General features: G+C 52.2%; 1 protein-coding gene across 1 annotated transcript; it reads right to left on the bottom strand.

The window, feature by feature from the left end:
* Positions 1-46035: 46035 nt before the first annotated feature.
* LOC135891946 (adhesion G protein-coupled receptor E2-like) lies at positions 46036-70028 on the bottom strand. The gene is made up of 20 exons (XM_065419632.1): positions 69998-70028; positions 62482-62538; positions 61071-61211; positions 60180-60335; positions 56810-56965; positions 55255-55410; positions 53781-53912; positions 52736-52785; positions 52225-52326; positions 51658-51832; positions 51203-51316; positions 50746-50978; positions 50311-50475; positions 49831-50025; positions 49050-49312; positions 48236-48302; positions 47359-47450; positions 46922-47090; positions 46698-46805; positions 46036-46041 (listed from the first exon to the last, which is right to left on the bottom strand). Exons 1-20 carry the CDS (start codon positions 70026-70028, stop codon positions 46036-46038), a joined length of 2568 nt encoding a protein of 855 aa, XP_065275704.1.
* Positions 70029-70909: the final 881 nt, after the last annotated feature.

Genomic DNA, 70909 nt, shown 5'->3' with positions numbered 1-70909 from the left:
TCTGGATCTGAGCAGACTCCAGCCTTTTTGTGAAGCCTAAAAATATTCACCAATGAAAAGCTTTTAAACTGGTGTCTTTAAAAGAAGAGTAAACACAAAGATTGTGGCAAAAAACTGGGGTCAGTAATCTTGGTGCCTTTTCTATAATTGTACCTGGTTTTTAATTACTTCCTTTCACTACCAGCATTGAATTACAATGTATGTGCTATATAGCTCTTTATCAGAACTCTGTACAGTTGTGAACTGCTGCTTTATGACCTGATGCAATAAAAAAAAAATTGTCTGGCTCCCACGCTGTGACCGTGGAAGCCTCAATCTCCATATATTTAATTGAAATGGAACTTTACACATTAAGTATTCCACACAGAAAGATTGGGAACAGAATTTGAAAATAAACTCCTTTGGAATGAACTGGAATGCTCTGTATTAATACTGGAAATACTCTAACATTTTGAAATATAAATGTTTGTCCCATTAACTGGCATTATGACAAATATAATTGATCTTTTCCCAACAAGAGTAATGACCTCAGTGGAAACATTTTAACCTCTTATATTTGTACTTAAAATTTTCAGTAAAATACAGAGCTATTTCAAGTTACCCTTCCAGATCCATGGGCCTGGTGGTGTATCTACTGATAAAGACCCTGATAAAGCAAAATATTTACACACATGCTTAATGTTAGCCATATGAGTAGTTCCATTAACTTAATGGGAATACTCATGCTTAAAGTTAAGTATATCCTTAAGTACTTTGCTGAAGAGAGTTGTAACCTTTCAGTGAATGTGACCACTGATTAGTTAAAAATGTTCTCCCATTGAAAAAGCTTTTCTGCTTACCCCCCTTTCTTGAGTGTGGAACTTATTTCTGATAGAAGATAAGTGAGGCTTGGTCTACACTTACCCCCCAAATTCGAACTAAGGTACGCAACTTCAGCTACGTGAATAACGTAGCTGAAGTTCGAAGTACCTTAGTTCGAACTTACCTCGGTCCACACGCGGCAGGCAGGCTCCCCCGTCGACGCCGCGGTTCCCCCGTCGACGCCGCGGTACTCCTCTCGTCTAGCTGGAGTACCGCAGTCGACGGCGATCACTTCCTGGTTCGACTTATCGCGTCCAGACAAGACACGATAAGTCGAACCCAGAACTTCGATTCCCAGCCGCCGAACTAGCGGCTGGGTGTAGACATACCCTAAGTGCAGCTTTCTTGGATAATCGGGATTCCCAAGTGCCAGGAGCAGGATGACCTTCTGCTTCCTGAATATGGAATTGCTCCTTTGTGTAACACATTTGACATAAGTAATACCGTGTGAAAGAAATAACGACTATAACATGACCTCCTTATATGGTTGCACGCTTACAGCAGTTCCACACAGTAGTTAGTGCCCAACAGAGGGTCCCCAAGACTTGCATGTAAAACTAGTATAGATGTCTCTTTTTTGTAAGTTTTATTTTTGTAACTGTGCATGTAAAGCATCACTGAATCAATGGATCTGTTGAAGAACTCAGCGGCTGGAACCATGCAAAATGTTTTGAATTGCTCTTAAAATATGGAAAATGTTTTCTGAATGCTTTATATTCTTTCTGCTGTAAATTAAAAACAAAAAATTTCCCCATACTAAGTGTGTTTCTTTTAACATTTTCTCTTCCATTTTAATCAAGAAGGAGCTGAAGATTCCTCAAGTAATTATATATATCCTTGTAAAGTATGGATCTGTGTCACACACTTAGAAGACCTACTTGTAAACTCACATAGGCTCTTAACTGACTGAATTTCAAAGGTAGACAATTTTTGAAAACAAATTCTGCTTCTAGTGTGTGTACAGCTCCCACTGGATTCGATGGGATCCATGTACTCATGTGAGAGGAGAATGTGGTCCTTAAAACCTATAGTTAACTGTTTCAAACTAGGAAATAGGGAACACAGTTATCTAATCAAAATGATCAACAAGAGTGAAAAACTTGAAGTCACTTGGACCTCTCAGCCTGGGTATTGATGATGTACATTATATAGTCACAGTCTTGACTCTTTTCTGTGGTTTTTAATTTATACTCTTAATCAGGCATATTTCAGAGAAGGGACCAAAATAATTTCTAGACCACATCTTTTAGAAAAACATCCAATCTTGATTTTAAAATGGTCAGAGATGGAGAATCCACCACAAGCCTTAGTAAATTGTTCCAGTACATTTCAGAGCTATAGTTGCACTTCAAGTAGTAAAACGGACTTGGCTTTCAGATTCAGGCCTTCATGATAACCCCAAGCTGCATTATAATTACTCAGAAATGTACTGCCTATCCTTTTATTGTTTTAGTTTAAGATGTTTTAAGCTCAGCCCAGAGACTCTCATCAGAGTGTTCTGCACCTACCACATGGGGGACTCAGGTACAACTCAGTGGTTCCCGCGTCTTGCTTCCGAGTCTGGCAGCAAGAGGCAAATGCTATGTGAGGCTCCTTTTCCCTTTTTTCTTTCCTTTTCCCAAGGGAAAAGAAATGTTCTTATGACAGTTAAACCAGATTTTATAGCAGAAAGGTAACCAGTTTCTCTCACTCTGGGGTCCCCTCTTGTTCATGTTGCAAATGACAATTTTTAGCAAGATGGATACAATTCACAAAAGCATAGAAAATCCAACTGTATTTAAATGTAGGGGGGCAAATTCATCCCCTCTCTAGCTCAGTGGTGGGCAACCTGTGGCCCGTCAGGGTAATTCCAGCCACTGGGAGCTGCGGGCGGCCATGCCTGCGGATGGTCAATGGAAACACTGTCTCACGGCCTGCCAGTGGATTACCCTGACAGGCCGTGTGCGGGCCACAGGTTATCCACCACTGCTCTAGCTCCTCTAAAGCTAAGAAAATTCAGCAGAGCCTTATGCGGAGATTAGAATCTGTCAAATAATTTATTTTAAATACGTCACAAAACGCCTCGAATGAATCATGATATAAATATATTTGTGAATTATTTGACCAAATGTGTAAGATGATAGAATACCAGTAAAAAAAGATGTCTAATAATGTTTTTGGAAAATAACTCAAAACTGAGCAAATAAATTATTCAATTTATATTATGATAAATTCCCCTAAGGATGAATTTGGCCATTTTAACCCAAGTATGAGAGTCGTACTGCGAAGTGCAATTTCTGTGTGCACTTACAAAATGCTGACCAGGGGAATAGTTAGTTTTCCATTAAACAATAACGCTCCTTCAGAAAAAAGCAATGAAATGTTACATCCAGGAAGATTATAAATGCACAATTTTTATAACTGAATAAAATTAAACAGAAAAAAATAGAAGAACACGAGAAAGTAGGAAGAAATATTTGACCAGCACCTAGCCCAATGGAGCCCCAATTTTGATCAAGACCTCTAGACACAACTGTAATACAAATATATAATGAAATATATTTCATCAAGCTATTTTCAACTTTCTGAGAGCACAATACTTTCTGTACTTCTTAAATAAGGTACTGTCTGTGAGGGCAGAGACTAAGTCCTGAGTTTCCAACAGAATCCATGAGGCGGTGTGTAATAAATTCCAGAACTCTACGCAGAGGAACAGAATAAAAAGTAATTTTAAAAGTTCCATGAGGCCTTTAGAAACAAAATCCAAAAAGTCACGTTTAACAACAAGGCAGAATTAATTTCTGGTTAATGCATTTAACAGGCATATAAATGGCTTTGAACCAGAGCTGGATAATATTGTAATATAGTAAACAATTCTTCCTGTCTTTATAAAGCTATTAGAGCACACACACACACAAATCTATCTGTTGTGTAAAAGTGCGTGTCATTAATCTCATGATTAACCCATTCAACCTATGATAGTAATCAGAGTAAGAACAGTTCCAGGTCAGAGTGTTGCATTTGGATCCTATATTTACCCTAAATTTGCCAACCGCCTAGCGGTTGTCATGTGTCCAAGGTAAAAGAAGCTTTGCCATTAACATCGCCAGAAACAGGAGCAGGCCCTTAATGATTCAGTGAATGGGACGTAGGCTCCTAAAAGACCTAGGCATCTTTGAACTTTTTACCCCATTACAATCCATATCCAGCTCAAGAAAAATGTAGAGGTCAATAATAAAAGATACAATTGGTTCGTCCCAGAAAGTGAGTGAGTTAAAGTTCCAGCCGCATCCCCCACTTCCTGAGCTGTCAGTCTGGGTTCACTCTGGGGAACTGCACAGTCAACTCATGAGTGGTAGCTGGACTCCCTTAGTCAGCACCCACCAATTTTTTGAGGTAGTGGCCTGAAGTTGAGGGATGCCACAAACGCTTCAGCTAGAATCAGAATTTGATTTGATGTTGCTATTTGCCTACTGCGGATAGCTCCAAAACACTTTAGAAAGCCAGTGACATATGAAACTGTTCTCGTACTGATGTTGCCCCATCCTTCCTCCTCTACCATTCTCTTATTAACATCTCCTTGTGTCATGTTAAAAATTAGTCTGTAAGCTCCTTGGGGCAGGAATCATATCTTTTGAGTGAATTAGGAGGTGCCTAGTACACTAGTGGGTGCTGATTCTGTGCTCAGCCAACACTCACAGCCTCATATAACACCTAGAATATTAGCTTTCTTGAGTGATGAATTAGGGGCCAGTATCCCACAGTTATCCCTTACTCTTTCTAAAAAAAATGACTGAACAAACCAGCTCAAATAGACAACAACAGAAAAGCACCAACCTTGCTTTAGTATCTCTTTTAAATAATCTAGTAATGAAAAGCTTACAGTGAAGGTAAAAGCATGATAGAATGCAAAAAGAATTGATAAAAGAGCATGGAAAATCCTGAAGTTCTGTGTTTCAGGGATCACAGAATCATAGAAATGTAGGACTGGAAGAGACCTCGAGACGTAATCAAGTCCAGTCCCCTGCACTGTGGCAGGACCAAGTAAATATTCTAGACCATCCCTGACAGGTGTTTCCAGAGCTTAACTACCCTAGGGGTACGTCTTCACTACAGGGGGGGTCGATTTAAGATACGCAAATTCAGCTACGCGAATAGCGTAGCTGAATTCGACGTATCGCAGCCGACTTACCCCGCTGTGAGGACGGCGGCAAAATCGACCTCCGCGGCTTCCCGTCGACGGCTCTTACTCCCACCTTCGCTGGTGGAGTAAGAGCGTCGATTCGGGGATCGATTGTCGCGTCCTGACGGGACGCGATAAATCGATCCCCGAGAGGTCGATTTCTACCCGCCGATTCAGGCGGGTAGTGTAGACCTAGCCTAATAGTCAAAGTTTTTCCTAACATCTTATCTAAATCACCTTTGCTGCAGACTAAGCCCATTTTTTTTTGTTCTACCTCCAGTGGACCTAGAGACCAATTGATTACTGTTCTCTTTATAGCATGCCTTAACATACTGAAAGCCTATTACCAGGTTTCCCCCTTCGGTCTTTTTTTTCTCAAGACTCAACGTGCCCAAGGATGTTTTTAATCCTTTTCTAATAGGGGATGTTTTCATATAATTTTTGTTGCTGTCCTCTGGATGCCTTCCAGTTTTGTCCACATCTTTCCTAAACTATAGTGCCCAGAACTGGACACAGTACTCCAACTGGGTCCTCAGCAGTGCTGACTAGAGCAGGAAAATTACCTCCTGTGTCTTACATGCAACATTACTGTTAATACAAACCACAATCATATTAGCCTTTTTTGCAGCTGGATCACATTGACCACATATACAGTTTGTGGCCCACTATAACCACCAATCCTTTTCAGCAGTACTATGACCTAGACAGTTATTCCCCATTTTGTAGTGGTGAATATAGGATAGGATGTGCTCTTAGAATATGACAGGTTTCAGAGTAGCAGCCGTGTTAGTCTGTATCTGCAAAAAGAACAGGAGTACTTGTGGCACCTTAGAGACTAACAGATTTATTTAAGCATAATTTATTTCGTAGGCTACAGCCCACTTCATCGGATGCATAGAATGGAACATATAGGAGGAAGATATATATATACACATACAGAGAACATGAAAAGGTAGAAGTTGCCATACCCATTCTAAGAGGCTACCTATTTCCCCATGTTAAGTATCCCCACACCTTCTTGTCAACTGTCTGATATGGGCCATCTTGATTATCACTACAAAAGTTTTTTTTTCTCCTGCTGCTAATAAATCATCTTAATTAAATAGCCTCTTAGAATGGGTATGGCAACTTCCACCTTTTCATGTTGGTGATTCCATGGCCAGCTGCCATGCGACCTATGGCTGGGGGGGGAGGGGAAGGGGAAGGAGGAATGACTTCGCCTCATCTGCCTAGAGCTGGGCCTGGGCAGTAGTTAGGGTTACCATATGTCCGTATTTCCCCGGACATGTCCGGCTTTTTAGTTGTTAATCGCCATCCGGGAGGATTTTTTAAATATATAAAAACGTCCGGAAAAGATGGAGGTATGATAACCCTACCCACTGCTCCTCTCTCCTCTTGGGGTGTCAGCTCGCTGCAGCCTGCGGATTGCAACCCCCACCCCACCCCCCCGTGCTGCTGCAACCCCACACCCCACCGCTAGGAGCGGTGGCGTCTCTGTAGGCAGCTGCGAGTGCGGGGGACCCGCGGCCGCTTCTCCGTCCTCCGAGTATCCCCCGCGACTCTGGCAGAGCCTCAGTCTCCCCCCTCCGCCCCGGCCGTGCAAGGAGCTCCCCCCCCGCCAGCGGTCCGTGCAGCCAGGGCTGCCTCCCGCGGAGCCGCTACCCGGGCGCGGGTCCCGGCACAGGGGAAAGTTTCTCGGCACGCGGCGGCGGCTCCCGGGAGCCCGAGCTCCCCCACCCGGGAAGGGTCCACGCTGCAGCACCTCCCGCAGCCGCCCGGCCTGAGCTGCCGCAGCCTCGCTGGGTCCGGCTGGGAGCGGGGTGGAGGCTCCCATGAGCCCGAGGGCAAGGCCCAGGCCACGCACGCAGTGCTTCTCTGCTCCAGCCCAACCAGAGAGGGAGCCGCGGCTGGGATGCAGCCTCGCAGGTGGGAGCACGCTGGGGTTGGGATGCCCAACTTGGGGGCAGGCCCGGGGCCCGAAGCAACTTCCCACCCCCCCGGCTCCGGCTGCTGCTGCGCCCGGCCGGGGGTGCACGGGCTGGAGAGCGTCGGGAGCTGGGAAAGTTGGAGCCTGGGGAGGAAGTGGTTGTTTCGGGTGGCTGGGAGGGAGCGGGGAGGAGGGGGAATGTGGAGAGCTCAGGGGAGGAGGCGGGGCTGGGATTTGGGGAAGGGGGCCAATAGGGCAGCGTTGGGACGGGCACTTTGGGGAAGAGGTTGGAATGGGAGCGGGGAAGAGGCAGAGTTGGGGGGGGGCGAGGAGTGTCCTCCTTTTTCCATGTACAAATATGGTAACCCTAGCAGTAGTTGGGTGACCTCCCCAAACAAATCACAGCTCCCTGGATGCTGTAGAAAGTGGTGTGAACTCAGTGCTGTGCTGCAGGGAAGGTGGTGTGGACATGGGGCGCTGTGCTGCAGGGAGCAGGGTGCGGGGCTCAGTAGGGGGCGCTCTCCCCGGCAGTCAGTGCTGGCCCCAATGCCCCAGTGTTGCACTAGGAGGCGCTGTGCTGCAGGGAGCAGGGTGGGGGGCTCAGTAGGGGGCGCTGTACCCATGCGGTCAGTGCTGATCCCAATGCCCCAGCGTGGCATTACAGCAGGGATCGGCAACCTTTCAGAAGTGGTGTGCCGAGTCTTCATTAATTCACTCTAATTGGAATAACTGGGAGTTAGGAGCCTCTGTGACTCTGGCCCTTAGGAGTCCAAGCCTCTTTGAAAGCCAGGGGGACTTGCTGATTTTCAGAGACTTGGGCTCCTAAGAAGAGCTGGAGGAAAATTTTCATCCAAAATCGTTTTTCAGAGAAAAATGTGGATTTGGCACCACAGAAACATTCCTCAAATTCATGTCGATTTCTCTGAATTGTTTCAGTTGGGAAAAAAGCCTCCAAAAGAAATGGAAAGAATTTGACTTTTTGGTTCCAAACTAGTTTTTGCCTTGAAAGTCTCTTTAGTTTAATTTGAAAAAAATCAAAAACATTCAAAAATGCTTGAAATGAAAACGAATCAAATGAAATAAGGGTTTTTTTTACTTTTCAATTCACTGAAAATTAAAAAAAAAAAGTACTTTCCAATTGAGCCCAACACAATTTTATAAAAACGTTTTGCTTTACCTACACATTTGGAAAATTTCATTTTGGGTTCAACCTGAAACTATTTCCCCCTGTTTTTGGGGGATTGCCAGCGAACTGAGAAACCCGTTATTCACACGGCTCTACTCTTAAGTCACTTAAGTGCTTTTGAAAATGTTACCTGTAGGCACTTGAAAATCCCACCCCCGGGTGTTAGAAAAAAAATACAGAGGGCCAATTCTACTCGCTCCATCTGTCCAACCTGTCTGAGAGCGTCAGTTTGTTCCACGTGCAGGCTGGTGATAGCTGCACACCAGCTCAACCAGCCCAGGGTAGATCCAGAGTGAAACCACGCTAGATTCACACCTCAGATCGGAACGTGGGTGGCCCTTTGTGTCTCTATCGGCCAGTGATGCCAAGAGAGAGGACTGGAGCCTTTCGATTCTACAGCAGGTGAGCACTTCAAAGCTAATGCGGGTTTGTTGCGGCAAAAGGTTGTTACCCAGCCGGTGGCTGCTCGGTGGGAATGCACGGGAGGGTCTCGGCTTAGCTCCATGCAAGCCACACAAACGCCATCTGGCAGAGAGACCAAGGGCTGAGTGGGCTGTGGAGAAGGGGGACCCACAGTGCCCGGTCCCCAGTCCAGCGCTCAGGCAGGCTGCTCCCCCTTTTGAGCTCCTCAGGAGCTTGGAGCCTTGGTCGTTGAGGCTGGAAAGGAGACAAAAACATCCCTGCTCAGCCAGGCCCAGTGAGTGGAGGCCAGTTCCCCATCCCCTCCCATGGCAGCCAAGCTCACCTCCGCCTGAGCCCTCTTATCACCCCTCCTCTCGCCACTTACTGCCTCCGTCCTTTGGACCGGCCCAGATCCCTCCGTGTGGGGGATTGGGAAGGGCCCATCACAGCGAACCCATCCACAAGAGGGGCCTGGCCCATGACGGGGGCTCTGAGCAGCTGGTGAGCAGGGACGGGGGGCAGATGAAGGAACCCACCCATGTACCGAGGTGGGTGCTTTGGATCTGTGAGAAGTGGAGTTACCTTGGCCAGCAGTGCTGAGCATGGAGAATCTCACCCATTCCTCACAGAGGACTATTGTGCTATGTTCCTGCACAGCCGGGCAGTGACGGGAGAAGGAGCTGTGGGGCAGGACGACCGGGGCCTATTCCCACCTCTGCCATTGATCTCCGGAGGGTCACTTCAATTGCCCTGCGCCTCAGTTTCCCTGCTTGCTAAGGATTAGACTTTTGGGGCTGATATAAACTCTGGTATTGTTGCCGTCTGCCCAAGCCCAGCATCAGGTTTGTGGAGCCCTTAGGAGCCCCTGGAAACATCCTTCCCCCCATCCCCTGCTGGCTGCCCGGGCTACACCACCCTCTGCTAGCCCTGCCTGTGCTCTGCTCCCACCCTCAGCCTCCAGCCAGGGAGCGGACTCTCGCCCTGTCCGGGTGGCTGGGAAATGGCACCTGAGAGGTAGTTTGCACGGGGAGGATGCGCTAAGATGGGGCAGGCTCTGCAGCTGTAGGGTGACGGGATAGGGGGTAAGACTCCTGGTCCTAGAGACCCTCCTTGACCCCAATCCCCCTACCAAGGTGCAGTCCAATGGCCAGGAGGGGCGAGAGCCAGGAAACACCACCGTAGCTGTTCTTACCTGCCTCTGCTGCCTTCTGTTTTGCCAGTGCCTTTCCTAGCTGACCCTGGGCTTCTTTCACCTCCTTAGACACTGAAGACAAAGGAAGAGGCATCTGATCTCAGCACAGCACGGGGATTTCTGTATGAGGTCCCCCCCCCCACTCCAATCACTTCCATCTACTTAGAATGTCAGCTCTTTGGGTCAGGGACCCTCTTTGGTATTCAGTTTGTACAGCGCCTAGCACAGCAGAGTCCCGGGTCATGAGTGGGACCCTGCAGACGCTACTCTAATACACCTGATACATAATGTACAGCAACCAGCAACACTGGGGTCTGAGTCACTACCGTAATACACCTAATAATGTACAGCGCCCAGCACAACAAGGTCATGGTCATGGGCTGGGGCTTTTAGGCGCTACTGTAATTCAGATTGCAAGGATTCCTAGCCCCCCAGGTCCCCAGCTATGAAAGCTGGCCACAGAATGGGGGGGAGGGCATTCCATGGAAAATTTCAACTAAAATGACGAGAGGGGAAAATCATATCTGCCAAAATTTTCACGTTTTTTCAGAAAATCTACAACTTTTTTGGTGTTCAGCAGCTGAAATGTTGCAGCTAAAAACTACCCCAAAATGTACAACAAATTCAGTTTTGGCCAAAAAAAAAATAATGTTTTTTGTTTTGGTTTTTTTTATGAAAAATCAAAAATCTTTGCAGGAGGCAGATACATTCTGCAAAAATGACTTTAGTCCAAAGCCCAATTTTCTGTCAGAAAAAAGTGTTGATGGAAAATTTCCCCCCGGCCCTACCCATTACACCACATGCTGGGGCTACTTGGGCATAACTCTCCTGGCCTTGTGCTCACAGAACCCGCCTCTCCCCACAGGGGGTTATGGAGAATGCCCATTAGCTGTGCCCCGGGCCCACTCCATCAATGGCTCAGATGCTCTATTGGCAATGCCCAGGCCCCTGGACTCCATGACTGCTCCTTACAGGCCGTGTGTGATGGATGATGCTCCAACCTCTTCAGTGCTTTCTGTTAACCTAAAAATACTGGTTCTGCAGTCAAGACAGGAACCAAACGTACCTTGGTCTATCCTCTCGGAAAGGGATGTGTTTATCCTCTTTAATTCCCCAGTCATTTTCTGGTCTTAAAGCAACAACAACAAAATGTTAAATCGGCGTCATTTTCATTGCAGCTTTACAATTCCCTTAACTCGATCAGTCTGGACATTTGCCACAGAGGGGTGGGCAGAGTTGATGACTGTCTGGTAGGAAGGATCTCTCTATGCATACCTACGCATCGGCATCCATCATCTATTCATCCATCCATCCAGTGGCATACATACACTTCCATCCATCGGCGTATAGACACGTCCATCAACACATCCTCCATCCTTCAGCATACATACACATCCATCCAACCTCCATCCTTCCATATGCATACACATCCCTGGCTGGGATGATTTAGTTGGGGTTGGTCCTGCTTTGAGCAGGGGGTTAGACTAGATGACCTCCTGAGGTCTCTTCCAACCCTAATCTTTTATGATTCTATGATCTTTCCATCCATCAGCTTATATGCGTCTCTATCCAGTCACCCATCAGTATACATACTCAGCCTTCTATCTATCCATCCATCAACATACATTCACATCCATCCATCAGCGTCCATGCACATCCATCCATCAGCGTCCATGCACATCCATCGGCGTTCATATGCATCCATCCATCCATCCTCCACCCATTGGTATACATACTCCTCTATCCATTCACTCATCAGCATAAATACTCATCCTTCTGTCTGTCCATCCATCGACATACATACACAACCCCCTCCCATCGGTATTAGCACATATATTTAGCCATCACACTGCATGTACTCATCTATTCCAAAACAGAAAACAAGTCTGTATGTTTCTATCTCAGCAGGATCTCACATTCTGTTGAACTGCTGGGATCACATGCAGGCAGACTTGGGGCCTAATCCAGAGCCCAATGATGTCAATGGACAGACTCCCATATTTCAGGCCCTCAGCAGAGAGGGGTCTTTGGGCTGTATATGGGTGGAAGGGGCTTTCCCCACCTGGAATGAGGGTTTTCCTCCCACTCTAACCATCTGTGTTAAAACTTCCACCTGCACCCCATCTCTGTAGCTCCAGAATCTTGTCCCAAGGGGGTCTCGTGCTTTCCCCTGATTTTTACTCTCTGATTCACAGATTTCACTCTCTGATTCACAGGAGCACGGATACCTAGCATCCCTACAGGTGTTTGTCCAACCTCTTCTTAGAAACCTCCAATGACAGGGATTCCATAACTCCCTAGGTCACCTGTTCCAGAGCTTAACTGATATCCAGCCTAAATCTCCCTTGCTGCAAACTGCACCAGTTCCTTCAAGGCTGGGACATGGAGAACAACTGATCACTGTCCTCATTGTAACAACCTGCTACAGATCCATAGACTGTCATCGGGTGTGTCCCCCGCACTCCAACCCCGCCAGCCTTCTCTAGAGTAATCGTGCCCAATTCTTCCAACCTCTCCTCAGAGGCAGGTTTTCTAACCCCCCAATCAATTATGTTACTTTCTTCTGGTCTCTCCAATTTGTTCACATCTTTCTTAAAGTGCGGCACGTACAATTGGACACAGGACTCCAGCTGAGGTTTCCCCAATGCCGGGTGGAGCAGAACAATTAGCTCCTGTGTGTCTCATATGCAACACTCCAGAATGACATTTGCCTTTTTTGCAACAGCATCACATTGTTGACTCATATTGAATTTGTGGTGGCTCCTTTACGGTCGGCCACGCTGCGGAAGCTCCTCCCCTAGTGTCCTCTTAACTGATCCCTAGTGTCCTCTTAACTGTCTCTCTGATAAGCTAAACAGATGGTGTCTCACTCTCAGGCAGGTGTTCTAGACCTTGAATGCTCATAGGACCTGGTGTTTTCTCTGAACCTTTCACAAGTGATCCCCCATCCACTTGGTGCCCAGGGCTGGCTGGGGGCAGACTCACCGTTCACGACTGTGAGCGAGAGGAGAACGATCCACATGAGAAAGCAAATGGCCACCAGGAGGTACAGCATCAGCATGTGTTTCTGCTCCCGGGTTCTCCCTTTGGCAGGCTGGAGGGTGGATGGAGCTGTAGGGGCTGGAAAACAGCTGTTGTTACATTTGAGCAGGTTCTGGGTATGTTCCGTATGTGCTAATACATGTGTAGAACACAGTGGGGGATTAATGCTTCGGGCATGGGGTCTCTGCCCAAGGATCCGGCCAATTTGGGGGCCCCCGCAGGAGCACTGGAACCTGTGTAGAAGTGTGGGGAGGCCACCGGTGCTGGAACTGTGGCCCTACCCCCTGCTCCTTTTCTTCCCCCTAAGGCCCTGCCCCCTGGCCAGGCTGGAAGCCAGAGCCAGGCCATGGTAAGAGCAGTCCACGGAGCCTGGGATGCTGGGGGGAACCGCAGACCCTCCACCTCCCCGGGGGAGGGGGCTGTCTGAGAGCAGCCCCCAACCCATGTCTCTGCCCCCTGGGGTGCATAGCCCAGGGCAGGTGGAGGGTCTGCGGCAGGTGGAGGGTCAGTGGGGTCCGGGGCTCCCCACATGGCCCTGGCTCCCTGGGCAGCTCTTACCATGGCCTCGCTCTGGCTTCCAGCCTGGCCAGGGGGCGCGGCCTGCAGGGTGTGGGGCCATGTGGCGAGGAGCAGCTAAGGCCCACCTCAGCCCCCACCACCATGAAGAGGCTGGCGCTTCTAGGAGGGGGTGTTAATCCCCGAGAGCTGGGAATGGTTTTTATTCCAGCATCTCTCACAGCGGTTTCGGAAGGACGCTGTGTTTGCCCCAGTGTTGGCAATGCCTACAGCTAGCTGGGCTGGAGTAACTGACAGCAGCTGTCTCCGTGCCCAGGGACGGGCCCCTCACAACTTTCCAGGTAGATGTCTCCCCAGCAAGACCCTTGCACAGCCTCTCCCACTGGTACAGTGAAGCCCTGTGGGATGGAGAAGGAAGGGGGGTTGTTGCTTGGCTAAGGTGTCTTTTCCTCCTCCCAACCCCCGTGGACAGGCATCCCATTTTACTGCTTACTCCCCCTTACCCCAGCGTCCAGGCCATATTTCCACTGGAGTAATTCCATTCTGTCATCCTTCCACCTGGATACAGGATTCCTCTTCACTTCCTGTCCTGAACTGTTGTTAAACAGCTGTCTTGCCCCCACCTCAGAAGTGGCTCATTTCAACGCTGTGTGAGTGATCTCCATGCAGCACTGCTGTGAAGCTGTTAAACATTTGCTACATCCCACCCCAGAAGTGGCTGCATTTCAGCACCGGTTGAGTGCTCTTCATGCGGCACCGCTGTGTAGCAGTTAAAAAGTTGCTACATCCCACCCCAGAAGTGGCTGCATTTCAGCATGGGACAACTGATCCCTTTCTACGTAAGCAGTAGAATACAGCCACTTCTGGGGCTGTGGGTGTCAGTGCCATGCTGTTCTGACTTACCTGGGTACGAGGGAGGCATCTCTGCTGGAGGCTGGGGATTCTTCTTTTTAGTCATCACGGATATATTTTCGTAATCAGGCATTTCATCATCAGAAAACTCCGCTGCTGCAAAACCGGCAGGGTTTTTTAAAAAAAAAAGATGATTTCAAACTGGAACAAACTCAGCCTTTGGCTACTTTAAGAGTTGTGATTAGCAACGTTGAAAATTGAACATTTTTCCATATAAACATGTGTGTGTAATTTTATTTGGTCTATTACAAAACAGACATTTAAAAAAAATTCAATTTTCATCGAAAACCTTGTGGAAAACCCCCAAAATGCTTTTAGGTTCATTGGAAATATTTATTTTCTGAAGAACCCCAAAATATTAGAAAAAAATGTGATGAATAGAAATCAATGTTTTTGCTGAAATTTTTCTACATTGTGAAAAAAAAATCCTGATTTGATCTAGTCACTAGCTGACTGGTGTCTCTGTGCCACGGCTGCCCTTCACTTGCAGAAACCGCTGCCCGCTGTGGCCTCTGTACTTCCCTGCTAACACTGGCTCCAATCTGCTCAGCTGTGGGGCTGGGTACTATAGTACGGCCTTTCCTGACTGCGCTATGATCAGCCCCTTCTGGGGTTGAAATTGAATCCTGGCTCAAATCAGCCACCCCAAATCTTTCTAGTGATCCCAATTTGGCTGCAGTTCTGCTCTACGGAGCTGCCTAAACCAGAGGTTCCCATGCTGTGGCCCGTGAACAGCTCGCTGGTGGTCTGAGGACAGCTGGCTCCTCTTCCACGTGCGCTGTAGTGGCCACAAGGCTGTTCCTGAGGATGGGGTGCTCTCAGGACAGGCTCCGCGCTATTGGAACCCGCTGCTTGGATGCCGCGTGGGTCTGAGTTGGCGACTGGTGTTGGCTTTTACCTCCGTGCCCTGCTGGCTTGGGACTGGTTCTTTTCATCCTTCTGCCTGGCGACCTCTCCACAACCACGTGGTTCACATATATGTCGTTCATTTCCATGGCTCCGTCTTGCGACTACGTTCAACCATTCCGTGAGCTGTCTCTCCAACTCTGATCCTGATCACGCAACAGAGCATCTTATTTCAACAACGGGCCCTGTTGTGTAACCCCAGATGGCATCAGAGTCAGATGGGAACCAATGGAGCTGTATTTCTGAGAAGCTGCTGCTGGGCCCAAGAGCAAAGAACTACCACGGCTTCTCCTGACTACGCTGACCCTGGGAGACCAAGTGCCTGGGGGCTGCTGTTCAGACCAGCGCTGCCTCTAGCTGTGAAGCAACAGGGCAGGAGAGAAAACCGCTGCAGATGCATGGGTGCGGGAAGGGAGGTTCTCTCCAGCCCAGGCAGAGAAATGACCCAAGCAAAGGGTGGGAATTTCAAGACATCATCTGGGGGAAAAGTTGGGGTGAGATGGGAAATCAGATCCTCCGGGGCTCTTCGGATCAGAATCTGTATCTCCATGGCAAACTGGCCCAGTGTGGTTTCGATCATTTATTAGGTGTATCACGGTAGTGCCGGAGCCCAGGTCATGGACTAGGACCCCACCGTATTAGGCGCTGTGCATTATTTATTAGGTGTATTATTGGAGTGCCTAGGTGCCAATGGATCAGGACCTCATTGTGCTGGGTGGTGCATGAACGTAGACCAAGGAGACAGCGCCTGCCCTAACCCTGGAACCCCATCCCCAGGTCCTGTCCTCTCCTCCGAGCACTTCCTTGGATCGTGAGCACCCTGGGGCAAGGACTCAGGCCTGCTTCCCTCCTCACTCACCGGTGTCAATTAGGAGTGACTCCACTGCAGTCAACAAATGAAACCTGGGTGCAAGCAATGCTAGTCCCTAGCACCCATACAGCGCTTTCCATCAGATCTCAAAGCACTTCACAAACGCGGTCGGTATCATTGTCCCCATTTTACAGATGGGGAAACTGAGGCACAGAAGGATACGTGACTTTCCTATTGGCAGAACCAGAACTGGAACCCAGCTCTTTGAGTCCCAGCCCAGTGCTCTAAGCTCTAGGCCACACTGCCTCCCCGTTGGGTGACAGCCTTATGACTGCGACACAGCAGAACAGCAAACCAAGACATGACTGCGCTTCGGGGGCAGTCCTGATCCAGATGGAATCCTTCGGTCCCAGCCTTGTGCCTCACACACCCTGTAATTCGCTCTCCATGGTCTCAGTGTGTCTGCTAGTCTTGGTGTCAGGACAGTCCTGCCTCTGGAAGAAGCAGGCCACATTGTGGCATGGGCTGGTGGAGTTGCCCAGTGGGTAGGACATAGGACTCCTGGGATCTATTCCTCATTCATGACTTGGGAAGCAGATTCATCCATCAGTAGTGCATTGGAATGAGCCGCCAGGTTTATGTCACCACTGCCCTCTGCTGGAGGGAAGCAGAGCTGGTGACTATGGGTCATATGCTCCATACTGTTAACAAGGATTCTCCTTTAGCTCTGGTGGCAGGAGCCTGGGCTTATCAGCTCTATCCTCTCTGCCTCCAGCAAGTTCCAGCCCAGGTGTGCACATGCTGAATAGCAGCATGGTGCTACCTGGCCCTGGGAAATCCCATCCCTGATTGGCTGGAGCAGTGACATCACTTCCTGAAAAATGCCTGGTAGGGAGTGGGGATTCCAAGTTTAGTGTCCATCCCCTTGTGCCTAGCCCCAAGGCAGAGCCTTGTGTCCTGCTTTTGGTGCCATATGAGGCCCCGACTTCCCCTGGGTGAGGATTCCAGCTCCCTGTGCAGGTCAGCAGTTCTCCCAAGCTCTGTTACTATCTGGAAGCAGCTTGCAAGAGCCGGGGCCAATTGCCCCATAGGCTGAGTATGGTGCAAGGGCCCCAGGAAATCAGACGGCACAGAGTTACACAATAAGCTGTGTACCGAGCAAGGGAAGTGACATGGGGGTGGGGGGAACCAGCAGCACTAGTTGTGTTTGTGTTTCTGGGGGCCACCCCTCACCCAACTCGCCCCCCTTGCTCCCCAGCACCCACCTGACCCATCTCTCGTCTCCCACAATCCCCCGGGCCTGCGCTCCCCATGCAGCCTGCCTCCCCAAGAGAGTAACCAGTCTCACAACATTGTCATCAAATTGTGCTATTCTCACCAGGCCAGCGACACCCGGGTCACTAGCATTCTCCTGAGTGAGGAACAGGCACAAATTCGCATAAGTTTTGTCCCCTTTCGAAATGGCTCCGGCCTCCCATTGCTCTAAACTGGATTGAAGCCACGGCTGCCCTCAGTTAAGATAAGAACATAATGGCCAGGCTGGGTCAGCCCAATGGTCCATCCAGCCCGGTATCCCGTCTCCTGACAGTGGCCAGTGCCAGAGTTTTCAGAGGGAAGGAACAGAACAGGGCAATTAGAGGGTGGTGATCCATCCCCTGTCATCGAGTCCCAGCTTCTGGCAGTCGGAGGTTTAGCGACAAGCAGGGACAAGCAGAGTATGGGGCTGGGTCCCTGATCAACTTGGCTAATAGCCATTAATGGACCTATCCTCCAGGAACTTATCACATTCTTTCTTGAACCCAGTTATACTTTTGGCCTTCACAACATCTCCCTGGCAATGAGTTCCACAGGTTGACTGCATTGTGTGAAGAAATGCTTCCTTTTGTTTGTTTTAAACCTGCTGCTTATTAATTTCACCAGGTGACCCCTGGTTCTTGTGTTATGAGAAGGAGTAAATAACACTTCCTTAGTCACTTTCTCCACACCTGTCATGATTGTATAGACCTCTATCACATCGCCCTTAATTGTCTCTTTTCCAAGCTGAAAAGTCCACGTTTTTTTAATCTCCTCATACGGAAGCTGTTCCATTCCCCTAATCATTTTTGTTGCCCTTCTCTGCACCTTTCCCGGTTCTAATATATCTTCTTTGAGACAGGGTGACCAGAACTGCAGGCAGGATTCAAGATGTGGGTGAACTATGGAATTATACAGAGGCATTATGATATTTTCCGTCTTATCATCTATCCCTTGCTTAAGGGCTCTGGCTCCTAGAAAGCTCTTAAAACTGAGCAGCACATCAGCATTTTTCTGCCACATTTTTTTCTTTTTGCACCATCCTGTAGAATTTAAACAGATGCCTGCTGTAGACTTCTTACAGTATGCTTCTAAAAAACGCCTATAGAAGGCATTTCAATCTATTCAAATCTACAGGTTAGAATTAGTGTGATTTCTATAGGTCCCTAGGAAATTTCTGTAGTGTCGTATTGGCTGAATGGCTATAGGATTTCCGATTTTCCCATAAGGGGTGGCTTAGCTTGGGATCTGGGAGCTGAAAAGCTGGCATCATGGTTTCTCTGTGCACCTTTGAAGGGACAATGGAATCAGATGGCAGAATATCTCCCCTCGGACCTTTCATATCAGTGGGTCCCGGAGTGCTCTCCCTGGGCTCTATTCTGCCATCCTCACTCAAGCAAAATCCTTACTGGACAAGGCAGGAATTCTCGACTGGTGTCGAGGGGTGGGGGCAGGACCACCCTACCTTTCTGATACTGCTCACTGGGAGGGGGCCTGGCCAGATGCAGGTGAGAGGGCTGGGAACTCCTGACTTGGATCAGATTGAATGCCACTGGGCTGGGCCTCAGAAGGGCTGGATTCACCTCCCAGCTCTGCCCCAGACTTGCTGTGGGCAAGTCACTTTCTCTGTGCCTCAGTTTCCCCATCTGTAAAGGATCTCTACCCCACCAGGGGAGGCGCTGTGTACAGTTGTGCCACCTGAGGTAAGCACCGCCCAGAGCCCGCACCCCTCACTCCCTCCCACACCCCAACCTCTTGCCCCAGCCCTCATCCCCCTTCCAGAGCACGCACCCTCTGCCCCAGGTCAGAATCCCCTCCCACACCCTAACTTTAAATTAAACAGGCACAAATAACCCCAAATATCCAGGAGCTGAAATGCTGGCCATTTTGGTGTCCATATGTCTCTGTTCTATGTCTAAATGCCAATCACACTAATGGGTGTGACACGTGTACAGTAATGGGAGAATAGAACCCCTGTGGCTTTTATTAAGTTGAGTCTTTCAATCAAGCATTTCTTTTCCTCCCAGAAATGACAGTCAAAAACTAGTCTAATAATGGAATTTGTAAAGTAGATGGAGCTAAGAATAGAGATAGAACTGAAGTATTAACTCACGGCCCAAGGGTGTGTAATTGTTAGCTCTATTTTGCAGATAGGTAAACTGAGGCAAATAGAGAGGTTAAGTTATGTGCCAAAAGTAAAGCAGGGTCAGTAGTATTCTGAGTCTGCTGCTCTAAACAGTAGACAACACTAATTCTCAACATTATTGGGAAAATCTTTTCCTTTAAAGTCTAGAGCAGTTAAACTGCAGTATTTAACATTACTGTAGAACTGACAGTACATAAAGTAACAAAGTTTAAAAGTGCATCTAACTTTCAAAATTTCTTTGCAATGAAGAATGGTTAAAGTCGGTAGTACTATGAAAAACATGCACTAAATTGCTTACCTGCTTCATTTTTGTGCTGCAAATTTCAGATTAGAAATTACTACTATTTCTGCTTGAGAGGCCTGTGCTACATTTTGCAGTACAGAAGAAATCAGCTCAATCCTACCAATGATTTTCAGGTATAGACATACCTTCTGGGCTCCATTCTAAGGCCAAGCCTAGATTCGAAAAAGTTTGCCAGTATAGCTATACTGGAAAACCCTGCTAGTGTTAGATGCATCTTATAGAAGCAAATTTTGCTAGTGTATCTTGTACCGGTTTCCCAAGTGAAATAAGATAGACAGGCAAAACCACTTTTATATTGATATAAAAATGTCACCAAAAATTACACTTTTAATAATATGCCAGCAAACTGCTAGTGTAGACCCTGGCCTATTTGGTTCAGTTGGTTAGAAGGAAGTCCCTTGTGACTGTCACCAGTATAGCCTTTCATGCTCTCCTATGTCTGCGCTACCGCTGTCACAAGTTTGCTGTCACCATGATTGCTTTTGCATTGCTGCTGTGGTTATTCTGATGGGTTCAGTAGTTACACGGTGTCATAGGTGTGCAAGGTGCTCTGCAAATATAAATTAAGCAAGATCCCTGTTCTCAGGAGTGAACAGTCTAATAAATAAAACTTACTGGAAGAGCTGTGGTTTATTTAAATTCCGTACTAGCTCGCGTGGTGAGGAGTGCTTTTTAGTGAAATCTCTTTCTTTCTTGAAACTTCATTTTGATGGACATTTTCCAACCAGCTCTGGTACTAAAAAGCCTTATAGCAGAGCCTGTAAGACTCTGCCCTATTAGGAGGAATAATCACTATATTCTTAGCTGAATGTGACAGCACAATCACTGAGCAAAATAGTTTATCTAAAACTAAACCCCCATGCCTCAGTTGTAGAGAGAGAAATGTGTGCCGGGGAGCGCTGCTTATTTTGGCATCACTGTACACCCGTTACCTGTATTTTGTGGTAGTGCAGAGCCAGCAAGCCATCTGTTTACTAACAAAAAGCTATTCCAGACCGCTGTTGCCATCACTGAAAATGGTGCACAAATTTAATCAAAAGGCTTTTTGAACTTCCAGTCCCATTAGAAGTGGTAGGAAAAAATCAGGGTTGCCAGCAGAAAAGAACAAAACCAACAAGAGGAATAGTCTTAATTTTCAGGTTTATAAAAGGAAATTTCACAAATCAGTTATTTCTTCATTTATTGTGACTTTTTATTTTGTAACAACGATTGTATATATACTTGCAACTTACTGTAATGGGCACCATTTTTGAGTTAATAAATTATAAGGAAAAATTGGCTACCCTTTTAAGATAACATTTTTTTTTCTGAAATGGACAGAAAGTCAGATGGAAGTAGGGTGATAACTTCTATATCAGGGGTAGGCAACCTATGGCACGGCATGCAAGCTGATTTTCAGTGGCACTCACACTGCCCAGGTCCTGGCCACCGGTCCGGGGGGCTCTGCATTTTAATTTAATTTTAAATGAAGCTTCTTAAACATTATAAAAACGTTATTTACTTTACATACAACAATAGTTTAGTTATCTATTATAGACTTATAGAAAGAGACCTTCTAAAAATGTTAAAATGTATTACTGGCACGCGAAACCTTAAATTAGAGTGAATAAATGAAGACTCGGCACACCACTTGTGAAAGGTTGCCGACCCCTGTTCTATATCATGGATACAATATAATATCTAGGTACAGTGGGACAGTGTTATTTTCTTAGTTCTGGATTTCCTTTAACTTTGTTCATTTAAAATAATTAAAGATGGAATGTTATTTGTTTTAAATGACAAATATGGAATGTAAATTAGGCTGGAATTATATCAAGTAGCTGTGTTAGTCTGTATCTACAAAAACAACAAGGAGTCTGGTAGCACCTTAAAGACTAACAGATTCGGATGCATCCGAAGAAGTGAGGTTTTTACCCACGAAAGCTTATGCCCAAATAAATCTGTTAGTCTTTAAGGTGCCACCAGACTCCTTGTTGTTTTTGCTGGAATTATAGCGGACACAATATATGGGTATATGGAGGAGCATCTTTGCAGACTTCAATCAATACATCTTTGGAAGTTTTTATGGAATGCAAAATAAAAGGCACATTTCCCTGCCAAAACTTCCTTTGTGCTGGGTTTCCCTCTAATGTAATTTCCATCAGTTAAAGAATAAAGAGAGCATGTTTCTGGGATTGTTTTGCTTGGCAGCGCACAATGAAAAGAAGGGGTTTTGTTGGGTTTTTTTATTATTTTTATTTCTCAGCTCCTTCACACAAAGAAATACCGTACTGCTTTCAAAAATCTCTTAGTACAAATGCCTCCTGTCACAAATGATCAGCACTCTGCCATTTTGACATGGCTGGAGTAGAAACCGCAGTGTTACAAAATTGTTGTCACAGGCTCAGCACAGGAGACCTGGCACTGTGAAAGAAATCTATAGATCTTGTTTTCATTGTTCACATTTGGATTGGAATTGCTGAGGTACGGTCATTTTGCTGTGGAATGGGTTCACTTAATGCAATACAGTTGAAGAATGAGTCTGGACCAATAGAATGTTACAGGAGTCAGTGAAAGTCACAGAAAAATCTTTTTACGTATACAAGGAAAAAACCTCCCTGTACTACACTATAAGGATGATGGTGATAGTTAAGATTGCGTCAGCACTTCTGTTATAAAACCCCTGATGGTTACATAATCTAGAATCCTGTTTTTTCTTGCCCTAGCTTCAGTTTAAACCCAATACACCGGAATGTTTAAAGACCCTGGCTTTACAGGATACAAACTGTTTTACAGCCTCCCATTAATATAGGAAGGGAGGGTACATTTTTGATTTATGGTGCAATGAAACTTTGCCACACTAATATTTCAACATACATTGTGGTGGGTGCTTTTTATTTCAGCAGATATTGTCAATACTTGCATAATGGTCGTGATAGGACATAGGTTATCCCGAAAGACTTAACCTCAGAATTCCAGGCATAAGGCAATATCTACTGCTGGCAGAAGAGTATATTATCAGCAGAAGTGGCAAAGTTCTTTGGGGCTGGGAACTGTGCCAACCCAAGGGACAAGGTTTGGTTGGGGAAATCATTTGCATTTTCACTTTTGAGGCAGAGCTGTAAGTTAGCCCAGTGTCAAAAGTGGGCAGTGCTGATGACAACAGGACTGTAGCCAGAGCTCCCAGAAGTAATGCTGATTCAATGGCTCCCTAAAAAGTTCCTCCAAGTGATTTTGCATGACATACTCGACAGCCATTAATGTAGCCCTGCTGGTCTAATCCAGTGCAGGGCAAAGGCAGATCACTTCTGGCCCTCCAAAGAGGTGAGTCTCTACTTGTGTGATGGATTTGACTCGTAGGATGCACGCAGGAGGATGTACTTCTCAATTCCTTATTCCAGTCTTGCTAAACATATCCCTTGCAGCACTGTTTCAAAATGATCTAGGCTGTAGTGAAAACAAAACAGTAAATAAGATGTTCAGCTTACTCTACAACTGTCAGTAAACAAAGTGCTCCACGTCTGTTCCCTGTGCTTCATATGTTGGCCCAAATTCTGATCCCATACCACTTTTACTCTCTTAACATCAATAATGGACTTACTCTGGACTTTCATATGTATAGGAGAGATGAGACTCAAGTCCCTTGTCTCCTGAGAATCACTAGTACTTTAAAAGGAAGTAACTTAGCTCCTCTCCCCCTAAAATGCCCATAGGACTGAAGTGTTACCTTTTTAGCTGGAAGCAATTAACTTTCACGGTGAGAACGTCTTCTAAATCAGGCACTTTGGCTTAAAACAGAAACTGAAAAATTCCTAGATGTGACAAAAATAATTAACCCGTTTTCTCAGTATCCTCAATTTATCAAGATATATCAGGATGCTTTGTTTAAAACTTCAGAGCTTTGTTTCCTCGTGAATAGGCTGTGCTCATGCAGTCTTTGGTTCAATACAGCATATTATATTTGTGCTTGTATGGCAGAGATACTTTTTTACAGTTTTATTTCATTATCTGGCTGTAGGAGGTGTGGCCATGTTCTACAGTTGCCGTATGCTTTCATTTATTAATTCCCAATGATTACGTGATATGAATAATTAATACTTAAAACAATAAACTATAATAATTATTGAATTAATATTGTTTCTAGTTCCTTATTTAGAAAGGAAATCTTGATATGCAAATAAAGATCACTCTAAGCTTAAGAGAGAAATGTTTTCTTCTATTTTTTCATTTTGTTTGTGGATTGAGTAGCATTTTTTGTACTGTCAGTTTCACTGTTTCCCTTAATAGTTATTTAATGAGATTTCCCCTCTTTATTTGGGTTTTTCATACGTCCATGAAAATTATTTTAATTCAGTTTTTGAAATGGACCAGATTTTAAATCAATGATTTTCCTTGAAGCATGAACTGATACTTGCTTTCACCATAAAGGGGACACTAAGTAGGTTTTAGCACTAGGCTGAGTTTTTCCTTTGTACTGGCTATTGGTGCTGAAATAGGGACTTACTGGCACAATAAGGTGATGAATTTTTTTTAAATGTTAATATTTTTACATTTATGTGATTTTTTTTCCTTTTTAGGAGTTATGCTATTAAGCAGTAAATGCTGTATTTTAATCTTATTTTACTTGTAACCGAAGAAAGCTACATCAGTTGAAGGACCACACATTTTTCTAAACTGTTAAATAAAAAAATACTGTACAGTGTGTTTTGTATGTAAAACCATATAATGTTATGCTAGTATGATGCCACAGATATAATTATCTTTTGGGGTGTGAAGAAGAGTCAAACTGGTGGTGGTGGTGGTGGTACTCAAATGGACAAAAACAGTTTTTTGCTCCTCTTTTCTTAGGTTGGTATAGCATTACTTAAATTTATGGTTTGACATAGTTCTTTTTATGCATTTTCCTCCTTAGTTGGATCAGACATTGAAGATGCATGGTGGGTAGCCCAGGTTACTCTAACTTGGCAGCAGAAGTGTATACGTTTGTGATTAGGAAAGAGTTTTAATTATGTGGCGATGTGGAGAAATTGGAGAGGGTCCAGAGAAGAGCAACAAGAATGATTAAAGGTCTTGAGAACATGACCTATGAAGGAAGGCTGAAAGAATTGGGTTTGTTTCGTTTGGAAAAGAGAAGACTGAGAGGGGACATGATAGCAGTTTTCAGGTATCTAAAAGGGTGTCCTAAGTAGGAGGGAGAAAACTTGTTCACCTTAGCCTCTAAGGATAGAACAAGAAGCAATGGGCTTAACCTGCAGCAAGGGAGGTTTAGATTGGACATTAAGAAGAAGTTCCTAACTGTCAGGGTGGTTAAACACTGGAATAAATTGCCCAGGGAGGTTGTGGAATCTCCATCTCTGGAGATATTTAAGAGTAGGTTAGATAAATGTCTATCCGGGATGGTCTAGACAGTATTTGGTCCTGCCATGTGGGCAGGGGACTGGACTCGATGACCTCTCGAGGTCCCTTCCAGTCCTAGAATCTATGAAAGCCACTGGGCTGGGCCTTAGAAGGGCTGGATTCACCTCCCAGCTCTGCCCCAGACTTGCTGTGGGCAAGTCACTTTCTCTGTGCCTCAGTTTCCCCATCTGTAAAAGATCTCTACCCAACAGGGGGAGGCGCTGTGTACAGCTGTGACACCTGAGGTAAGCACCGCCCAGAGCCCACACCCCTCACTCCCTCCCACACCCCAACCTCTTGTCCCAGCCCTCACCCCCTTCCAGAGCACGCACCCTCTGCCCCAGGTGAGAATCCCCTCCCACACCCTAACTCCCTTTGCCAGCTCTGAGCCCCCTCCTGTACTCCAAACCCCTCATCTCCAGCCCCACGCCAGAGCCTGCACTCCTCACCCCCTCCCACACCCCAACCTCTTGCCCCAGCCCTCATCCAGGGACAAAGTTGTTCAGTTTTGTGCGATTCGAAAGTTGGCAACCCAACCGCATCCCCTACAGCACAGGTGCCAACTTTTCCCGGTGCCGGTGGGTTCTCAACCTCCTCCCAACCCCGGCCCCGCCCCGACTCCACCCCTGCACTGCCCCCTTCCGCCCCTGCCCCACCCCCATTCCAACTCCTTTCCCAAAGTCCCCAGCTGTTTCGCAGGGGCGAGCATTGGGAACTAGGGGGAGAAGCGGAACCGCGGTGCACTCAGGGGAGGAGGCAGAGGCAGAGCAGAGGAGGAGGTGAGCTGGGGCGAGGAGCTGCAGTGCACCCACCAATTTTTCCCTCAGCTCCGGCCTGGGCAGCATCAAGGTCCCCCCGCTCTTTTCCCTCTCTCCTTCCCCAACCCACCCCTGGGTCTCGCTCTCGCCCCTCTTGTGCCTCTTCAGTGCTGGGGACAGGAGCCCATTGGTGACAGGAGCAGCTCTCTTCCACCCTCGCTGGCTGCCCTCAGTGCCCCCTATATGGGGGTGGCAGGGGAGGGGATGCACTGCAGTCTTCTTCCCTGCCCTGGAGCTACTGGTAGGGGCTGTTGGGGGTGGGGGGCGGGAGACAGAGAACGTGAGCGCTCAGGATTTGGTTTATGGCCTATCAGCGCTTGGAACCATGCTGTCCCCATGCTAGGAGCTGCTGGCCGTGGCTGCCCCCCACACCCACAGCCACCTGCTCTCCCTCTCCCCCTCTGTGCACCCCCTAGGCTGAGAGTGGGGCTGGCGGCTGCTCCCCAGAGCCTGCTGCAACCCCTGCTGGCTCTGAGCGTCCGTCACTATGTGCACTGCCAGCTATGCCCGGATCAGTCTCTGAGTCCCATTAATATAATTGCAGCCATCCCCTCTCAATAGCAGAGTCCCAGCTGAGCCCATTGCCATGGAAACGAGCTCCGGGCCGCTACCCCCATCCCTGCCTGCCGCTGCTTTTCATCCTGGACGCACATCGGGGACGTGTTTCACGTCTTCCTAGGGAGATGCCAGCTGGGCCCAGCTAACAGGCTGGGCAGCTCTGTGGCTGGGAGGACAGTGGGTTCACTCAGTGACTGCGCCGCGCTGCAGGCGTGACGTACACGGCCCCTTTAATATGGGCAACTCGTTGATCTGAAGGCTAAAAGGTTCCATTAAGATCATCTTGGTCGACCCCCTGCACAGCACCGCACAGGCCCTGTCACGCCCGCATCCAGCCCGACAGCTTCCGGCCGAGCTAGAGCAGGTCTTTTAGAAAGAGGCGTCTAGTCTTGATTGATTGAAAGAATCCACAGACGTCACTGACAGCCTGTTGATCTTTCCGCACCGAATTGATCCGCGTCAATGGAGAGCAGTCAAACAAACCACCTCAGATTCGCGGGCGAGATCGTGTCGACTGCCGAAAACTGTGTCAAATACAGAAAATGCTGCGAGGACTCGCCACAAAAAAGCAGCCATTCTGCGGCTCTTCCACCCAGGGGCCGTGTCATAACTATAAAGGGAAGGGTGACAGCCATACTGTGTACAGTACTAAAGTCCCTCCTGGTCAGAGACTCTAAAATCCTTTTACCTGTAAAGGGTTAAGAAGCTCGGGTAACCTGGCTGACACCTGACCCAGAGGACCAATAAGGGGACAAGATACTTTCAAATCTTGGGGGGGGAAAGGCTTTTGTGTGTGTCCTTTGTTTAAGGGGTTGTTCGCTCTTGGGACTGAGAGGGACCAGACATCAATCCAGGTTCTCCCCATCTTTCTAAACAAGTCTCTCTTATTTCAAAATTGTAAGTAAAAGCCAGGCAAGGCGTCTTAGATTTACTTTGTTTTCTCAGCTTGTAAATGTACCTTTTACTAGAGTGCTTATCTTGTTTGCTATACTTTGAACCTAAGACAGAGGGGATTCCTCTGAGCTCTTTAAGTTTGATTACCCTGTAAAGTTATTTTCCATACTGATTTTGCAGAGATGATTTTTACCTTTTGCTTTAATTAAAAGCCTTCTTTTTAAGAACCTGATTGATTTCTCCTTGTTTTAAGATCCAAAGGGGGTTTGGATCTGTATTCACCAGGAGTTGGTGAAAGGAAGGAGGGGGGAAGGGTCAATCTCTCCTTGTTTAAGATCCAAGCAGTTTGGATCTGTATTCACCAGGGAATTGGTGAAAGGTTTCTCAAGGCTTCCCAGGGAGGGAATCCATCGAGAATGGTGGCAGCGGGACCAGAGCTAAGCTGGTAGATAAGCTTAGCAGTTTTCATGCAGGCCCCTACATTTGTACCCTAAAGTTCAAAGTAGGGATACAGCCTTGACATGGTGGCACAGCCGTGGGATCGTTTTAAACCCAAAAGCCAGTAAGAGATTTTTTTTTTCCTTCTAGCTGCTTGGAGAGCAGAGCTGAAGGTAGATGCATATCTTATCTCTCCTTGCCTGAAGGCAGAGGTGTTAAGTTTTTTTTAACAAGGTCCTTTGTTAAGAGAACGGTTCAATCAGTGAGCAAACTTTGATCTAGTAAAGATAATTTACAAGCTGAATTGTTTTTTTTTTCTTTTTACATCCTCGGGAGTAGCTTGTTAGAAAGTCTCTGTTAACTCAGCAGCACTCAGCAGGAGCCTGAGCTAAGTACATCCCAGTTTCAGTCAACTGCAGAGGGGTGTGACCCAGCACAAGAAAACCAGGAAAATGACTACCAAAGAAGAAAAAGCTAAAGAGGAGGCCCACAAGAGAGCTATGGAGCTGAAAGAAAAAGAGATAGAGCTGAGAGACAGAGAAGAGAAAGCCAAAGAGGGGGCCCACAAGAGAGAGATGGAGCTGAGAGACAGAGAAGAGAAAGCCCAAGAGGAGGCCCATAAAAGAGAGATGGAGCTGAGAGAAAGAGAAGAAAAAGCCAAACAGGAGGCCCATAAAAGAGAGATGGAGCTGAAAGAAAAAGAGATGGAACTGGAAGCAGCAAGGACTAGGCAGGGTGCATCAGACCATCCTAACAACTCCTCTCCAGGTACCACTTCCCATCCCAGGAAATTCCCCACCTACAAGGCAGGCGATGATACTGAGGCCTTCTTAGAAAATTTTGAAAGGGCCTGCCTTGGATACAACATCCCTTCAACCCAGTACATGGTAGAGCTGAGGCCGCAGCTCAGTGGACCCTTAGCAGAGGTGGCGGCTGAAATGCCTAAGGAACACATGAACAGTTATGAACTTTTTAAAAACAAGGCCAGACTCAGAATGGGGCTAACACCCGAGCATGCCCGTCGGCGGTTCAGAGCCCTAAGGTGGAAACCTGATGTGTCATTTACCCGACATGCCTACCACATTGGGAAAAATTGGGATGCCTGGATATCAGGAGCAAATGTTAAATCTACGGAAGAGTTGCCCTTCCTATTGCAAATGGAGCAGTTTTTAGAGGGTGTTCCTGAGGAAATAGAAAGGTACATCCTAGATGGGAAGCCCAAAACTGTAACCGAGGCGGGGGAGATTGGAGCCAAATGGGTGGAGGTGACAGAAAAGAAAAAAGCTAGTAGCAGTTGGAGCGAATATCAGAAGGGGCAAGCCGAAACAAAACCTTATCACCGGGGACAACCCAAGACCCCACCCACATCCCAAGGGAAACCCCAGATGCCTTCTCACCCCACCACACCAGTCTCCAGCAACCAACATCGCCCCGGTGATACCTTAGCAGGGCGATGTTTTAAATGTAATGAACTGGGGCACATAAAGGCTCACTGCCCCAAGAACCCCAACCGATTACAGTTCATTACACCCCAATCACACCAAAGAACCCCAGACCCAGATGCCTCTCTCATACCCTCGGAGCGAAGGGAAACCTTGAGAGTGGGTGGAAAGAAGGTTATCGCTTGGAGGGACACTGGGGCACAAGTGTCAACTATTCACCAATCCCTAGTGGACCCCAAACTCATCAACCCAGAGGCTACAGTGACAATTCAACCCTTCGTGTCACAGTCTGTAACCTTGCCTACAGCCAAGTTGCATGTCCAGTACAAGGGCTGGTCAGGAATGTGGACTTTTGCAGTCTATGACAATTATCCCATTCCCATGCTGCTGGGGGAAGACTTGGCCAACCATGTGAAGCTAGCCAAGAGGGTGGGAATAGTCACCCGCAGCCAGGCTAAGCAAGCTTTCACCCCCATCCCTGTTCCTGAGCCGTCCACCAGGACCCCGTCTGTGTTACCGGAGACCCAAACACAGGTGGTGGAACCGGATCCCCTGCCAACGACTGCAACAGCCGTAGTGGATCCAATCCCAGAGACCCAGCCAAAGCCAGTCCCAGAACCGGAACTGGCAATGCAACCAGCACCAGAACCATTGCCAGCACTGAGTCCAGCGCTTGCAACCCCGTCTACAACTCCAATGCCAGAGGGCACCAGCGAGCCTAAACTGGCGGAAGCAGCAGATAACCCTACCCAAGAGGCTCAACCAGAGCCTGAAATACCACATAGTGCACCAGCGGACAGCGGTTCACAGTCAATGGAAAAAGCCCCAGCACCTGCATCGCTTCCAGAGGGACCAAGCCCCAGTCCACAGTCCAAGGAGGAACTGATGTCTCCAGCATCAAGGGAACAGTTCCAGGCCGAGCAGGAAGCAGATGACAGCCTTCAAAAAGCTTGGGCGGCGGCACGGAGCACCCCACCGCCTCTCAGCTCTTCTAACCGATCCCGGTTTGTTGTAGAAAAAGGACTTTTATACAAGGAGACTCTTTCTGGTGGGCACCAGGAAGACTGGCATCCTCAAAGACAGTTGGTAGTTCCCACTAAGTATCGGGTAAAGCTCTTGAGCTTAGCCCATGATCATCCCAGTGGCCATTCTGGGGTGAACAGAACCAAAGACCGGTTGGGGAAGTCCTTCCACTGGGAGGGAATGGGCAAGGACGTTGCTAATTATGTCCGGTCTTGTGAGGTGTGCCAACGAGTGGGAAAGCCCCAAGATCAGGTTAAAGCCCCTCTCCAGCCACTACCCATAATTGAGGTCCCATTTCAGCGAGTAGCTGTGGATATTCTGGGTCCTTTCCCAAAGAAGACACCCAGAGGAAAGCAGTACGTACTGACTTTCATGGATTTTGCTACCCGATGGCCGGAAGCTGTACCCTTAAGCAACACCAAGGCTAAAAGTGTGTGCCAGGCATTAGCAGACATTTTTGCCAGGGTAGGGTGGCCCTCCGACATACTTACAGATTCGGGAACTAATTTCCTGGCAGGGAACATGAAAAACCTGTGGAAAGCTCATGGGGTGAATCACTTGGTTGCCACCCCTCATCACCATCAAACCAATGGTCTGGTGGAGAGGTTTAATGGAACTTTGGGGGCCATGATACGTAAATTCGTAAATGAACACTCCAATGATTGGGACCTAGTGTTGCAGCAGTTGCTTTTTGCCTACAGGGCTGTACCACATCCCAGTTTAGGGTTTTCACCATTTGAACTTGTGTATGGCCGCGAGGTTAAGGGGCCATTACAGTTGGTGAAGCAGCAATGGGAGGGGTTTACGCCTTCTCCAGGAACTAACATTCTAGACTTTGTAAGCAACCTACAAAACACCCTCCGACACTCTTTAGCCCTTGCTAAAGAAAACCTAAAGGATGCTCAGGAAGAGCAAAAGGCCTGGTATGATAAACATTCCAGAGAACGGTCCTTCAAAGTAGGAGACCAAGTCATGGTCTTAAAGGCGCTCCAGGCCCATAAAATGGAAGCGTCGTGGGAAGGACCATTCACGGTCCAGGAGCGCCTAGGAGCTGTTAACTATCTCATAGCCTCCCCCACCTCCAACATAAAGCCTAAGGTATACCATGTTAATTCTCTTAAGCCCTTTTATTCTAGAGAATTAAACGTTTGCCAGTTTACAGCCCAGGAAACTGATGACGCGGAGTGGCCTGCAGGTGTCTACTATGAAGGAAAAAGGAATGGTGGCGTGGAAGAGGTAAACCTCTCCACGACCCTGGGACGTCTGCAGCGACAGCAGATAAAGGAGCTGTGCACAAGCTTTGCACCGATTTTCTCAGCCACTCCAGGGCGGACCGAACGGGCATACCACTCCATTGACACAGGTAATGCTCACCCAATTAGAACCCCACCCTACCGGGAGTCACCTCATGCCCAAGCGGCTATACAAAGGGAGATCCAGGACATGCTACAGATGGGTATAATCCGCCCCTCTACCAGTGCATGGGCATCTCCAGTGGTTCTAGTTCCCAAACCAGATGGGGAAATACGCTTTTGCGTGGACTACCGTAAGCTAAATGCTGTAACTCGTCCTGACAACTATCCAATGCCACGCACAGATGAGCTATTGGAAAAATTGGGACATGCCCAATTCATCTCTACTTTAGACTTAACCAAAGGGTACTGGCAAGTACCACTAGATGAACCCGCTAAGGAAAGGTCAGCCTTCGTCACCCAGGCAGGGGTGTATGAATTCAATGTACTCCCTTTCGGGTTGCGAAATGCACCCGCCACCTTCCAAAGACTTGTAGATGGTCTCCTAGCAGGATTGGGAGAATCTGCAGTTGCCTACCTCGATGATGTGGCCATTTTTTCTGATTCATGGACAGAACACCTGGAGCACCTGAAAAAAGTCTTCGAGCGCATCCGGCAGGCAGGACTAACTGTTAAGGCTAAAAAGTGTCAAATAGGCCAAAACAGAGTGACGTACCTGGGGCACCAGGTGGGTCAAGGAACTATAAATCCCCTACAGGCCAAAGTGGATGCTATCCAAAAGTGGCCGGTTCCAAAGTCAAAGAAACAGGTCCAATCCTTCTTAGGCTTGGCCGGATATTATAGGTGATTTGTACCACACTACAGCCAAATCGCCGCCCCGCTGACAGACCTAACCAGAAAGAAACAGCCAAATGCAGTTCAGTGGACTGATAAGTGTCAAAAGGCCTTTAACCAGCTTAAGGCAACACTCATGTCTGACCCTGTGCTAAGGGCCCCAGACTTTGACAAACCGTTCCTAGTAACCACAGATGCTTCCGAGCGAGGCGTGGGAGCAGTTTTAATGCAGGAAGGACCAGATCAAGAATTCCATCCTGTCGTGTTTCTCAGCAAGAAACTGTCTGAGAGGGAAAGCCACTGGTCAATCAGCGAAAAGGAATGCTACGCCATTGTGTACGCGCTGGAAAAGCTACGCCCATATGTTTGGGGACGGCGCTTCCAACTACAAACAGACCATGCTGCGCTACAGTGGCTTCATACCGCCAAGGGGAATAACAAAAAACTTCTTCGGTGGAGTTTAGCTCTCCAAGATTTTGATTTTGAAATACAACACATTTCGGGAGCTTCTAACAAAGTGGCTGATGCACTCTCCCGGGAAAGTTTCCCAAAGTTAACTGGTTAACAATTGTTCTTGTAATGAAACATATTGTTAGTTTTTATATAATCAGTAGTATGTCTAAAGGTACATGTGTCTTGTTAACTCTGTTTTCTCCTAGAACTCCAGGAAGAAATCACAGCCAGTGTGGAACCGAACGTCCAACACTATCTGTGATTTGGGGGGCGTGTCATAACTATAAAGGGAAGGGTGACAGCCATACTGTGTACAGTACTAAAGTCCCTCCTGGTCAGAGACTCTAAAATCCTTTTACCTGTAAAGGGTTAAGAAGCTCGGGTAACCTGGCTGACACCTGACCCAGAGGACCAATAAGGGGACAAGATACTTTCAAATCTTGGGGGGGGAAAGGCTTTTGTGTGTGTCCTTTGTTTAAGGGGTTGTTCGCTCTTGGGACTGAGAGGGACCAGACATCAATCCAGGTTCTCCCCATCTTTCTAAACAAGTCTCTCTTATTTCAAAATTGTAAGTAAAAGCCAGGCAAGGCGTCTTAGATTTACTTTGTTTTCTCAGCTTGTAAATGTACCTTTTACTAGAGTGCTTATCTTGTTTGCTATACTTTGAACCTAAGACAGAGGGGATTCCTCTGAGCTCTTTAAGTTTGATTACCCTGTAAAGTTATTTTCCATACTGATTTTGCAGAGATGATTTTTACCTTTTGCTTTAATTAAAAGCCTTCTTTTTAAGAACCTGATTGATTTCTCCTTGTTTTAAGATCCAAAGGGGGTTTGGATCTGTATTCACCAGGAGTTGGTGAAAGGAAGGAGGGGGGAAGGGTCAATCTCTCCTTGTTTAAGATCCAAGCAGTTTGGATCTGTATTCACCAGGGAATTGGTGAAAGGTTTCTCAAGGCTTCCCAGGGAGGGAATCCATCGAGAATGGTGGCAGCGGGACCAGAGCTAAGCTGGTAGATAAGCTTAGCAGTTTTCATGCAGGCCCCTACATTTGTACCCTAAAGTTCAAAGTAGGGATACAGCCTTGACAGGCCGTTAAACCCGCGCTGCTGGAGTCAGGTAGTGAGGGTGGCCCCAGCGCCAGGAGTTTGTGTGTCCGTCCGTCTGTCCTGGGGCTCAGCAGGGGGTTGGATTCCCAGCAGGTGCCTGGAGCTATCTGTGCTGCACCCGGCATGACGGGACCTCTGGGGACGTGGGCCCAGTGGTGAGAGGGCAGCTGCTCCCTAGAAAAGCCCCCGGCCAGGAGGACCAGCCCTCCTCCACGGGGCTGAGGAGGAAGTTGCCTGGCTGTCGGGGCTGAGGAACGGCTCAGGTCTCAGACTGTGGCTGCCCATTGGGCTGCTTGTCTGGCTGGGTGCTGCCAACCCAGGGTCCTTAGTGAGTTCCCCTGGCCCCGGAGGGGTTAGGGGAGAGGCTGTAGCCAGCCCCATTATTCCTGAGAGGAGCACGTCCCCCTGGCTGCTGGGGCTGGTGATAGGCGAGTGGGGTCAGCCCAGGGGGTCGGATAGCATCCAGCCAGCTCAGGGACAGACACACACACACCCCTGCCCTTCATCTGCAGCTCAGGGACACACACACACACACCCCTGCCCTTCCTCTGCAGCTAAGGGACACACACACACACACACCCCTGCCCTTCCTCTGCAGCTCAGGGACACACACACACATACCCTGCCCTTCATCTGCAGCTCAGGGACACACACACACACACCCCTGCCCTTCATCTGCAGCTCAGGGACACACACACACACACACCCCTGCCCTTCATCTGCAGCTCAGGGACACACACACACACACCCCTGCCCTTCATCTGCAGCTCAGGGACACACACATACACACCCCTGCCCTTCATCTGCAGCTCAGGGACACACACACACACACCCCTGCCCTTCATCTGCAGCTCAGGGACACACACACACACACCCCTGCCCTTCATCTGCAGCTCAGGGACACACACACACACACCCCTGCCCTTCATCTGCAGCTCAGGGACACACACACACACACACATACATACACACACACACACACACTCCTGCCCTTCCTCTGCTCAGTCCATGGTCCTGAAGGGGGTGCAGCAGGGCTGTGGGGTGAAGGGGACAATGAGGGAGGAGGTGCAGGGGAGAAACAGGTCAGGGGGACTCATAAGGACCAAATGGCCCATGTTCTTGGGGGGGCCTATAGGGAGAAGCAGAGAGTGTGGGGCTGATACTGTTGTGGGGATGCGTGGCCGTGAGGCTAGTGGGATGTTGGGGCAGGAGGGAAATTTGGAGAATGGTGCAGAGAGGGGGGTGGTCCTGGGCTAGTGGTGTGGGCGGGGGGGGGGGGAGCAGTTTCTGCCCCTATTTTTTCTGGCTGACCCAGGGAGAGGAGCAGCCTTGGCCAACTCAGTCTGAGGGAGCTGGGCCTGCCGAGCCGCCTTCGCCCATCCCCAGTGCCGCCCACCCGAGCGCCAGCCATTCGCACAGCCCTGCGAGGCGGGGAGTCACTGAGGGGGCAGGGAACTCCCGCAGCGTCATGCAGCGAGTCCATGGAAGAGAAGGAAGAGAACGCAGGGGTCCTGGCTCCCAGCCCCCTTCAGACCCTGCTGTAGCCACAGGATCCCACCCTGCTCTTAGAGCCGGGGATTACAACTAATAAATAGTATCAGAGGGGTAGCCGTGTTAGTCTGGATCTGTAAAAAGCAACAAAGAGTCCGGTGGCACCTTTAAGACTAACAGATGTATTGGAGCAAAAGCTTTCGTGGGTGACACCATCAGCTCAGGATTAAACAAAGACTGTGAATGGCTATCCAACTACAGAAGCAGTTTCTCCTCCCTTGGTGTTCACACCTCAACTGCTAGCAGAGCACCTCACCCTCCCTGATTGGACTAACCTCGTTATCTCCAGACTGATTCTTGCCTGCATATTTATACCTGCCTCTGGAAATTTCCATTACATGCGTCTGACGAAGTGGGCATTCACCCACGAAAGCTTATGCTCCAATACATCTGTTAGTCTTAAAGGTGCCACAGGACTCTCTGTTGCTTTTAACTAATAAATAGGGAGTTTTAAAGATGCCAAGCTCTGTACTGTGAAGGCCCCACGTGACTGCCGAGCTCCCGCGGTCCGTGGGTCACAGGCACTGCCCCAGGTGCAGTGTCTGTTGCTCCACAGGCCCGGCCCAGGCTGCGGATGCTGCTTGCGCCCCGTGTCCTGCCTGTCCGTGACTCGCTCGGAGCAGAGCCTGCTCTGCGTGAGGGGCCTGGTGGCTCAGCGCCTGGTCCCCGTCGTGTGGCTCCTTCACCCTGTTCAATGAGCCTGTCCTGCTGCCCCAGCAGCCGCCCTCCTGGCTGCTAGGGAGGAGCCTGGAGCAGGGTGCCCAGCAGGGCTCTGCCTTGTCTGACGGGGGCTTCTTTCACAGGGGGATGCTCCAACGCTCCTTAGGAAACAGCCTGTTGAGCAGGCGGGCGCTGGATAGACCCATGTTCCTGCAGCTGCCCCTTTCCAGACCATAGGAGGCCCATAGGTCCTGCAGCTCCAGCCGGGTCTCTGATACCAGTAGTCCTGCACGCCTTCCCTGTGTCCTGTACCATGTATGCGTGTCTGAGCGCTAGCGCCGGGGTCTGCCCCATTACTGCCCCCCGTACCATGTGTGTCTGAATGCTAGTGCTGGGTTCTGCCCCATTACCGCCCCCCGCGCCGTGTATGTCTGAGCGCTAGTGCCGGGGTCTGCCCCATTACCGCCCCCCGTACCATGTGTGTCTGAGCGCTAGCGCCGGGGTCTGTCCCATTACCGCCCCCCGCACCGTGTGTGTCTGAATGCTAGTGCTGGGTTCTGCCCCATTACCGCCCCCCGTACCATGTGTGTCTGAGCGCTAGTGCCGGGGTCTGCCCCATTACCACCCCCCGCGCCGTGTGTGTCTGAGCACTAGTGCCGGGGTCTGCCCCATTACCACCCCCCGCGCCGTGTGTGTCTGAGCGCTAGTGCCGGGGTCTGCCCCATTACCGCCCCCCGCACCGTGTGTGTCTGAGTGCTAGCGCCAGGGTCTGCCCCATTACCACCCCCCCGCGCCGTGTGTGTCTGAGCGCTAGTGCCGGGGTCTGCCCCATTACCGCCCCCCGCGCCGTGTGTGTCTGAGCGCTAGTGCCGGGGTCTGCCCCATTACCGCCCCCCGCGCCGTGTGTGTCTGAGCGCTAGTGCCGGGGTCTGCCCCATTACCGCCCCTCGCGCCGTGTGTGTCTGAGCGCTAGTGCCGGGGTCTGCCCCATTACCGCCCCCCGCGCCGTGTGTATCTGAGCGCTAGTGCCGGGGTCTGCCCCATTACCGCCCCCCACGCCGTGTGTGTCTGAGCGCTAGTGCCGGGGTCTGCCCCATTACCGCCCCCCGCGCCGTGTGTGTCTGAGCGCTAGTGCTGGGTTCTGCCCCATTACCGCCCCCCGCGCCGTGTATGTCTGAGCGCTAGTGCCGGGGTCTGCCCCATTACCGCCCCCCGCACCGTGTGTGTCTGAGCGCTAGTGCTGGGGTCTGCCCCATTACCGCCCCCCGCGCCGTGTGTGTCTGAGCAATAGCGCCAGGGTCTGCCCCATTACCGCCCCTCGCGCTGTGTATGTCTGAGCGCTAGTGCCGGGGTCTGCCCCATTACCGCCCCCCGCGCCGTGCGTGTCTGAGCGCTAGTGCCGGGGTCTGCCCCATTACCGCCCCTCGCGCTGTGTATGTCTGAGCGCTAGTGCCGGGGTCTGCCCCATTACCGCCCCCCGTGCTGTGTATGTCTGAGCGCTAGTGCCGGGGTCTGCCCCATTACCGCCCCCCGCACCGTGTGTGTCTGAGTGCTAGTGCCAGGGTCTGCCCCATTACCACCCCCCGCGCCGTGTATGTCTGAGCGCTAGTGCCGGGGTCTGCCCCATTACCGCCCCCCGCGCCGTGCGTGTCTGAGTGCTAGTGCTGGGTTCTGCCCCATTACCGCCCCCCGCGCCGTGTATGTCTGAGTGCTAGTGCCGGGGTCTGCCCCATTACCGCCACCCGCACCGTGTGTGTCTGAGTGCTAGCGCCAGGGTCTGCCCCATTACCGCCCCTCGCGCCGTGTGTGTCTGAGCGCTAGTGCCGGGGTCTGCCCCATTACCGCCCCTCGTGCCGTGTGTGTCTGAGCGCTAGTGCCGGGGTCTGCCCCATTACCGCCCTCCGTGTCGTGTGTGTCTGAGCGCTAGTGCTGGGGTCTGCCCCATTACCGCCCCCCGCACCGTGTGTGTCTGAATGCTAGTGCCGGGGTCTGCCCCATTACCGCCCCCCGCACCGTGTGTGTCTGAGTGCTAGTGCCAGGGTCTGCCCCATTACCACCCCCCGCGCCGTGTGTGTCTGAGCGCTAGTGCCGGGGTCTGCCCCATTACCGCCCCTCGTGCCGTGTGTGTCTGAGCGCTAGTGCCGGGGTCTGCCCCATTACCGCCCCTCGTGCCGTGTGTGTCTGAGCGCTAGTGCCGGGGTCTGCCCCATTACCGCCCTCCGTGTCGTGTGTACTTGGAGTATCAGAGGATGGAGATAGCTATGAAACTCATCAGCAATATGTATCCTGACTAAGGGAAAAGCTGCAGGATGCTTATCACTTAGCTATGTCTGCGGCTTGGCCGTCAAGGGCCCGAGTAGTGGAAAGTGTAAGGTGCCAACATACCTTCCCCCCCCCCCTTCCACCTAGGATGGGAGGTAAACTCTGCAGCTGAACTTCTGAACTGCAGGGCCACACTGGCCAAGGACAGCAACTGTGAGTTGGGTGACTTTTGGGTTGCTGGACTTAAGACCCTGAGGGGAAAAGGACACTGCCCAACTTACCTGGGGGTCTTTTGCTCATGGGTCTTGTAATATGAATCCTGTTTGTGGTGTTTCCCCAACATAATGCTGCATTGTTTCCCTCCTTTATTAAAAGGCATTTGCTACACTCAGGGTATGTCTACACTACGAAATTAGGTCGATTTTATAGAAGTCGATCTTTAGAAAGCGATTTTATACAGTCGATCGTGTATGTCCCCACTAAGCGCAGTTTGTCGGCGGAGAGCGTCCTCAGTACCGTGGCTAGCATTCTCATGGAGTGGTGCACTGTGGGTAGCTATCCCACAGTCCCCAATGCCTGATGGGGCAAAAACATTGTCGCAGGTGGTTTCTGGTACATGTCGTCAATCTCCCCTCCCCCCCCTCCTTGAAAGCAACGGCAAGCAATCGTTTCACACCTTATTTCCTGGGTTACCTGTGCAGACGCCATAGCACGCCGAGAATGTAGCCCGCTCAGCTCAGCACTGCTGTTGTGAGCATTGTAAACACCTCGTGAATTATCCTGCAGTATGTGCAGAACTTGGATAGGAGCCGCCAGCACGAGGATGATTATGAGGAGGACATGGACACAGACGTTCCTGAAAGCACGGGATATGACAATTGGGACATCATGGCCACAGTGGGGCAGGTTGATACAGTGGAACGCCGATTCTGGGCCCGGCAAACAAGCAGAGACTGGTGGGACCGTATAGTATTGCAGGTATGGGATGATTCCCAGTGGCTGTGAAACTTTCGCATACATAAGGCCATTTTCATGGAACTTTGAGTTGCTTTCCCCCGCCCTGAAGCGTAGGAATACCAAGATGAGACCTGCCCTAACAGTTGAGAAGCGAGTCGTGATAGCCCTGTGGAAGCTTGCAATGCCTGACTGCTACCGGTCAGCCGGAAATCAATTCGGAGTGGGCAAATCTACCATGGGGACTGCTGTGATCCAAGTAGCCAAGGCAATCAGTGACCTTCTGCTAACAAGGGTAGTGACTCTAGGAAATGTGCAGGTTATAGAGGACGGCTTTGCTGCAATGGGGTTCCCTAACTGTGGTGGGGCGATAGACGGAACGCATATCCCTATCTTAGCACCGAACCACCCTGCCAACCAGTACATAAACTGCAAGGGGTACTTCTCAATGGTGCTGCAAGCAGTGGGGGATCACAAGGGACGTTTCACCAACATCAACATGGGATAGTCGGGAAAGGTGCATGCACGCTTGCTTCTTTAGGAACTCCGGGCTGTTCGAAAAGCTGCAAGAAGGGACTCACTTCGCAGACCAGAAAATTACCATTGGGATGATGAAATGCCAATCGTTATCCTTGGGGACACCGCCTACCCCTTGTTCCCATGGCTCATGAAGCTGTACCAGGGCCGGCTCCAGGCACCAGCCCACCAAGCTTGTGCTTGGGGCGGCACCTGGAGGGGGGCGGCGCGGCGCTCTGGCTCTGGCCCCCGGGGAGAGCGGAGTCCCGGCTGGGGCTCGCCGCCCTCCCCCCGGCGCTCTGGCCGCCGGGGAGAGCGGAGACCCAGTCGGGGCTCGCCGCCGGGGAGAGCGGAGACCCGGCCGGGGCTCGCCGCCCTCCTCCCAGAGCTCCGGCCGCCCTCCCCCCGGCGCCCTCCTCCCGGCCGCCGGGGAGAGCGGAGCCCCGGCCGGGGCTCACCGCCCTCCCCCCGGGGCTCCGGCCGCCCTCCCCCCGCGCCCTCCCCTGCTGCGCTGGAGGGGGGGGGCAGCCGGAGGCTTTTTTGCCTGGGGCGGCAAAAAAGCCAGAGCTGGCCCTGAGCTGTACACAGGCAGCCTGGACAGTAGTAAGGAGCAGTTCAATTATAGGCTGAGAAAGTGCAGAATGGGGGTAGAATGTTCCTTTGGACGTTTAAAAGCCCACTGGCACCGTTTGTTGACTAGGTTAGACCTCCGCGCAACCAATATTCCCATTGTTATGGCTGCTTGCTGTATGCTCCATAATATCTGGGAGAGTAAGGGGGAGACATTTATGGCGGGGTGGGAGGTTGAGGCAAATCGCCTGGTGGCCAATTTTGAACAGCCAGACACCAGGGCAATTAGAAGAGCACAGCTAGGCGTGCGGCGCATCAGAGGGGCTTTGAAAAACAGTTTCATGACTGGCCACGCTATGGTGTGACAGTTGTGTGTGTTTCTCCTTGATGCAAAACCTCCCCCTTTGGTGAATTTACTTCCCTATAAGCCAATCCCCCTCCCCCCTTCGACCACAGCTGGGAAAGGAAATAAAGTCCCTGTTGTTTTGAATCCATTCATTCTCTATTGATTTAAAAAAAAAAAAAAAAGTGAGATCACTAACAAGGTAGCCCGGGTGGGGTGGGGGAGGAGGGATGGACAAGGACACATTGTTTATTGTAGCCACACTACAAATCAAAGCTGTTTGAATGACAGCCTTCTGTTGCTTGGGCCATCCTCTGGAGTGGAGTAGCTGCGTGCCTGGAGCCTCTCCCCCTGCCCCGCCCCGCCCCTGCGTTCTTGGGCATCTGGGTGAGGAGGATATTGAACTTGGCGAGGAGGGCAGGCAGTTATACAATGGATGCAGCGGCGATCTGTGCTCTTGTTGCCTTTCCTGCAGCTACACCAGACACTTGATCATGTCCATTTGCTCCCCCATTAGCCTCAGCATCTTCTCCTGCATGGTATGATCACACTCACTGAATGCTTTCCTGGCCTCTGCCACCGAATGCCTTCATGCATTCAGCTGGGCCCTGTCAGTGCGGGAGGACTGCATGAGCTCGGAAAACATGTCATCGCGAGTGCGGTTTTTTCACCTTCGAATCTGCGATAACCTCAGGGACGGAGATGATACGGGGAGCATAGAAATATTTGCACCTGCAGGGGGGATAAAAAGGAAGAGACATTTCTGAGAACAAAAGGGAGACTCTTCCACAGTGAATCCAGCAATTCACAGCAGACATCAAATGTGCTTTAGGTACAAGATCGCATTTTGCCTTTTATGTTGAGTGCCTGCCGGTATGGTGACACATCACACACGGCTGGGCAACAGAATTCGGTTTCCAGGCAGCCATGGTAAGCCAAAGGGTCTGTGGGGTTGGCTTCTTCCGCCTTCATAACATGTGGGAATGGTTTCAAACTGCAGCGCCCTCCTTTCCCATAGCAAGCAATGCCGGTTGGGTTTACCGTTTAAAAGGAGGGGCTGCGGTTTTGGGGTGGATGTGCATCACACCCCTCCCCCCCCATGTGGCTATTCTCCGGGATGATCCCTTTTAGCCAAGCGCAAAATACCAGCATGAACGGGGTCCTTTTACTGTTCCCTTACAAAAATTCCCCTATTTCAACTAGGTGACCATGGATGATTTCACTCTCCTGAGGCTGACACAGAAAGATAATGTCCTAGGGATGATGTCCCTCTGGGTTCCTGACCAGGACGTCGGTTATTCCTTCCCCTGAGAATCCACCCTTCAGATTGGAGACTGGCCACTTCCCAGGGCTTTGGGAGATGAGTCAGAGCTGCGGGACACCAGTGTGGTGCTGAGATGGGCCAGCTACTGCTCTCATTTACCCGGGTGCAGGGCAGGAGTAACTCTACTGAATTCAATGGGGTTACGCCTGATTTTTCTGTTGAATATTCCAGCTGCTGGGGGTGGTTCTAACAGGGTTCCCACACCCAGGAAAGTCAGAGCCTGCTCCCTTCCCCCACCTCGAGGAGCAGCAATCAGCTGTTTGTAATGAACCAGCAGCTTCCTCCCCCATGCGAAGGCTGCAGTGTCTGGAGCTGGGCGGGGGCAGGGAGGGGTTTCAGACATGCAAGGCTCCGCTTTCCCTCCATGTTCTTCATTGCTGTGTAAGTGGGGTTGGACTGAGCTCCCCTCTGACGTGCAGTGATGAGCTGGGGGAACAGACTCCAGGAACAGACTGTGTTTGCCTAAGCACCCTACTGTGCCTAGGAACTCAGCAGAGGGAACTGCTTTGCCAAAGTGACCCCTTTTGGCGGGTGTTGGGTTACAAATCACTTTAGTAGGGAGTGCAGGGGAATGGCATGTTGTCACCCTGACTGTGTGAGGAAAGGGCAGCAGAACTGTGCTTACCTGCCCCGATTGATGCTCACTCACTAAGCAGGGGGGTGGGGATGCCAAATCCCCGTGACAGTGAGAGAGAAAGAGAGAGGGTGGGAACAGGTGATCGCCATATTTGGGGTCGGGAAGGAATTTTCCTCCAGGGTAGATTGGCAGAGGCCCTGGAGGTTTTTCACCTTCCTCCGCAGCATGGGGCAGGGGTCGCTTGCTGGAGGATTCTCTGCCACTTGAAGTCTTTAAATCATGATTTGGGGACTTCAACAGCTGAGTCAAGGGAGAGAATTATTCCAGGAGTGGGAGGGTCAGCTTTTGTGGCCTGCATCATGCGGGAGGTCAGACTAGATGATCATAATGGTCCCTTCTGACCTTAAAGTCTATGAGTCTGAGTCTATGAGGTGTCTGTATCCGGGGGTGTGGGCTCTCCCTAAAGAGTCCCAGATGCCATTTGACCCTCTCCCTCCTCACTGTGTAAAGGCAGAGCTGATTAGATACACTGGAGAATCTTTGTTTTGTTAAGTGATCGCTAGAACTGAAATCACTGATAACCAGGTCTAGCCGCTGAGCCTTAGGGCACATCTACACTTAACATGCTGCATCGGCACAGCTGCACCGAGGCAATTGTGGCGCTTTAATGGAGACGCTCTAAGCTGACAGGAGAGAGCTTCTCCCATCGGTGTAGTTAATCCACCTCCCTGAGCGGCGGTAGCTGTGTCGATGTGAGAAGCTCTCCTGCCAACACAGCAGTGTCTACACAGGGGGTCAGGTTGGTATAACTACTGTGTAAGTAGAGAAAGAACTGACAGGGATTTGAAGGGGATTTCATATTTAAACAGTCCCCTTGTGAGAGCAAGAGTCAGACTAGCTGTTACCCTAATAACGTGAGATTTGTAGAAGTGAGGATTGTGTGAGGTGAGTGGGAAAAAGCTGTATGAGAAGTTGTTGAGACCTTGTGTTAGATAAGTATGGAATGTAGACCATAGTCTAAATTGTTGAGGAAAATAAGATATCAGGATGACATATGTATAAGCAAAACGCAGCTGTCACCCATTATTGTATGTATCAAAGGGTATAAATGCTTGCTGTAATTGTTTACCTGGTGAGAGACCTGTTCTGCTATCTCCCGCCACATAATTGCTAGAGAAAATAAAGTATCTGACTTGCTGCACGCAATCTGAGAGTGAGAACTCTGTTTTTCTACGACACTACGTCGCACAGGGGGCGGGTGTGTGTGGATTTTTCTTCGCTCTGAGCAACATAATTATACCAATGGAGGTCTGTAGGTCAGACCATACCTCAGTTGTATACATGGTGGTGACAGCAGCAGCCGAGGCATTTCTCAATGCCATCTCCCCTCCGGCGGGAGTTGAACTCATATGAATGCTCTAAACTCTGGGCCTTCGCTGACCAAAGACAGCAACTGTGAATGGGGTGTAGGGGAGGGAAAGGGTAAAGGCAGGTTAAAGGAGAATTTTTTGGACTTTCACACTGCAAGGGGAGAAACTGAGGCAAAAGACACTGCCCAATATATTCTAGGGTAGGTGTTTGCTCATGGCTAAGGCTACAATTATGTCACGGACATGAGGCCTTTCCCCTCCAATGAGCTCTGCCCCCCAATAATTCCCACCCTAGAACTGACCAGGGAGCTCCGTAGCCTGATAGGGGAGGCAGGCAACAGGGCACCCCTCTGGACGCTTGCACTGGGCCCTACCTGGCAAGGCCCCGTTGCCCGGGCCCGTCTCTTCCCCAAGGGACTTGGCTGCGTTGCTTATCTTCTTGATGCTATGGAAGGGGGGGACTTTGAAGGGGAGCAGTGGTGGTGTGGGACCCCAGAGCTCCAGCAGCAGTGGTTGCTGAGCTGAACTTGCCTCCTCATTTTGTCAGAATATTTTTAGTGAAAGTCAGGACAAGTGACAGGCTTCCGTGAATTGTTGTTTATTGCCTGCGACCTGGCCGTGATTTTTATTAAAAATATCTTAGCCTTACTCATGGTCACAAGCTTTCAAATTGTGGTTGTGGGGTTTCCCAGATTACTGCCAGGTTCCTTTCCTCTTTTTATTAAAAGTTGTCTTTGTTATACACAGACTCAGTGCTTGTGAGAGGGAATGTGTTGCCTCTTAGAGGCGCCTGGGGTGGTCTGAAGTTTTCCCAGATTACTGGGTGGGGGTGTGACAGGTTCAGTCACAGAGACCACTTGGGATTGTCACCTGATGTGCTGAAATTACCTCTGGGCCTGTTTTCCCTGCCAGCTTGGGACTCCAGATCCCTGCCTTTTTGAGCCAGACATGCTGGCCTGCTGCAACACAGATCCAGGGTCTGGGCCATGCCCCCATAGCTGCAGACTTTAACTAAAAACAGCTCAGCAGGTTATCTGTCTCCAGCTCCCAGACACCCAGCTCCCAATGGGATCCAAACCCCAAATACATCAGTTTTATTTTGTATAAAGCTTATACAGGGTAAATTCGTAAACTGTTCACCCTCCGTATCACTGAAACAGAGATATGCACAGCTGTTTGCTCCCCCAGTTATTAATCACTTACTCTGGGTTTATTAATAAACAAAAGTGATTTTATTAATTATAAAGAGTAGGATTTCAGAGGTTTCAAGTAATAACAGCAAGAACAAAGTAAGTCACAAAGCAAAATAAAACAAAACACGCAAGTCTAAGCCTAATTACAGGTAATATCTCACCCTCAAAGATGTTCCAATAAGCTTCTTTCACAGACTAGACTCCTTCCTAGTCTGGGCCCAATCCTTTCCACTGGTACGGTCTTTGTTAGATCCAGTAGACATCTCAGATGGTAAGCAGGGTTTTTCTCATGACTGGCAGCCCTTTGTCCTGCTCCACCCCCTTTTATAGCTTTGACACAAGTTGGGAATCTTTTGTCTCTCTGGGTCCCCACCCCTCCTTCTAAATGGAAAAGTACCAGATTTAAGATGGATTTCATTATCAGGTGACATGGTCACATGTCACTGTAAGACCCCCAGTCTCCATTCCCCATGGGCTGGCCCACATGTACACAGGAAGGCTTTCAAGTAACTAAGACCATTTACAACTGATTGTTTCTGGAGCATCCTTAATGGCCTCCACTTAATATGTTTTTCATCAGTGATACAAGTTTATATCTTATTCTCCTAACTCCAGATATAGAAATAATATATGCGAACAAACAGGATGAATACACTTGATAGATTACAAGCTTTCTAAAGATCCCATACAAGGGCTATTTAGAGTAAAGCATATTCCAGTTGTCTCATATTCATAAGCATATTTCCATAAAGCATATGGAGTGCAACATCACACGGGGCTCCAGCCAGTTCTAATTTGTATTGGAACCCCTAGGTATTGAACCTGGCCCTGGTTGCTGCCAACTCCACCTGGCAGAAGGGTTACACCTGGCAAGAAAAGCAGAAAAATGACAATAGGATCCAAGGTCACTGAGAGTCTAATGTGCAAACTGGTGGGTTGTCTCTGGAAGGCAACACACAAAGCCCCTGGATCCTGACCCATAGGGATAATGGAGCCAAGGAAAATTCTTCACACTGCTGACTGCTCATTGGGGATGGTCCGTCTGCACTGACAAGGTTTCAATCCCAGGGAACAAACTGATATATTCAGATCATTACACTGCAAGAGCCAATGCCTGCCTAGTCCACAGTGAGTGACCCCTGGAGCTCCCAGGAGAGTCAAGGGAAGGGAACGCGGCGGTGCCAGGAAAGGGCATTCTGTTCTGCTGCCTAAGACATCTAGTATCAGGGGGTAGCCGTGTTAGTCTGTATCTACAAAAACAACAAGGAGTCTGGTGGCACCTTAAAGACTAACAGATCATCTGTTAGTCTTTAAGGTGCCACCAGACTCCTTGTTGTTTAAGACATCTAGGATACTCCTCGATAGTGACCGACTCTCACTAACACTTGCAGTGACGTTCCCAGCTGGCTCATAACCAATCTTGCATCATTCGGGGGCAAATCACCTTTACAGCAGTGATGAGACCCAGCTAGAGATGCCTGTTTCACAGGCTGGTACTGGAACAGAGCAGAGGACCTCTTACCGTCTTGGTGCTGGTGGTGGGGACAGCAGACATGGATAGATCGTATGTCTGAGATTTTGTGCTGGACATTTGGAATCCCTTGATCCATCTCCTGTACTCCTCTCTCACCTGGAGAGTGAGGGACATGGTCACTGCACTATGTAACTAATGCTGAGAAGGTCAGACATAATCACTGCGAGGCTGGTGAAGGTGCTGGGTGGGCACTGATGGGCCGTGGGCATTACCTGGCGATTGAGGAGACAGTGCACCAGGAAGATGAAGGCTCCCTGCAGGCTGTTGACGATGGTGAAAAAATAGGCCATGACCATGGCTGCTGGGCCAACTTGGAGGAGACCAAGGCTCCATGTGCAGCCCAGAAGGAAGAGCTGGGCGATGGCTTTAAAGGTCAGTAACCTGGATAAAGGCAGATGGAGAGATCCCGTTACAATAACCCTATGGAGAGCAATAGGGTCAAGAGGATCTGGGCGAAGTGGGGTGGAGCTACTGGCCCCAGCTTTCCTATGTGGGACAGGGTTACTGTCAATGCAAACACCCTGGGAATTCGTTCCTATGGATCCTAGATATACTGTTCCCCTCCTGCAATCCCTCTCACCCTCCCGGTGCCAAGGACCTTCCAGACCAAGGCATCTGACCCTCCAGTATTGTTTTGTTGCCTTCTCACCTGTGGTCTTTGATGGTGGACACATCTGTATTGAGGGAGGAGAGACTGTTTTTCAGGATCCACAGGGTCAGGGCAAAGAACGTTATATTTATCTGTGGGAACAGTGGGAAATATTTCCTGTAAAACATCCCATCCGGGGCCGGTGACTCCAGCTGAGGCAGAGAATGATCCCAGGGGACTGAGTCGAACACTGCAGAACTGGGGACTGCTCATTTCCGGTGGGAATCATCCGCTCTCCTGTAATATCCCCTGGCAGCTCTCGGTCCCTCCCCATGCATGGAGCTGACAGCACAGCCACGGCTGAGATGGATCAATGTGATCACAGAGGCCAGATGCTGCTCCGAGTTAAACATAGAGCCTCTCCAGTGGAGTCAGTAGTCATTTGGGGTTTACACTGGTGTAACTGAGAGCAGGATCTGGCTCAGAGATTCCAGATCCTGCCTCTAGAATACTTCCTGCCACTTTCAGGCTGTAACAAATTCCCCCCCCCTCCCCCCCTCCCCCCGCAACTTCCCCAGGGGTACGGAGGAATATTTAGGGACATTTGTTCCCCCCCTACAAAAACCACTGCAGAGTGCAGCCTTCTCCCTTCCTCGTTCCTTGGGTCATTAACTAGACTAGACCAAACTCTTGCTGTCTTCACTTGGCAAAACTCCTACTGACGTCCATGGGAGCTGTGCCCGAGTAAAGGCTGTAGGCCTGGGGATACAGCACAGGGACTAATCCCGGGACTGACCACAGCAGATGAGCCAGGTGGGACCTAACTGGGTCTTTCCTTGTGTTTTATGGGCCACATTCTCCTCCCTGCTTCACTGAAATCAATGGGGTCGCAGAGGTGAGAGGAGAATGGGGCCCTGTGGTTCTGTGAGGTACCCACCAGGATTATGGCACAGACTGGACCCAGGAAGCTCCAATGAAAGCCGCTCTCCAGGCTGAGCCAGCAGCTACAGGGAGGGAAGAAGAAGATGGTGACTTTAATGGGATTACTGCCCTTTTTCAGCCCCGGGGGCAGAGATGGGGTGTCACAGGGCAGCTGGCTCTCAAAAGCGAGATGGATCTCAGCCTGCCTGTGACATGGCCGACTCTCTTGCGGGCAGCAGGCAAACAGCCCTCCCCATGTACCTCAGCATCTCCTGCTTTCAGCCCCCACTTCCTCTTCCACCTCCTCAAATGACCCTTTCTGGTGGATGCGTGCAGTGTTGATGAAGGGCCAGACATGCAGCGGATGGACATTGGCCTCGCTGCACTGAAGGAAGTGGATCTGCCCTGATTTACACCAGCTGAGGATCTGGCCTGGGGTGTCTAGAACACGCCACGCCCTGTTTTAGTGGAGTCGCTCACTTTAGAGGGGGGATCCTCAGGGATTTGCACACAGGAAGAAGGTGCATTTGTTTCCTACCCACCAGTCCCACAAACCCAGCCTGGGACCTGGGCGTCAAGCTGGGATCTTTCTGGCTTGTTCTTCCACATCATCAGTGGGGTGAGGAGTGTAGATGTCTGACCGGTGGGAATCTCAACTACAGCGCTCGGGGCAGCTTAGTGTCCCTGGGGATGGGAAGGGTCCCAGGGGGACATTCAGTTCCCAGGCAGGGTGAGCAGGGAAATCTAGGTTCAAGTCAGACCTGGGGTGAGCCGGACAAGCGCATGGAAGCCACAACCCAGCTCCCCTTTGGGATGGGCGCTGCACGTACTGTGTGGAAGTTCCGTAGCCATCAGGATTCACCGCTGCAGAAATAGCCACCACCAGGGCTGGGAAGCCGTAGCCGAACGGGTACATGAATCTCTTCTTGAACCGGCTGGCGCTGGTGTAATTCACGACCTTCAGGTTCCTGACGGTGAGGAAGAGGTGCAGCCCCTCCAGGAACATCCAGCTGAAGCAGGCCAGGAAGAGGTAGTGTAGGAGGCCAGCAATGACAGCACACGCCACCTGGGGGAGACAGAGAGCCCAGGGACACTGCGGTGGGGAAGGGAAATGCTGAGTATGGGGGAGACCTGCCGGGGGGGGGGGGGGGGGTGTCACACCGGGATTCTTGTTAGCAGAGCTCTCCAGGTATAGCGCTCCGTGACCCAGGGACAGCAGGTTCCTCGGTCTATGGAGGGTCCTGCGGGTGCACATTGCTGATGCAGGAAGGGAGCAGAGATTAGTGGTTAGAGCAGGGGAGCAGGGCTCAGGGGATCCAGGTTCTGTTCCCAGCCCTGCCACAGAGTCCCTGGGTGATAGTGGGCAAGTCACGTAGGAGAGGAATTGATGCAAACGGACACTGTGACATATGGATAGAACTAGATGAACTCCAGGGGTTGGGAACACTCAGACCACTGTGCCTAGTGTGAAGGGGCCTAACGGGGAGTGGAAACATCCCCCCGGGAATCCCCCGTGTCCTGCACAGCCCAGAATCCAGGGAGCACAAAGGGGTTCAAACCACACACCCCAGCCCTGCTGGAGGAACAGAGCAGGGGAGAATCAGGCCGTACCCGACTGCCAGTGCGTGTCACCGGGGTGAGGAAGAGCAGGTTGGCCAGGAAGAGGCAGAGGCAGAGCTGCAGGTGGAGGGAGGTGCTGACGCTGCGGATGGAGCGGCACAGGAGGAAGGTGAGGATGGCGAGGAAGAGGCACGGCAGGGAGAGGGTCAGTCCCACATAGGTGATGATGGTCAGTGTGTAACTTCCCTGTAACACAGCAAAGGGAGAATCACCAGTGAGCCCAGCCCAGCCCCCTCGGTTCTGACTCAGCCTTTTCCCCAGCAAAGCTCCAAGTCTCTCCAGGGAGAGCTTTGCCCATGGCTGAGTGCAGAGCTCAGGGTCCAGACCCATATCAGATTCAGGGCCCCGCCTGCCAGTGGGGAATGGGTTTACTCTGGGAGGAATCTGGAGTGACTCCTGCTCCGCTGGGGAGGATTAAAGGGAAGAGCAGAACCAGACCAGCCCCGAGGCCCCAGCGAGGGCCGCGCCTACCTCCAGCTCGTAGAAGGCCATGAGCACGGCGAAGTTGGCCAGGTGGTTGCACTGGCAGCGGGTGATGGTGGCGTTCAAGTTCTGCAGGGTGCAGCCGTGGGTGGCCCAGCGCCTGCTGTCAGGCTTCCAGTAGGCGCAGAGGAGGCGCAGGTCGGTCTTGTTCTCCTGGGGACAGAGAGACGCTTGGTGCATGGGGGGCAGGAGTGGGGTGGGGGGCTGGCTGGGGCCGCACAGGAGGCAGGTCTCCCCAGGCCCTGAGAGGGCAGGTCTGGGGGGTACGAGGGGCTGGGCTGGGGGCACAGAGCATCAGTTTGTCCCTGGGTGGAAGGCGGATTTACCAGCTGACCCGGGTGGGGGGTGTTACTAGAGATGGGCCCAGCTCTGCCTCCCAGCGCCCCATGCTTTCCTCCCCCCATGCCCAGCCCAGGGGCTCACCGGCACCGGGTGGCTGAAGCGGATGCTGACAGAGAGGTTGAGTGCCCGAGTGCCCTGGTCACTGATGAAGGCCGACACCACTGGAGACAGCACACGGTAGCTGGGCCGCCCCGGCTTCTGCGCCCACTTCCCCTTCTGGCCGATCCCGTCCCACTCAGGCGCCTCCACCCGCCCAGCACCGTCCAGGATGGGGCTCATCCCCTGGTATGTCAGCAGCCCGGCCAGCGTGAAGCCTGCGAGAGACAGAGGAGACGGATGAAATGGGGGACAGGAGGGGCCCTGGGGCAGACTGGTGCCAGGGGGTGTTGTGCTGCTGGGGGTGCTGCCCCCAATGCCCTGGCAATGCCCGGCCCCCTTCACACCCCAGCCTGGCACCAAGGGGTGCTGTGCTGCTGCCCCCAATGCCCTGGCTGTGCCCATCGCTATACACACCCCAGCACAGGCGATGACCACATACCTTCTTTCTGCCCTGGAGCTCCGGCCGACTTTAATTCCATCTGCGTCTTGCTCTGCTGCAGCGTCACGGTCTCCTGGCTCTGGTTCCCAGCCTGCCTGACCGCCAGCCCCAGCTCTGCAACCACAATGCCAGCCAGGGCTCACAACAGAGACATGGAGAGGAAGCTGTAGCCAGGCAAGGTGCTTTCCTGGCTGTGGGGGAGCTCCCAGCTATTCCAGTCCCAGCCTCTCCCAGCAGGGGGCACTGTGGGGAGCAGGGCAGGAGCACTGGCTGTGGGGGGGAGCTCCCATCTCCCAGCAGGGGGCGCTGTGGGGAGCAGGGCGGAAGCACCGTCTGTGCGGGGGGGGAGCTCCTGTCTCCCAGCAGGGGTCACTGTGGGGAGTGGGACGGGAGCATAGGCTGCGGGTGATAAAAGCCCAACTGGAAATACTGGGACCGCGTGGGCAGGTGCTGACCTGTGCCGTTGGGGGATGCGATGCTGATCAGGCTGTCAGGCAGGGTCAGGGCCAGCGTTCTCAGCAGCTTCTCCACTATGGCCATCAGCTCCGTCGCGATCCGGTGTCTCCGCTCCACGCTCTCGCTCTGCTTCCCAACCAGATTTATCTGCTTCTCCAGAATGTCCAAGAAGCCCTGGCCAAGCAAACGTGGGGGGTGTTGGTGTCACAGTGCCTGAGCCCCAGCCGCTCACCCCATTCCCAGATTGCTAGTCCTCCACTGCCTTCCCACAATCCCCCTGAAATTAAAGACAAGTTCTCCTGCAATTGACATTGCTGCCTGGGAGGTCAGACTAGATGATCACAATGGTCCTGTCTAGCCTAGGAACCTAGGAGAGCAGCTTCTTGGGCACAGAGCCCACTGGAGAGGCAGGCGTGGGAATTTCTGGGCAGTGCTGCTGTTTATTTCTCTCCTGTTCCAGGTGCTGCATCCCTATAGATCGCCCAGAGACTAGATCCGAGTAGGAGCAGCGATTCCTCCCCCTAACGGGAACAAACCCAGCAAGGCCCCGAATTTTGGCTTGGCACCTGCAGCTTCTCCTCAGCGTTCTGAGAGTTCATCTGCTTCAGCTCCTCCAGCGCCGCCTTGCAGAGACGTCCCACCTGTGCCTGGAAGCTGCCCTGGAGGTTCTGCAAAACAAGCCCCAGGCCTGGCTCAGGAAAAGAGATCACAGAATCGCAGCCCACCTCCCCCCGTCCTGAGAGGCTCCCTCGGCTCAGAAGCCAGGCGCCAGAGGGAGCGCGGGCAATGCCCCGTCTGGCCCCTAGGGGGTGCACGGCGTTTGCAAGGGATGGGGGGGGACGGCGGTTGCAAGCTGAAGCGAGTTGCAGCAGCCTGATGCTGATCCTGGAGGGTGAGAATCACCCCGGGGGCAAAGGCCTAGGCTGGACTGCAGGGGCTCCAGGGACTGGCCACTGGCTCTTTGCCCAGGGGCAAGTTTGGCCCCAGAATCCTCATTGGGCGAGATCAGTGAAAAGCAACGTGGCATGTAAAGGGGAATCAGGATCTATCCCCCCCCAGGGTCTGTGCCCCACTCACCTTGGCTGCGATAGAGTTTTCATCATCCAGCAGCGGGGGGCAGCTGAGCTCTGAGGATGGAAAGGGAGGAGGAGTGAGAGATGGGGTGGGGGGAAATGTGGGGTCTGGCTGGGTAGGTGCATGCACCAGAGCCAGGCACGGAGAGCAGGACTCATTCCCTCCAGCAGGTGGCAGCAGGGACACACGGAGCAGGACTCACGCCCTCCAGCAGGGGGCAGCAGGGACACACAGAGCAGGACTCATTCCCTCCAGCAGGGGTGACAGCAGTCCCCCCCACTTCCCCCCAGCAGGGATATACCCAGCCCATGTCAGTGATATGGGTGTAATAGAGCCTCTCCCAGCAGGGGGAGCAGTGAACCTCCCCACACACACACTCAGCCCCACACATGTGCACAGCCCCTTGTCCCCATCCTCTGCCCACAACCCGGTCTCTGTGAAAGGAACCGTCCCCCCTCTCCATCCTAGGGGGACTGAGCTGCACTGGGGTGGGATGGGGGCTGTGGAATCATTCCAGCCTTATCACCCCTCAACCCTCTCCCCCCAGCTGTGTGTGGTTTTGGTGTGTGTTGGGGGCGGGCGGTGGGGAGAATCCAGCAGGGAGCCCCGGGCTGGCCCCACAGTGGCCTCTAGTGGCCACTAGGCACAGACTGTGCCCCCTGCTGCCATCTTCCCAGGGCAGAGAATCCAGCCGTGCAGCAGGAATGCAGGCACTGCTGCAGGGGGAGAGACGCCCGGCCCCTGGCCCCTGCTCCGCTCCCAGAGCCAGACCTGGGCACACTGGTGGCTGTGGCTCTGAGACAACCGGAAACACCCCAGTGGACGGACAGGCTGGGCTGGGGGGAGGTGAGGGCCTGGAGTCTGAGCCCCCCCACCCTCCGGGCTGAGACCCAGAGGGACCACGGCCACTGGGGGCAGATGGACTGGTGCATCATCCCAGACCAGTTCCCAGCTCACTGCCCCCTCAGGCAAGACCTCTGCCTGTGTAACCCCAGACCCTGCTCAGCCCCCCAGGTGTCCCCTCCATGCCCCCAGCGGCAGAACCCACCTTCGCACAGGGTCGTGTTCCTGTTGGAGGGGATGTAGCCGGCCCGGCACTCACACTGGTAGCTCCCATTGCTGTTGACACATGTGGCCTTCGGGCCGCAGATATTTGGGGTCTTGCGGCACTCCTCGATGTCTGAGAGAGGAAAGCAGGGGGAGGGGGACATCACACACAGCCTGCTGGGCGGCTGCCACACAGGGAACTTAGGGGAGTGGGGAGCTGATAGGCGGGCTGCCGATCCAGCCTGGTTCCAAGCCCCCACCAGCTAGCTCCCACGGGCTGCTTTTTCTGCAAGCATTGGACAAAGCAGGTGGCTGCCAACCAGCGTTCTAAGGGAGCATTGCGCACATTTAAATGAGCATGTTCTCCAATTGATCAGCAATGTAACAACGAAACAATTTTAACCGGGACGACTTTAAGTGAGGAGTTACTGTACATGGGGAAATTGACGGGAACAGCTCCTGTGGAATCGCTCCCCATCCGGACACTCTGGTCTGGAATAATCAGTGCGCTTCCAAAGAGAACAGCGATCGCCATCAATTCCCCCTGGGGGCAAGCCCTAGGGATTCTCCGCACGGCTCCCGATACCAGCTATCCCCGGACAATCCCCGGGACGCTGGCTGAGATACCTGCGGCGCTGATTTCTTCTTGTGCCTAGACCAGCCCCAGGACACTGGCTGGGGTTATCCCACGCGGCCGGGGTCTGGGCGCAGGAACGGCTGGGCGAGGTCTCTGCCAGGGGAAGCGTTTGAACGAATGAGCTCCTGAGTTCACCCAGTTCGATGGGCCCGGTGCTCTGCCCCCCCCAAACGGGGGTGTAAAGGGCGGTTTCCATGGGAACGGCTGGCTAGGACTTGATACAAGCTCTAACTACCGGCTGAACGTCGCCAACAAGGGCCTGGATCGCCCCAGCCCCTTCTCCGGTCAGGCCACCCTGGATGCCTAAGGGGACATAATGGCCCCCTTGGGAAATACTCTCCCATCCAGGGGGCTCCCTGCAGTGTGGGGCTGGAACAGGCTCTGCTCCCAGCCCTGAGGGAGGGGGCAGATTGGGGGCGTGGCCGGGGTGCCCTGCACTGGGGCTATTCCCTGCTCCCCAAGGCCCATGGGGGGCAGAGCGCACTGTGCTGTATGTGGACCATCCACGAGGCCCCTTCCCAGGCTCAGGGGCACTAGCAGCCTGGATTCTGTGTGCTGGGGACAGCGAGGGCCCCACCCGTCTCCCCGGCACCTCCCTGCAAACCTAGGGGTGTATTCCCAATTCAAACACCGAGGCAGGAGAGATCCTGGCCCTCATGCGCTGGGGCAGCAGTTGAGGGTCACAGCGCATCACAGCCCCAGTGAGTGGATCTGGTGCCTTTGCTCCAGCCGGCAGCAGCCTCTGGTGCAGCACCAGGCCTGGAATGAGCCCTGGGGTGTGTGTATGCGGGACGGGGGGGACTGAGCAGGGTGTGGTGGGGGCCAAGGGAGAGCTCACCCTGGCAGGTGTTCTCATTCGCATGCGTGAAGTTGGCGTTCCCAGATCTGGGCTCGTAGCCATCGATGCAGGTGCAGTAGTAATTCCCAGGCACGTTGGCGCAGTTTGCGTGGGGTCCGCAGTCTGCCGGGCTCGGGCCCTGACACTCATCAATATCTGCAACACAAGAGGGGATGTTCTGTACAGTCCTGGCAGGGAGACATTCCTGTATCACCTCCCAGCCCCCCGCACTGAGCTGGGTGACGGGACCCAGCCGACCAGACCCCTGGCAGCTTAACAATCACAGGCCTGATTCCCAGCTGCGCTCAGGCGGCACTAGGCTGCTCTGGCAGTGGAACGGCCACTCGAGAATCCCCCACCCTGCAAAAGGGGCCACCCCAGCTGGTGGGGAGCTGCTGTACGGGTCCTGCCCCCACCCTGCTCCTAGCCCCTGATGTAGGGGCTGATGCTGGGGTTCCTGGCACTGCAGCTATTCCCTGCCCCCCAGGGCCCATGGGGGAGGATCGGGGCATGGCTGGGGCACACTGTGCTGTGGCTATTCTCTCCTCACCAGGGCCCGTAGGGGGCAGAGCGCACTGAGCTATTTCCATGGCCCAGACATGAGGCCCCTTCCCAGGCTCCGCGGGACACTAGCAGCTCAGACGCTGCGTTTGGGGCCAGCGAGGGGCCCCTCCCCTCTCCCCAGCACATCTCTGCAGCACAAGGAGTTTGCTCCGTGGGTCTGTTTATTCCCCATCCACGTGCCGGGCACAGGGTGAGCCCGGCCCCATGTGCTCTAGGAGCAGGCGAGGGCAGGGCCAATCAGAGGGGGGGGCCAGGAGGCCATTTGGCCTGGGCCACAAGCTCAAAGGGGGCCTCAAATTTAAACACTAGTTAATTTTTTGGCATTTGATAAGTTTTGCAACTTGTTTTTATGCCCATCCCTATCGGACCAAAATGTGACCCACGCGCTCAGCTTAGAGCTGCAAATTTAAGCAAATAAGAGATGTGATTTGGAAAGACATCATTTTTTTGTTAACTGATACAGCTTTTGTCATATTAAAGAGTTAAAAATGTTCATAAACATTGCATATTTTTGTCAGTTTGCCTTCATCAGTGGCTTCAGGTGAATCCACCTTCAATGTGTTGAAGCAGGTAAAGAACTATCACCGTTCAACTATGGGACAGGAGCGTTTGAATGGGCTCGCCATGCTTAATGTCAACTGTGACACTGCACGAAAGCTAGACTTTCCCTCAATAATTATTACATTTACACAGGAAAAAGGCTAGAAAAGCATTTGTTAAATAAAACAATATTGACTCTTTTTTGGTGCCTTATTTTGTTTTCATGTGTCATCATTTTGTATGTTTATTATGCGTAGGGGCCTCAAAAGCTGGAAGTGGCCTGCGCCTCTCTGGACCTCTGAGAGGGCCTGGGCGAGGGTCATGTCTCATCACAGCCTCACTGATGGCCTCAGGCCACTGCCAAAGCCGGCAGCAGCCCCGGTGCGGCCCCTTGCTGGGAATGGGCATGTGGGGTGGGGGTCTCAGCACATGGGGCCAGGGGAGAGCTCACCCTGGCAGGTGTTCTCACTCGCGTGCGTGAAATTGGCTTTCCCAGAGCTGGCCTCATAGCCATCGATGCAGCTGCAGGAGTAGTTCCCAGGCACATTGGTGCAGTTTGCGTGGGGTCCACAGTCTGCTGCGCTCAGGCCCTGACACTCGTCAATATCTGCAACACAAGAGGGGATGTTCTGTACAGTCCTGGCAGGGAGACGTTCCTGTATCACCCACCTGTGCTGAGCTGGGTGATGGGACCCAGGCGACCGGGCCCCTGGGAGCTTAACAACCACAGGCCTGATTCTCAGCTATGCTCAGGCCACACTAGGCTGCTCCAGCAGAGGAACGGCCACTAGAGAATATGGTGTATTGAAAACTGTGTTAATATCACAAGCTCTCACTTTACTTTTGCAAGGTTTCCTGCACCTTCTTGCGGGCTAGGGGGCTTGGGTGACAAGCATGTGATCTGGGGTTTTCAGCCGTGTGTCTGCCAAAGGGGCAGCCTAGAGCAAAGTGGGGTTAGTTGTGCCCGTCTGCCTTCAGGAGCAGCCTGCTTTGTCTCTCTCTGTTTGGGGTCCTCGTGTGCTGGGGTTCTGGATTCTAAGAATAACCCTGTGTTGAGCTGCAGCCTGCCAGCGAGAGGATGTGATGCTTTGTTTCTAACTGTGTGTGTGTGCCGTGAACATAACAGAGGGAAGGGGACCTTCAGACCCCAGAACAGCCACTGTGTCCTCTATGGGCCAAGCCCCAGTGGGGCCAAGATTTGGGGAGATTTAGGAGTCCATGTGTGAAGCTGAGTTGCCCAAGGGGTGGGAATACTGGGACTTGGCAGAAATCCCCCTCAGGTTCCAATCACAGAGGAACACACAGGCATTGCCAGCCTGGGTCAACCCCAAGGCCCCTCTACCCCGGTATCCCGTCTGCGACGGGTGCTACAGAGGAAGGTATAAGAGTCCTGCAGCAGCAGCCAGGGGATAATCTGCGCCCATGAAAGTCTCCTCCTGGTCTCTAATAGTTGGAGGTCGGCTTAAGCCAGAGGTCTCAAACTCAATTTACCTTAGGGTCAGTGCCAGTCCTCAAATCCTCCCAGTGGGCCAATGTCACTCATGCCACCCAGAACCCACCCCCCATAAACTTTGCCCCACAAAAAACTCTGCCCCCCACCTGTCTAAGGCTGTGGGATGGAGTTTGAGTGGGGGAGGAGGTCTGGGATAGGGGATTGGGGTGCAGGCTCTGGGATGGAGTTTGGGGGCGTGTGTGTGTGTGGGGAGGGGGCACAGGCTCAGAGAGGGAGTTTTGGGGCTGGGGGGATGTGGGGATGGGGTGCAGGCTCTTGAGAGGGTGTTTGGGGGCAGGAGAGGGTGTGGGGACTGGGTGCAAGCTCTGGGAGGGAGTTTGGGGGTGGGAGGGATTGTGTGGGAAGGGGGTGCAGGCTCTGGGAGGGAGTTTGGGGGCAGGAGGGGATATGTGGGGTGGGGATGGGGGTGCAGGCTCTGGGAGGAGGTCGGGGGTGCGGCGCTTACATGGGGCCCCAAGGCGGGGCAGGCCTGGGGGGCATCCGCACGCTTCTACCCCCAGGCACCGCCCCCGCAGCCAGGGCCGGCTCCAGGTTTTCTGCCGACCCAAGCGGAAAAAAAAAAAAAGCCGCGGCAGCGTGATCGCGCCGCTCCCTCTTCGGCGGCAATTTGGCGGCCGGTCCTTCACTCCGAGAGGGACTGAGGGACCCGCCGCCAAATTGCCGCCGAAGACCCGGACGTGCCGCCCCAATAGCGGCCGGAGTGCCGCCCCTTAGTATTGGCTGCCCCAAGCACCTGCTTCTTTAGCTGGTGCCTGGAGCCGGCCCTGCATGCAGCGTCCCATTGGCCTCAGGGGCGCTCGGGGCAGGGGCAACACGTGGAGGCACAGCCCCGCCCCGCCCCTGGACCGCAGGGAGGGGCCGGCAGCCACTGGAGAGAGCAGGCAGACGCCGCTCAGCTCCGCTGCGCTGCTGGGGCCCCTGAGGGGGGAGCGCCTGGGGGTGGCAGGTGGGGCCAAGGGAGAGACTCGGCCCCAAAACTGCTGGAGCCCCACGGGCCACATTGGGGATGTTCTGTGGCCCACGGGCTAGGAGCTTGAGACCCCTGGCTTAAGCCCTGAAGTGGGAGTTTTTCCCTCCCTCCCAGAATTACTGTCCATTAACTAGCACAGCTCCAGGCATTGTCGTTCCCCATAGAAACAACCAGTCCCTCTTTAAAACTCGACACATTCACAGCCTCCAGGCCGCGGTAGCAGTGAGTTCCAGAGGCTACTGCTGCCCCGGGTGGAAGAGTATTTCCTTGTATCTGGTTGAATTTGCCCCTTTTCAATTCAATTCAATCCAGAAACTGCCCCTTGCTCATTGGTCTTTCTAAAGCTCGTGAGTTTCTAAGCTAATCTGATTTTTTTTTAGTGCCTGGGATTGTCGTCACGAGCTCAGCCATGCACTTGAGACCCACTGGAGCCGAGTTAAGTGCGTAGCTGGGCAGGGCTGGAGCCAAGCATGTGCTTTGCTGACTCGGGGGGCTCAGGGGGCACAGACAGGGACCAGCACAAAGCGATTTAGCAGCTGGCAGCTTCCAACGTCCCCTGGTGGAGACACCCGCATGTGGGTATCCCCTGCCAGGGGACTGGCATTGGTGCATGCGCCAGCTTCACCAGCGCAAAGGGATCTCCAAATCCACTGGACAACGAGCCCAGAGAGACCTCTCGGTCTGTGCCCTGGACAAACTCCCTGCCCTGGGGAGCGACGCGGAGCTGACCAGCCCGGGTGTCCCCCGCCAGACTGCTGGAACTGGGGGTGTCTCAGGGAAGCCAGGGGCTGGGTTGGCAATGCCAGTCCCAGCACATGCCCCTCACAGCGCTGCTCACGCAGGTAACTTGGGGCAGACGGAGGGTCCCTCGAAGTAGCAGCTGCGCCCCCTAGAGGCCGGAGGAGAGCATGGCTGCCTGCCCCCAGAGGAAGCTCAAGCAATAGGGAACGGGGTTGAATTCAAGAAAGTTTTTGCCCAATTGCCAGAGCCGTTCCCGGGGTCATTTCCCAGGCTCAGCGGGGCACTAGCAGCTCAGATGCTGCGTGCTGGGGCCAGCGAGGGGCCCCTCCCCTCTCCCCAGCGCATCACTGCAGCACGAGGAGTTTGCTCCGTGGGTCTGTTTCTAACCCCGAGGGTTTATTCCCTGTCCAAGCGCCGGGCACAGGGGTGAGCCCGGCCCCATGCTCGGCAGGAGCAGGCGAGGGTCACGTCTCATCACAGCCTCGCTGATGGCCTTGGGCCACTGCCAAAGCCGGCAGTAGCCCCGGTGCGGCTCCTTGCTGGGAATGGGCACGTGGCGTGGGGGTCTCAGCAGGTGGGGGTCACGGGAGAGCTCACCCTGGCAGGTGTTCTCACTCGCGTGCGTGAAGTTGGCTTTCCCAGAGCTGGGCTCGTAGCCAGGGATGCAGGCGCAGTAGTAACTCCCAGCCACGTTGTTGCAGTTTGCGTTGCGTCCACAGTTTGGCTTGCTCGGCCCCAGACACTCGTTAATATCTGTAATGCAAGAGGGGACGCTCTGTACAGTCCTGGCAGGGAGACGTTCCCCGTATCACCGCCGTCAGCGCCCTGTGCTGAGCTGGGTGACGGGACCCAGGCATCCGGGCCCTGAGCAGTTAGTGATTAAGGGCCTGATTCTCAGTTACCCATTTCTGCTGCTGCAATCTCAGAAACAGCCCCCCGAGCCTCCTGTCCCAGGTACGGAGGGTTCAGCCCCACAAACACCCAGTTCCCCAATGTGAATGGAGGGTGGGGAGACTCCCTGTGGGGCTCCAGGCTCCCTGTGTGTTGGGGGGGGTGACAATGTGCCTCTCCTCTGCCCCCTCCCTCCTTGGATCCCTGCGTGGCGGGGGAGGGGGAGTATAGCCAGGGCTGCCCCATTCTGCTCCTCTGAGCAGGGATCCGTGGGGCCCCTCTGCCCCTGGACACCCAGGGGCTGATTAGGACCCAGGCTGGGATTCAGATAGGTCAGTGTGATGGGCCCCCCCACCCTGTGCCCGATTCACAGAGCCCAAGACTCCTGGCTCCTGCTGCAGCCACTTCCGATACTCACTCTGGAGGTCCCTGGTTCGATCCCCAGGAGGGCGGCCCTCACCCGTGCTGCCGCCCCCCTCATTCCCCAGCCGGGCTGAGCACCCCCAACAGGCCCTGGAGTCAGTGGAGTTGGCTGCTCCGGCCCTTAATGCCCTGCTCAGTCCCAGCCCCCCCAGGACAACGTGGGAGCCCCGTTACCGTCACAGGCCTCCGTTGGGTCGGTGAAGAAGGAGCGATTCCCTTGTGTCTGGTATCCATCCAGGCAGGTGCAGTGGGTGTTGTTCACACACTTGGCGTTTGCTGGGCATAGCAGATGGTTGTTGCAGTCCTCAGTGGTACCTGCAGGGGCGGGAACAGCTGGGCAGGGTCAGCCAGCGCAGAGCGGCTCACCCCCCCCCCCCCAGAGTGGGATCGAGTCCTTTCACACGCCCCATTCGCTGATTTTCGTCCCTGGGCGCCTGGCAAACAGCTCCGACGCCATCCACCGCCTGGCAACAAGCTGCCCTCGGCTGCACAGGGGCCTTGGCTCCCCGGGGAGCCCCCGGCACAGACAGGCAGAGCCGCCGGAGCCGGGCGTCGGTGCAAGTGAAACGTTTTCGATCTCACCCAATTTTTCTCTTTTTTGTTGCTGTCGTTGTTACTCTCATTAGTGTCAATTTCAAATAGAAACCTCACTTCGAACCGGAAAACGGGAATTGTTCGTTTTGAAAATTATTTCATCTCCCCCCCCACACACACACACATTTTTTTCCCCGAGTAAAACCAAACATTCCTCTGAACCGAATCGGAATTTTCTGGCAAAAAATGGTTCCTTGGGAAGTTCCTGCCCGGCTCTGCTCTGGATTGACTGAGAGCGGAATCGGGCGCGAGGCTAGTTTGGATCCTGAGCTGCCTCCCATGACCCAGACTGTGACCTGCCTACGGGGGCTCCTGGATCCTTTAGCTGCCCGGTGTTTGGGGCTCCGCTGGGATCCGTCCCTCTGGCCAGCGTGAGGGGAAGGATCCCAGCGCAGCTTAGCCGGCTGCAGGGTTGGGACGGGAGCAGACGGAGCAGGGTGGGTGCAGCACTGGGGACCCCAGTGGGTTGATGGGAATTTGCCCAAATCCCATCTTGGGATTCGCAGCAGAGCTGGGCTCGGGGTGCAGAGTCCGGATCCCAAACACCCCCCAGCTGGGCACGTGGGTCCCAGGTTTCAGTTCAGCCTGATTTTAGAGGGGGGGCATCTACAAATGCCACTTCTAGCGTCTGAGCCATCAGGGGCTTTGATTCAGGCTGGTCAATAACACGGCCCTTGGCTACAAAGGGGATCTGCCCCTCACTCCAGCCCCCAGTGTAGAGCCCTGGGCCCCAGTGTCTATTCTCTGCTGGCCACGGGGCTGGGAAGGGAAGGGGAGGGCTACACAGGGCACCTTCTCCTCTCCCCTGCACGCACCCACCGTGCTCTACAAACCCACCCCAAGACACCCATGCCAAGGGGCTGCTCCTGGCTCGCCAGACCCCTGACTCTGCTCTTCTCCCACAAGGGAAAGGGACCGGAGGGGGCGGAGGCCGGAGACCCCGGGCAGCCGGGAGCGCTGGGGAAGGTTAGCCAGGAGGAGTCAACCTTACCTTGTACGCCATGATTCTGGGCCACGGTGCCCCCCAGGCACAGGGCGATGCAGAGCCCTGGAAGGCAGAGACAGGGTAAGGCACCATGGGCAGATGGTAACCGCCACTCAGCTGCACACACCCCCGGCCCCCCCAGTCCTGCCAATCCTGAGCCAATGGCCAGTCAGTGCCCTGCCAATGGTGCAATTAAAATGCAGACACCTGGTGCTCTGGGAAATCAGCCCCAGCTGGGATCCCTGCTAATATTTTTAATTGATTCTAGTTGGGAACTGGACTTTTGGCCAGGACAACTGGGTCTTTATTGTGTGTACTAGCAACAAAGACCAGGAGCCCCCATTGTCAGGGCCGGATTTATACTTAGGGCACCCTAGCCACAGGGGCTCGGCGATCATTCCCCCCAGGCTTGGAGCTCCGGGGCCCCCCGCCATCTGGAGGTGGCCGGGAGCTGCAGGGTGCCCCTGCTGCCCGGAAGTTCTTAACTGCCACTTTTAACTTTTAGGTGCCCTGCCGCCAACTGCCCAGCGCCCCCCACCCCCTCTGCCCAGAGCTGCCCCATGAACTACCCGAGAGAGACCCACTCTCCCAACCCCTGCCCCCTGGCCCGCACTCACTGGCCCCCCGGGAGGTAACGCATTCTGCTGGGCAGAGCGAGGAGCGCTCCAGCAACAGGGCTGCGTGGGTCTGTCTCCCCTTCAGCCGGCCCTGCCCCCTGCTGGGACCTGAGAGTGGCAACATTTGAATTTTTAGGCACCCCATAGAATGCTGGCGCCCCTAGGCATGTGCCTACTGTGCCTAATTGGAAATCCGGCCTGCCCAGTGTGCCGGGTGGCACCCAGAGCCCACTGAGATCAGGGCCCCCATTGTACCAGGTGCTGAACCAAGCCTAACAAGGTCAGGGCCCTGTCACGCCAGGTGAAACCAAAGCCGACTGAGATCAGGGCCACATCACGCTCGGTGCTGCACAGACACACAGTGAGCCAGTCTGTGACCCAAAAGTGTCATGGCAATAGGCAAAGGGAGGAGCATTCTCTCCATTTTACAGATGGGGAAACTGAGGCACAGTGAGGGGTAATGACTTACCCAAGGTCACCCAGTACGTCCATGCAATGGACAAACCCACTTGGAAAGGGGAAGCAACGGGGGGATGGGGCGAAAAGACAACACAGGCTGCTTTTGATCTCAGGTATCGGCCCAAATCCACCCCCTCCTGCTGGTGTTTATTTATAGCCTGTTGCTCTGAGTCATTAACCACACGCCGGTGCGAAGAACCAGATGATAAAGGACCCGTGGGCCGAGTGCCCAAGGTGATGTGAAAAGGGGAAACACATCGGGCTGTGGAACCGCATTGTGCTTTCCTAGGAAGGGAGCTAGAAAGGGGGCGTGGCTTTGAAATTCAGTTCCGGTTGATCTCCCCCGGGGAGACTCTATGGAGGACGAGGGAGCTGGGCAGGTGACGGCATCACAGTTCCCCTGGGAGCGAAGGCCGAGCCATTAATTCAGAGATTCTAAGGCCAGGAAGGGAGCAGGCTGATCCGACCTCTCGCACTGCAGGGGCCGGAGAATGACCCAGGGATTCCTGCATCCAGCCCATAGCTGGGGATGGAGCTAGCGCAGAGCTTGAGAGAGGACAGCCCGTCTGTTCGACTCCAAGTGATGGAAACAGCTGTTGTGTGTTCACACTGTCAGCTGCCTGCGCAATAGCGTGTTCACACTTGTGGCACTTGCAGCAGTATTTGGAGCGGTGCACTCTGGGCAGCTATCCCACAGAGCACCTCTTTCTCTTCTGCCGCTAAGAGTTGTGGGAAGGCGGAGGGGGTTACGGGGCATCCTAGGTCCTGTCCCAGTGCCTTAAATGCATTTTTTCACATCCCAGCAATCCCTGTGCTTTCATCCGCATTTGGCGCCATCTTTCAACGGTTTGTGTATTGTGCACCCTGCCTCTTCAGGCTGCAGGAATGGATCCCGAACTGTTGACCAGTATGCTGCTCGCTCTGACCAAGACATCACAAGTGGCAGTGGAGTTATTCCTTAAACTACAAAGGTAAGAGGAGTGTGACATTGATCTCGACACGTGTTGTAGCTACAATATGAGATTGCTTGTGGCATTCGCGGAGGTGGTGACCACAGTGGAACACTGCTTTTGGGCTCGGGAAACAAGCTCTGAGTGGTGGGATCACATCGTGATGCACGTCTGGGATGATGACCAGTGGGTGCAGAACTTTCGAATGAGGAAAGCCACATTCTTGGGACTGTCTGATGAGCTCGCCTCAGCCCTGCGGTGCAAGGACAGGAGAATGAGAGCTGCCCTGCTGCTGGAAAAGCGTGTGGCGATTGCACTGTGGAAGCTGGCTACTCCAGACTGCTACCGATCGGTCGCTAACCAGTTTGGAGTGGGAAAGTCGACCGTTGGACTTGTGTTGACAGAAGTCTGCAGGGCCAGTAATCCCATGCCGCTTCGAAAGACCATGACCCTGTGCAACATGAGTGACATTGTGGATGGCTTTGCACAATGGGCTTCCCTAACTGCGGAGGGGCGATAGATGGCACGCACATTCCAATTCTGGCACCGGACTACCTAGCCACAGAGTACATTAATCACAAGGGGTAGTTCTCAATGGTTCTCCAGGTGCTTGTGGATCACCATGGGTGTTTCACAGACATTAACGCAGGCTGGTCTGGAAAGGTGCGTGACGCACACATCTTTTGGAACAGTGGCCTGTTCAGGAAGCTGCAAGCAAGGACTTTCTTCCCGGACCAGAAGATCAGCGTAGAGGAAGTTAAAATGCCCATTGTGATCCTAGCAGTCCCTGCCTACCCCTTAATGCTGTGGCTTATGAAGCCATACATGGAGTAACTTGACAGCAGTATGGAGCGGTTCAAGAACAGGCTGAGCAAGTGCAGAATGACTGTTGAGTGTGCTTTTGGCCATTTAAAAGCCTGCTGATGCTGCCTCTATGGGAAGCTGGACCTGGCCGATGACAATATTCCTATGCTTATAGCCGCATTCTGTACACTCCGTAATATTTGTGAAGGGAAGGGTGAAAGCTTCATTCAGGGCTGGATCGTAGAGGTACAGCGCATGGAGGCTGAGTTTGAACAGCCAGAAACCAGGGCGATTAGAGGGGCGCAGTACGGGGCATCAGGATCAGGGATGCCTTGAGGCAGCAATTTGAAGCCTAAAGCTACTAATATTTGTTGCTATGCTCGGGAGTGCAGTGCTTGTAATGCTAGGAGGTGATTGGTGCAGGCGATGGAATATGTGGGTTTAGCATAATGGTATGTTGCTTTGCAGGGCTATTTTTTGCTTTCAATTAATAGAATACAGATTGCTTTAAAACCAACACAATTCTTTTATTAAAAAACAACAACTGGAGGAGAGAGTCAAAGAAACAAAGAACATCAGCAGTGAGAGGGATGGGGGAAGGGAAGGTCCCAAGAGGAGAAGGGGTCCTGGGACGGCTAAAGATTTGTGTATGTCCAGGGATCATATTCAACCTTCAACTTTGGAGTACAATGCAGTGGGTACTGTGCTTCAGCAGGGCCAAACCGCAGAGGGATGGGTGTTGAGTGTTGTGAGTAGTGGGAGTCCGCAGTGCTGGATTGTGAGGGGGGAGGAGTGGAATGCCCTGGGTATAAACTGGAGCCAGGAGGTTGATAAGAGTGTGTTGACGGTGTCTGGGGGGCGCATGGGAAAGTGTTTTGCAACAGCAGCTGCAGGGGAGGGCGGGCGTGGAGCTGCTCAGTTTGCAGAGCTAGTATCACCTGGAGCGTGTTTGCTTGGTGCTCCGTAACCTCTAAGAGCCGCTCCGTGGCTTCATTCTGGCGCGCCGCGTTCTCCTTTGGTCCCTCTTCTCACGCTCCGCCACTCCTGCAATTCCTGTCTCTCGGTGGCAGAGTGCATCATAACATCACACAGAAAATCCTCCTTAGTTGTTCTTGGCCGCCTTCTAATTCTGCACAGCCATTCAGCCGCCGATAGCAAAGAGGGAGGCTGGGCTCCCAAGGTCATCTCTGTGAAGTTTAAACGCAACATTTTACAGAAGCCGGATTGTTTGCAACACAGAGAGCACTGATTCAGTGCTTTAAACACAGCCAGTACTCACACACCTGGCACTAACTGGCTGACCCCAGGCAAGCACACATGAGCCACAAGACCCCCAAAATGGTGAGTAGCCGCAGGGGCAGGGGAAATCACTCTTCTCGGACCCTGCTGTACACTGGGCACGTGGCTCTTGGGGAGAGCCAGCACTGTAGGGGGTGGGGGCTGATAATCAATCCTGTCCCCACACTTTACACAGGATGTGATCATTATGGAAGATCTCTCGCTGCTGAGGGTCAGCAGGGAATCAAGGGAGGGTCTTCTCCAAAACTGCAACTTCTGCCCTGGCCCCTATGCAGCTCATCTGTGTGCAGCAAGGGACCCCCCTGATCCCATCATGGCACAGTGGTGCGGGAAAGTTACTGTTAATGGGGCAAGAAACAAAGCAGCTATGCCGAAGTACCTGCAACAGCTGATTGCCCAGTATCTCCACGAGAGCTTCCTGGAGATCTCTGAGGGAGATTCCCATGAAGTGAGGGCGTCAATCAACAGCCTGTTCCGCCGCTCAGACTAGGCATGCGGTGGGAGACAAGCCTGCTTTCTGCAACCCTCCTTCCCCCAACAACTCACTTCAGTGATTCCCAAAATCAAATCCACTTACCGGGGGCTCCTCTCCTGTTTGCGCTTCGCCAGCATCCGACAGCTGTGACTGGCTAGCCTCCTCGGGGTAGAAAAGAGCTTCTGCCTGCATGCATCTCTGACCTCCGAGTCATCCTCTGCCTCTGGGTCCCCCTCATGCTCCACATCCTCATCCAAGATTTCCTCCTCCTGGCTCAGTCCACTTTCGACTGGCACGCGAGCCACCGAAGTATCCACAGTGGTATTTGCAGTGGAGGTGGGGTCACCGCCAAGTATCATGTCCAGCTCTTTGTAGAACCAACAGCTTATGGGCGCAGCACCGGAGTGGCGGTTTGCCTCCCGCGCCTTGTGGTTGGCATTCTGCAGGTCCTTCATTTTGACCCTGCACTGCAATGTGTCCCGGTCATGGCCCCTTTCTCTCATGCGTCGTGAAATCTGTCCAAAGGTATCTTAATTCCTACGGCTGGAGCGCAGCTGGGACTGGACAGCCTCCTCTCCCCAAATGCTGATGAGGTCCAGCAGCTCGGCATTGCTCCAAGTGGGGGGATCGCCTGGTGCATGGAGCAGGCATGGCCACCTGGAAAGATGCGCTGAGACCACTGCACTCATCACCGAGCAAACAGGAAGGGGACTTTCAAAATCCCAAAGGAATTTACGGGGTGGGGATGACGGTTGGTGACCTGAGGGCAGGGCAGTAGAGTTCAAACCGCTGACCAGAGAGGCAAGAACAGGCATTGTGGGACATCTCCTGGAGGCCAGTCACAGGGCTGTAGTGGACCAGGGTGTCTAGACTGGCACCGTCGCACTGTACACCCGGCACAGAAAGCTGTACGTCTCTCGGTGGGGTGGTCTTTCACAGTGCTACAACTGCGCAGTTTCTGCGCACTAAGTGGCCTGGCAGTGTGTAACCTCGGGAGTTACAGCTCAGAAAGCTGCTTTATTGCACAGAAACTTGCCAGTGTAGACAGGGCCTAAGATGTCTCCAGCAGTCATCCTGGGCAGGGATTCAGTGAAGAATGAAACCTGATTAACTCACTTCCCTGCCTTAAATAGGATTTACATATGGCGGGAACCCTTCGTTTCCTAGTTTGATCCTCACCCCTATTAGTGGGAAAATACTAGTAGTCCAGTACCAGGTGACATGATCACATGACCCGGCAGTGTCCAAGCAGCATCCCAGGAAGCTTCTCAGGAAGGTGGGAGATTAGCATCTTCAAAGTTCTATTGTCCGTCTTAAATGGCCCATCCAGGCTGATTGCCTACGGTCTGGGGGATGTGCCCCAGGTGTAAACCCTCTAGTAACTGTTACATAGTCAATATTCCTCACTTCAGATACAGAATTGATACATGCATACAAATAGGATAATCATATTCAGTAAATCATAACCTTGCCAATGACACCTCACATGACCCGTCTTGCATAGAACACATCAGTTATGCCACATTCATATCATAGCAATATCCTATGAAGAATATGGGGCACAGTGTCACATCTGGGTTTTCCCTTCGGTTTGGTAAACCATATGGTCAATTGTTCGACCACACTTTGGTTTGTTATGCAATATGCCCAAGAGACCAAATAACCAATATCGGTCTGGTTTATTGCTAAAAGTCAGTAATAGCTAAGGCTGGGTGTCTGTCACAGAGGTCATGGAAGTCACGGATTCGGTAACTTTCTGTGACCTCCATGAGTTCTGCAGCAGCTAGTGCAGCTGGCCCTGGGCGGCTGCTGCTGGGGCAGTCTTGGGCCACCACACACCCCCAGCTCCCCAGCAGCAGCAATTGTTTGGGTATGGGAGGGGGCTCAGGGCTGGGGCACCGGGTTGGTGTGTGGGGCTTACCTTGGGTGGGTGGGGGGGCTCCATGGAAGTGGCCAGCATGTTCCTGCAGCTTCTAGGTGGAGGGGCCAGGGACCTTGTGGCAGCACGTGGAGACCAACTGGCTTTCCCTTCCCCTAGGAGCTGAAGGGACAGCTCCGGCTAGCTCTGCCAACTCTCGCCCCCAGTACAAGAAGGGCTCCTGGGCCATGTGCCACCACCTCCCCACCTCACCCCCCCACCCAGCACCTGCAACAGCCCTCCCAGGCTGCCCCTACCCCGGGACCTGTGGTGCGCCCTGGGCCACCTCCCTCCAGCACTCTCGGTACCCCCGGTACCACCCCCCAAGAGCACCTGGCGCAAGTTTTAGTTAGGGGTATATAGTAAAAGTCATAGAGGATGAATCAGAGAAGGCATTGGGCTTTTATGCTTCCAGAGACCAGACTGATCCTCAGTTATCCCCTGGGATTCAGTAAGTGTGAAAGTGGTGGAAAGCTATCTGGGACCCCTCCATGCTCTGGTCTCATAGTGAGCCCATCTCAGATGAGCCCATTTCAGGCAGCCCAGGAATCTGGCCCAGTAAATCTAAGGGTGTTTCAGTGAGTCTGGAAGGAGTCTCAGTTGGTACAAGGTGAGCACTGGAGGGAGCAGAGGAAATTGCACGTTACACCAATGTAGCGTAGGCCTAGGTGTAAATTCTAGTTCAAGGAGACATACCCGGGCTTGCTCTGACCCAGCTGGCATGACAAAAATTTAAGCGTGGCCGCATTTGGGCAAGTAACAGGAGAGGCTCCCTGCCCCGACTACAATCCCATCCAAGACCACAGGTACGCACTCAGGCCGGCCAGCCCCTCCCGCCACCATGGCGACACTTCTATTTCTAGCTAGATGAGAGCTAGTGCAACGATGTCTTCTTGAGCTGAAACATTCACCTTCCAGACCCAATGCAGACAGACCCGTGAGCTCCTCCGGATTCTCCTAGCCCCACCCGAGTTCAGCCCATGGACTTTGTTCCACTCACCCAATGGATACACGTCACCTCGGGTTCCCATGGTGGCTCAGATGCTGTCAGGACAGGTCAAGTTCTGAGGATTCTGAGCTTTGCAGCCTCCTTATCTTGGAGAAATTAGACAGGAAACCAAGTTGACTCATTTCCTGTTGCATTCTATTGTATTAACCCACAGCACTGCACACATGAAAGCACTGTCTTCTCAGCATGCCCTGCTCTCCTTCCTTCTGCCCTACCACTTCTCCCAGCCACATAAGCATTTACTTTCCTGAGTATCTATGGGGAAAACTGACCACAGTGCAGAGGGTCCAGCATCACTTCACACAATCACTGAAATGTGGAGTTGAAGGGACCTCAGGAGATCAAACAATCCATCCCCATGCGCTGAGGCAGAACTAAGTGCACCTATACCATCCCTGGCAGGTGTTTATCCAACCTGTTCTTACAACCCCCCAATAACAGGGATTTCACAGCCTCCCTAGGTCACCTGTTCCTGTGCTGAACCATCCTTAGAGTTAGAAAGTTTTTCTTAATATCTACCTTAAATCTCCCTTGCTGCTAACTAAGCCAATTCCTTCTTGTCCTACCCTTGGTGGACATGGGCACCAATTGATCACAGTCCTCTTTATAACAACCTTTTACATATTTGCAAATTGTTATCATCTCCCACCTCAGCCGTCTTGTCTCTGGACAAAACATGCCCAGTTCTTTTAATCTTTCCTCACAGGTCATGTTTTCTAAACCTCTGATCATTTCTGTTGCTCTCCTCTGGAATCCGTGCAATTTGTCCTCATCCTTCCTGAAGCGCAGCACCCAAACCTGGACATGGTTCTCCCGCGATGAGTAGAGGAGAACAGTCACCTCCCATCTCTGACCCACCCAACCCCTGTCAATACATCCCAGAATGTATCACACTGCAGACTC

This window comes from Emys orbicularis, chromosome 19, assembly GCF_028017835.1.
Source record: "Emys orbicularis isolate rEmyOrb1 chromosome 19, rEmyOrb1.hap1, whole genome shotgun sequence".
Lineage (NCBI taxonomy): Eukaryota > Metazoa > Chordata > Testudines > Emydidae > Emys > Emys orbicularis.
This window is presented reverse-complemented; position numbering and strand designations above follow the sequence as displayed.

Coding starts and splice junctions, on each gene's coding strand:
- LOC135891946 (XM_065419632.1), bottom strand. CDS start 70,028: ATGGGAACCCGAGGTGACGTGTATCCATTGG. Junction 48,303..49,049: donor GGCTACGGAACTTCCACACA/GTACGTGCAGCG, acceptor CCCTCCCTGTAG/CTGCTGGCTCAGCCTGGAGA. Junction 47,091..47,358: donor TCCACCATCAAAGACCACAG/GTGAGAAGGCAA, acceptor GCCTTTATCCAG/GTTACTGACCTTTAAAGCCA.